The sequence below is a fragment of the Zingiber officinale genome, chromosome 4B (assembly GCF_018446385.1).
Source record: "Zingiber officinale cultivar Zhangliang chromosome 4B, Zo_v1.1, whole genome shotgun sequence".
Lineage (NCBI taxonomy): Eukaryota > Viridiplantae > Streptophyta > Magnoliopsida > Zingiberales > Zingiberaceae > Zingiber > Zingiber officinale.
Window position 1 is genome coordinate 29,070,150 of NC_055993.1, and position 72,089 is coordinate 29,142,238.

At 38.3% G+C, this 72,089-nt stretch overlaps 1 protein-coding gene and 1 long non-coding RNA gene across 3 annotated transcripts; both read right to left on the reverse strand.

Moving 5' to 3' along the window:
• Positions 1–11,343: 11,343 nt before the first annotated feature.
• Positions 11,344–21,718, reverse strand: LOC121974900. 2 transcript variants are annotated; one of them, XR_006110147.1, is made up of 4 exons: positions 21,221–21,718; positions 21,021–21,104; positions 20,562–20,628; positions 11,344–11,404 (listed from the first exon to the last, which is right to left on the reverse strand). It is a non-coding gene; the product is annotated as an uncharacterized LOC121974900 (long non-coding RNA). The 2 variants fall into 2 exon arrangements; XR_006110148.1 differs by lacking the exon at positions 11,344–11,404 and adding an exon at positions 17,124–17,170.
• A 340-nt stretch (positions 21,719–22,058) lies between these two features.
• Positions 22,059–40,438, reverse strand: LOC121974901 (GATA transcription factor 26-like). The gene is made up of 8 exons (XM_042526178.1): positions 39,871–40,438; positions 37,213–37,575; positions 30,543–30,954; positions 30,310–30,382; positions 30,113–30,216; positions 29,853–30,036; positions 29,689–29,773; positions 22,059–22,701 (listed from the first exon to the last, which is right to left on the reverse strand). The coding sequence occupies exons 1-8, from the start codon at positions 39,908–39,910 to the stop codon at positions 22,310–22,312; spliced, it is 1,653 nt and encodes a 550-aa protein (XP_042382112.1). The 5' UTR covers positions 39,911–40,438; the 3' UTR covers positions 22,059–22,309.
• Between the last annotated feature and the right edge of the window lie 31,651 nt (positions 40,439–72,089).

Sequence of the window (72,089 nt, forward strand, 5' to 3'; positions counted from 1 at the left end):
CTACCCTGACATAAGGGTCGTCAGACCAGATACCTCATGTCTCCTGTATGCATATCAATCATATGCAACCCAAATAAATACAGCATCCAAAATGCAGTAATCACAAGCAATAATACAATACATGCATATGATGCAAATGACATGGTCACCCTAACACCAGTTAGCCATCTCACACGCGATGGTGAGACCAAGTGGGTAGTGCTATGACAGTTGTGCACTCTGCCATCACTACTCCTGAGTGACCGAGTGGACAGGATGCTGTCAGAGTACACCTATCCTCCTACCCTAAATATAGTGGGGGAATCTAAGCTCTCATCTCCCTGTATCATGGTCAAGGGAAGGGATCCCTGCCCGCTACACGCTGCAGTCATCGCTGCCTATAAGCGGACCAGCAGAGCCCTAACAGAGCAAACTACACACACCCTGCCTGATGTACCACTTGTTGGAACCCCAAGGTGTTTTGATGTGATCAAACAAGTTAAGTTAGGTCCTGTTTGTTTTAACCCTTGTGTCTAAGTGTGCAGGAGCTTAGGAGCACAGGAAGTCGAGCAGAAGACGCGACTAACGAGAAGGACGACACGAGAGAGAGTCGACGGGCTCGGTGCATTCGAGAGATGAGGTGACCGCGAAAGAGTATATCGATGGACGAGAAGAACGCACGCGACGTTTAAGGGATGAGAAACCGGGGAGGAAGACTGCTCGAGGAGAAGGCTGGAACTTGGGTTCGAGTGAGCCCTATTCCGGATGGCCGAGATCACCCAAGCTAGTGGAGCCAGAGTGAAAGACCAAGACCGAGATGAGCTGAACCGGAGCAGAGGTCCTGGACCGAGAAAAGTCAACCCTATTGACTTTCCTGGTCCGGGCGCCCGGAATGGTTCCGGGCACCCGGACCAGTACTGTAACGCCCGAAAACTCTCAAAATGATTTTTTGAAATATTCTATGATTTTTCTGGAATTTTAGAATATTTTTAGGGAATTTTTAGAGTAGCGGAAGTAGCAAAAATAAATGAAGTCGTAAAATAGTCTACGCGGGTTTTGAACCCGAGACCTATTGGGTCCTACGACTTATAGCGGACTCTAGTAACCAAGTGAACCTAGCAGGGCCGTGCTGAAAGGGAAGGGAAACAATTATATTTATATTTGAGTTGGGTGAATTTAACCACTTAATATAAATAGGAAATTAAAAGAGGAGTTATTAGATTTTATTCGTGACTTTCCTCCTCCTCACCCTAACCTCACGCCACCCCCTCCCTCCTCTTTCTCTCTCGGCGCACCAAGCAAAGCCTAGGGTTCCGGCACTAGGCTCTAGGAGCACCTTCCGGCGACGACCCCGACACGAGGACGCTTCCCTTCGCGAGAGGAACACGTGGACGCGGGAAAATCGTTGAGAAGATCGTCTCCACCGGGAATTTAGCGATTTGAATCGTAAGAAACCTAGCACAGGAGGTAAGAAACCCTTCACCTGCAATATAAGTAGCTTTCGTATGAATTTTAAGCTTCAGTTTAGTAGTATGTAGACTTTCGGCACAAAGGATGCGAACTAGCGCATACCAAGTGTTCGAATAAATTGTTAGCACAGTTAAAATGCAACTTAGGCATTTTATTAGCTTAGATAAATGCAATGGAAGCATTTTCACAGCTTATTTAGTCTTGCTACAGCTCTTATAGGACTAGATGTCCAATGGGTGGGCTCCCACAATCGCCTCTAGGTTCAGACAACCTAGCTCTAGGTTCAGACAACCTAGCTCTAGGTTCAGATAACCTAGAATGAGCAAGACAAGTAATAATTAGTTATGTTCAGTATTTTACTTTCTCAGTGGCACTGTACTGGATTAGATAACCCTTGGGTTGGGCTCCCATAGTCGTCCCTAGGTTCAGCTAACCTAGTAAACCCTACTAGATTCGGAATTTGCAACCCCGGGTTTAGTTAGGGATGCGCGCACAGCAAGTACAGTTACCGGTCCCAAACAGCAACATGATTATGTATTTTCACTTATTATATATAGTTTTCAAACTCTCACAAGATTGTTATGTGAATGCAGTATAGCCTCAACATTAGTCTAGCATTAGCTTAGCTCAGCTTTCTGTATCAGATTAGTTTTCCTATTGATACAATGTGATAGTTATGATTAGCTTTATTGCCATGATTAGTTCGATTTCTATGTGTTGTGTGTCATGCCATGCTTAGCATATTCAGTATACATATATTTCAAATAGCATGTTTTCAAAGTATAAATTGCATCGTATGCATGTTTTGTGAGGTAGATGGTTTCTTACTAAGCATAAAGCTTACAGATACTCTTTCCTTATACTGCATATAAAGGTAAAGGAAAGATGGACTAGCGGAGGCTGGAGGGCAATGCGATGAAGATGTGTGTGGATGGAACTTGGAATAAAGACCTTGGAGGAACTAGAAATAAATCTGAAACTTTAACATTTTATTAAGTTGTTACTTTCCTTATTTCAGTTATTTTAATGCTATGAATCATGAAAGACCTAGTTAGATTGTTAGTGTTCCTGCTTAGAATGTCAGTTAGTGTTATTGGGATGTTTATGGTCACGTTAGAACTTGTGTGTGTGAATTTGACATGAAACAGTGTTGAAATCAGACTGGTGGTACGAAATCAGAAACCCCAATCGATCGGCTGATCGATTGGAGGCTTCTCAATCGATCAGCCGATCGATTGAGAAGTTCGTACTGCGAACAGTAAGCTCCTGGATAGATCAGCCGATCGATCTGGATGCCTTCGGTCGCGAACAGAAAGCCCTGGGATCGATCACTGGATCGATTGGCCAGTCTGGATCAATCAGCCGATCGATCCAGAATATTTCTCGAGCACAGTAGCGCGATGAATCGATCACTGGATCGATCCAACCTAAGTTCCGCATTCAGTAGCATGCTGGGTCGATCACTGGATCGATTAGACCATTCCAATCGATCCACCGATCGATTGGGAAGCCTGATAGCAGCGGGAAACCCCTTATTCTAGTTCCTTGACCATGGGGAAGGTAATATATGACATGAATAGTTTGATTACACATATAAAATAAAGAAATGATAGTAGTTTAGCCAAGTTTTAATTAGTACAGCTTCCGCACCTAGACTTAGTGATGGTCATGGATATAGCTTAGCACAGCATATTATGACGGTCCGGCCTTACAGCCTAGCCAGTAGAAGGCGGGTCGTTACAAGTACGGGGCGCTCGGAATGCTTCCGGGTGCCCGAACCCGACTTTTTGACCAGATCAAGTTTTGACTCGATCTGAATGTTAGGGTATAAAGTTTATCCCCCAGGGCACCTAGACCCTTCAGGGTACCCTGAACAGTGCTATAAATATATCACTGATCTGCATAGTTTATTTAATTCACTTGTAATCCATTTCTCTGTGTTTTACTTTTCTGTCTGTGCTGTTAACGTTGTAAGAGACTACTCCGCCCGAAGGAGACATCAGATAGTGCGCTATATTTTCCTTGGATTAGCAATCTCTTGATTGCAAATCAAGTAACTTCCTTGTGTATGTTTGCTTTTTATTAGTCTCTTTATTTTAATTACAAGTTCTATTATTTAGTTGAAAATCCGAGAAAGGGTTGGTTTATTTTTTCAGGGAATTCACCCCTCCCCTCTTGTTGGCCTCCAAAGGGACCAACAAGTGGTATCAGAGCAAGGACGCTTCAGGAGGACTAACAGTCGATCGAAGCAACGAGATGGCTGGATCAAGCATCATTCCACCAAAATTAGAGGGGGACTTCGCACACTAGAAGCGTCGTATAGAGGTATTTCTGAAAACCGATTTCGAAATTCGTCTAATTATAAAATATGGTTTTGTAGCTCCTACTAATCAAAATGGAGAAGAAAAAGAACAGAGTCTTTGGATGAAGGAGCAGAATGATTCCGTAGCAAACAACCGAGCGGAGTATCACCTGCTGAGCGTGCTGCCACCTCAAGAAGTCAACCGCATTGGAAGCTACTCGTCGGCCAAAGAACTCTGGGAAAAATTCCTGGAGCTTCACGAAGGCACGCCCGAAGCCAAACTAGCAAGAAGAGACATCCTTTGGAATAAACTGACGAACATCCGTCTGGAAAAAGGTGAGAAGGTAGCCGATCTACACACGAAGGTAAAGGAATTAATTACCGATCTCGAGAACCTCGGTGAAAAGGTAACCAACTGGGACACCATACGCTACACACTCAACGCATTTCTCAGAACTCCAGAATGGACGTTAATTATTGACGTCTACTACATTTCAAAGGACCTGGAGGTAAGTACCTTAGAAGAGTTATTTTCTACTCTTGAATTACATGAAACCAGATGTGCAGGGACAACAAATGAATCAAACCAGATTATAGCGCTAAACACAACCAAAAAGGATGAACCTAAGTCAGACTCAGAAGAAGATCAAGAAGCGTATATGGTAAGAAACTTTAGAAAATTCTTTCGATCTAATAAATTTAAAGAAATGCATAATAAGAAGAATTCGAGAAATAGAAGAAGGGTTCGTTGCTACCGGTGTCAAAAGGAAGGACACTTAAAAGAGGATTGCCCAGAACTCAAGAAGGACAAAGTCAAGATACCCAAGAAGCACAAGAATCTAAAAGCTACTTGGGACGATAGTTCATCATCTGAGTCCGAGATACAAGAATATGCTCGGCTAGCACTGATGGCAAGCTATGAAGGACAAAGTACATCAAAACCTAGCATCGATGAAGGGGGAGCGACTTCAGATGAATGCAGTGAAGCAGGGGGAGAGTCAGGGTTCAAGTCTGATATGGTAAGTGAGGTATGCCTCTTACCTCCTGATCAGCTTTATTTTAGTATTAAGGCTATGGCAAAATCCATGTACAAATTAGAAAATAAAAATACCAAATTAAAAAATGAAATTGTAGAAATAAAAAGAATTTTGGCAAAATCTTGTCTAATAGAAGACTTTGATAAAATAAAATTTGAAAATGATAAATTAAAAGAAGAAATAGAAAATTTGAAAAAGCCTATCTGTTCAAATATTTCTGCTTTTAAAAATTATAGAGGATTAAACTAGTACTATAGGTTTCACCAAAATCAAATCAAAAAAATATCAAAAGGCTATGTGCCTAGAAAATACTTGATTAACCCTGTAGGAAGGAACCTCTATTGGGTTCCAAAAACTTTTTTAATTTAAAAATTAAAATTAGACTTAGCATTTTCAGCAAGAAAATTAAACATTTAATTTCTTTATGTGGCTTTGTCTAAGAAAGTAGTTGTTGTTCCAATAACTAAGAAGGCCTAGTGCCTCGCCACTGCCTGGAAGCCAAGTATCGAAATAAAAGTTTAATTGACTAACTGAAAAAGCATTAAATTAATTTTGCTTTAAAAGGTTACTCAATTTGAATTTTAAAATATTTTTAAGTTGCACGACAAATTTTATTAAACAACAAATTAAAATTTTTAAGGTTTTTTTTATTCTTAGAAACTCTTTGAAATGCTTAACAATTTCATTTTACAATAGTTTCTATTAAAATGTTTTTCCCTTAGAAATTTTTTTCTTAGAAATATTTTTTTCAACACTTATGAAAATTTCTTCTATTGAAAATTTTTTTTACTTAGAATTTTTTTTGAAAGTTACTTATTCCGTTGCAAACAATCTATTTTTACCTTTCAAAATTAAATTTTCTTTTAGCTTAGATTTTTTTTTTTTAAAATTAACCTTAGACTTGTTAAGGAACCCTAATTTTTTATGTGATCAAAGGGGGAGAAGAATGTTAAGTATAGGGGGGAGGTATAATTTCATAAAAAAAAAAAATCATATTTACACTTATTTGCAAACTTAATTGTTTTTACTTTATGTTTGTTTTACCCTAGCTTAACTTGGGTTGCTCACATCAAAAAGGGGGAGATTGTTGGAACCCGAAGGTGTTTTGATGTGATCAAACAAGTTAAGTTAGGTCATGTTTGTTTTAACCCTTGTGTCTAAGTGTGCATGAGCTTAGGAGCACAGGAAGTCAAGCGGAAGACGCGACTTACGAGAAGGACGACACGGGAGAGAGCCGACGGGCTCGGTGCATCCGAGGGACGAGGTGACTGCGGAAGAGTACACCGGTGGACGAGAAGAATGTACGCGACGTTCGAGGGACGAGAAACCGGAGAGGAAGGCTGCTCGAGGAGAAGACCAGAACTTGGGTTCGGGTGAGCCCTATTTCGGATGGCCGAGATCACCCAAGCTAGTAGAGCCGGAGCGAAAGACCCAGATTGAGACGAGCTGAACCGGAGCAGAGGTCCCGGACTGAGAAAAGTCAACCCTATTGACTTTCCTGGTTCGGGCGCCCGGACCCGACTTTTTGACTAGATCGAGTTTTGACTAGATCTGAACATTAGGGGATAAAGTTTATCCCCCCAGGGCGCTCGGACTCTTTAGGGCGCCTCGAACAGTGCTATAAATATAGCACTGATCTGCACAGTTTATTTAATTCACTTGTAATCCATTTCTCTGTGGTTACTTTTCTGTCTGTGTTGTTAACGCTGTAAGAGGCTACTCCGCCCGAAGGAGACATATCAGATAGTGCATCATATTTTCCTTGGATTAGCAATCTCCTGATTGTAAATCAAGTAACTTCCTTGTGTCTGTTTGCTTTTTATTAGTCTCTTTATTTTAATTACAAGTGCTATTATTTAGTTGAAAATCCGAGAAAAGGTTGGTTTATTTTTTTAGGGTAATTCACCCCTCCCCCCTTGCCGACCTTCAAAGGGACCAACACCACTAACCCATGAGTGGTTGTGCGTGCAGATCATGTAACTGACGATGTGCTCAACAATAATGGAGCTGACAATTGCTCAGCATGCAATCATGCAAGATGATGCATGACACTACAGCATGTAAATCCTGACACCTCCATAAACATACCAAAAGATAAAGAAATCTAACAAGAATCTAAGTATCATGAAACTAGGTACACATGTCAGATATGTCTAGTAATTAGTCCTGTACACAGTAAGACAATGTACGTCACTACTTATATGATTATAAGTACACATGGCAAGAACAAATGAATATAAGTCTAAATGCATAACAGATAATAACAAACAAATGCATGCTAAATGTATCAAGTAGTGGCCTACCAATGGTAGCTAAAAGTACAACCATTACTAGGGATGGCAATTCCACCCGAACCCGATGGAGGATCCGACATCCGACCCGAATGGAGGAGGGTATGGAGGGACTATCAATACCCGATACCCGACCCGAATACCCGATTAAATAATATATATACATATATTAAAGAAAATTTTCTTTTTCTAAAATCAACTTACTATTTTTTGTTGATATTAGTAGGCCTATATAGATGTTTAATCTATTTTTTTAATTATATATATATTTTTTAATAGGATGTTAATTTTAATATGTTTTTGTTGAATGATAATAGCTCGATAGAAAGAAGAAAAATTACACGTATAGAATATATCCGGTCCTTTAATGGGTATGGGTATACCCATTGGATATCCTATACCCGATGGGTATGGGTACGGAGGATATAGAATCCGACCCGAACCCGACCCATTGCCATCCCTAACCATTACTACTAGCTATAAATTACTACGCATATCGTAATGACAATATCAAAAGAGATAAGTCCAAGGTATCCACCTCAAAAAGGAGATCGAATCAAACCAATCCGACTTCGGCATCAATCAATATATATATCTATATATATAATTTAGGTAAATTCAATCCCTAACTATTTAGGGAAAACCCTAGTTAACGGTCATTAATTAATCCATGATTAAATATTTAACTCCTTTAATCACATCGATTGATCAAATTAGAGTTAGCTCGATCACATAAATCAACCTAACTCACCCAAATATGAACCTATCATTTAACCATGTAATCAAATCATACTTAATTCAATAGTCTTACCCCAAAAGTGTCGACTGATGGCTTTCGGCAAATACCAAATCCCGGCAGCCAGGACCAATGAAAAGCGACACTGAAGTCTCAAGCCACAGCATCAACCCCTGATTGACCCAACTCTGTTTTGGTTATACAATTCATCAATACAATGCCCAAACATCTAAAACCAGATCTAGGACGAAAACCCACCTCAAATCTGGCCGCCAGAAATCCTAGGTCAGCGTTGGCGAAGAGCTCCACTGAAGAAGGACTAAGGCTAGGGCACGAATGGCTGCGGTGAAGATCATCAGTGCCTAGCAGTACTCCTCACTATCGAGGTCATGGCGGCTGGCAACCGACAACGAATCGTGGTGGTCGACAACAACACAAGTAGGGAAGTAATTCTGAGAAAGGCTCGGGAAACCTACCTCTCTCGCCGCTCGTGTGCTCGATTGGTGCTCGTGATCAGGAAAGGAAGATAACAACCATCATCGACAGGGAAGACGCGACGAAGGTAGGCGACGATCAGCGATCTAGGGCACGGACCGCGGTGTGAGGTGAGAGGAAGGGAATCAACGCAAGGGGGAGGGCTCGAAACAAGTTGGGGAAGATCAAGAGGGGAAGAAGGGATGAGTCGGCGGCGGTGGCTCGGCGTCGCGTGAGAGGAGAAGGGAGGAGAGGTGAATCGGGCGGCGTCGGGCAAAGAAGGAGATCGTGAGAGAAGTGAAGGGGTTCGGCGATAATAAGGAGATAAAGTTAGGGTTAAATATTTTTAACTTTGGTTTTAATTAACCAATTATATGTTAACCTAGTTAATCAACTCCTAACTAAATGGATATTCTAAATAAGCTTCCACCAAGCCCAAATAGTTTCATCCCCTTAAACTCATCATACGAGAGATCTAGCTACATAACAATGAGAGGTCACTGCCTGCACGACTCCAACTACCATTACTCAAAATGGCCGAGCGAGCACAATAGGACAAACTCCACTCTAAGCTACCACTCTTCTTGAGTGGATGAATGGGCAGCTAAAAATAATCGACAACTTTCTCAACCACAAGGGAGACTTTGGTTGTCAACATGCATTGCAATGATGGACATGATGTAAATAATCATGATACCGACATGATCATCATCAATGCAACATCTCAATCCATAAAAGTACTTTCAGTACATGATCTATCAATCACCTAAGTCTATATGTTCGAATATATCCAATAGGAATCTACTAATCAACAAATACACTAAGTAACAACACCAGACATGTGTGTACCCTAAAACATAGGTATAATCATCATGATACCTCTAATAGTACACACCAAACCTATGTATACACCCAATATAGGTTTAATCGACTTGATACTTCCAATAGACACATTAGACATGCGTGCACACATAACATAGATTCAATCAACCATATTCTTCTAATAAACACATCAGACATGTGTGCACAAATAACATAGATATAACCCGAAACATGATCCATCAATATATGTATGCATAGACTCAACAAGTATCTACAAATAACACATGAGGTGTTGGCGCAGAGGAGTCGGCAAGAGGTGAGTGAATTTCCTAAAATAGAAAAATAAAACCCCTTCCCGATCCTTGGACTTAGACTAGAAACACAATTAAAAATAGAATTAACAACTTAAAGAAATAAGTAAAAGGCCACTATTTACTTGGTTACAACCTAATTAGTTGTTAATCCAAGGCGATTGAAAAGCTCACTAAGAATCTCCTTCTCTGAAGGCAGAGAAGCCTTTTACACACACTGAAAGCTTATAAATAACTAGGAAAGTGATTATAGAAGTTGTTTTTCTATTTCCTAGCTCTAGAGGTTTTTTTATAACTCCTGGAAATCCTATCCGTAGCTTGAGGGCGTCTCCAAAGGGCTTGGAGGGTGTCTCCAGCGAGGCGCCAAGGGATAGAGTTTTATTCCTTGGACATGGTCAGTTTTCTTGGTCCAAGGCTCCTTCCATGCTTACGAAGGGTGCCTTCTATTGGACCGTTGTGGCCGGCTAGAAGGCGGGTTGAATAACCTGCAAAAATAAAAGCACAACCCTTTCTTGAACTTTCAACAGAATACTTGCATAAAATGGAAAAGCAATAAATTAAAATAGAAAAGAAAGAGGCACCAGATGTTTACTTGGTTACAACCGGAGAGGTTGTTAATTCAAGGAGTGGAATGCACTAGAATATCTCCTTCAGGCGAAGAAGCCTCTTACAGCAATGAAAGCGCAAAAAGAAAGAAGCTAACCTAGAGTTTGAGCGTACAAGTGTTGGAGTTACAATTTCTGAGTTGTTGAAAAGCTTATGGACCAAGGCTGTATTTATAGCCTTGGTCGGGGCGCCCCGAAGGGGTTCCGAGCGCTTTGGGGGGATAAAACTTTATCCCCCAACGTTCAGATCGCAATTGATGTGATCTGGTCAAAAAGTCAACTCCAAGTGCCCGGGAGGGGTCCGGGCGCCCCGACTGGGAAAGTCAACCCCGTTGACTTTTTTCAGCCCGGGTCTTCTGCTCCGACTCCATTCGCCTCAGACTAAGTCTTTCGCTCGCTTGGGTGATCTCTGCCATCCGAAATAGGGATCACCCGAACCCAACTTCCGGTCTTCTTGAGCAGGCTTCCGCTCCGGCTTCTCATCCCTCGGAATCGTCGCGTGCTTCCTTCTCATCCGCCAGCGTACTCATCCGCAGTCTTCGTCACTCGGTCGCACCTCGTACCGACCTTCTCGCTAGCTGCGTCTCTTGCTCCTCGAGCAATCTTCCGCTCTGGCTTCTCATCCCTCGGAACCACTGCACACTTCCTTCTCGTCCGCTGGTGTACTCTTCCGCAGCGCCTCGTCCCTCGGACTCACTACGTGCCGTCCTTCTCGCTAGCTGCGTCTTCCGCTCGACTACTAGTGCTCCTAAGATCCTGCACACTTAGACACAAGGTTAAAAACACACAAGACCTAACTTAACTTGTTGATCACACCAAAACAACCTTGGGGTTCCAACAATCTCCCCCTTTTTGATGTGAGCAACCCAAGTTAAGTTAGGGAAAATAGACATAAAAAATAAACTAACTAATTTTGCAATAAAGTGCAAAAAGATGGAAAATTTAAATTTTGGTCTACCTCTGTAATGACCACCCTTCTTACTACTACTACTCTCTAAGGATGACCGTTACTTAACTACTAACTCTACTTAACCGGTATGATTAAAAATCACATGGAAAGCCTACCAAAAAATTTCGACAGAATCTCCCCTATACCGGTGACCTTAAACCGACATACATAACATAATATACACAGCCACAGGCGGCTGGAACACATATCAAACACACATGTTGATAGTAATTCCTAAAACTCTCAGAGAAATAAAAACATACAATTAACTAACAGCGGAAGACTAAATGACTCATCTAATACATTCTTAATAAATGACAATCTTAATAAATTCTTAAACTAAGTCCCAAGGCTTCCATAGTCCTGACATCACACACTATCCGCGCCACCTTGTCACCTTCCTTGCTAAATCTTTTCTTTTCCTTTATCTGCAGTAAGAGGAAGTGTAGTCTATAAGCAAAATTTGCTTAGTAAGCGCTATCTAACTCACAAAATCACGAATGTGCATGTATACGAAAAGAACTAAAAACTATATGCTCTAAAAAGAAATAAAGCATAAACATAACTGCTCATGTCAAACTAATAGCAAGGAAAAGCTAAGAAATCTACTCATGTAATTCTACTCGCTAATCATGCTACTCATCTATTAGGTAAACATGAAACTACTCATCCACTAGATAAATATGGTAGAATAAAGAACTAAACTTACTGAATTCTAAACACCTTCTGAATCTTATTCCACTTGTTTAAAGACTTATTCTTTAATACTTTATATTTATGTAAAACTCGTTTTACTTGTTCAAAAACTTATACTTATAATACTTCAAAATAATAATCAACTTCTTCTTGGGCCCAGGCATAGTACCATCTTATGCGCGTTCCCTGATAGGTTGGGGTAGCGAGCCACCAATCCTAAACCAGGGCCAAGACCTCGGAATTGGACACCTGGATTTGTTTAACGACAACCTCGGAAGACGGGTACTAGCCTCTTCTTAAAAGTAAAATACTTATAATCTTAATTACTTCTTCTTTAAATGCCTTGGCATTTTAATAGGCACCTTGTGTGCCAAAAATCCCTAAAGTCTCGACTTTGGGATCTACTTAAGGTCTCGGCCTTTTCTTTTCTTTTCTTTTCTTTATCTTTCTTATACTTTTCTTTATCCCAAAATATTGTTAGGGTATTTTTCATATGCATCTATGAATGAAACTAACTATGTAACACATAATCATGTATAGAATACAAAAGAAATCTACACTTAAGCTCAATAAAAATGCTTAATAAAATTCTGCATTATAACTTAATAAAATCTGCATGTCATACTAAATTGAAGTGCCTAAAAATAACATAGTACAACACTTAAAACCTCATGATAATTAACTCTTAAAACAGAAATCAAACATACTCTTATGCATCTGGTATTTACTAGTTTTGCAAGTTGAGTTAAGCATGGATAAGTTTCGAAACTTCTAAGGAAAAACAAACTAGAACTAGAGACATAAACCTCATACCAAAACTGAAATACATTTAACAGAACTTAAACTAAATGCTAAAAGAAAATCTGAAACTGTACAGCAAGTTCCAACTCAAGCTAAAACCTGCTGGGATCTTCTCTTCAAACCTATGTAAAGCTTGTTTTGTTTCATGGTATACTAGTACAAGAACTTAATGGATCTCTTCTCCTCTTCTTTATCAAACTCACGGCAGCAAGGGAAAATTAACCAAGCATGCTTATCACGGTCACACAGAAAAATCCAAATCAAAAGCTACAAATGCCAATTTCAAAGCTTGAAAGGAATCTTTCCACATACTTAACCTCTACCGTTCTTCCCCTCTCTTCCCTTGGGACTTACGGCAGCAACACAAAACAAACTATCCTTACAACATGCTACGAAATCATGGAAAACAAGAAATCCGAGAGCTACTCTTACCGCAGGTGAGTAAGCGTCTTACCTTAGGCTTTTCTTGGACTTACAGCCGGAGAAGAAAGCTTCCAATGCTTCTAGGGCTTGCGGAGGATCTCGCAAACTCGCCCTCTTCCTCGTGCTTAGTGTTCCTTCTTGACGAGAGGAGCTTGAATCCAAGAAGAGCTCGTGGAGAAGTCCCCTTTGGCCGGCCGCCGAAGAGAAAACCTTAATCTCTTCTCGGCTTCGTTTTCGCCCGATCCCGCCGTCGCACACGCAGAAGAGGAAGAAGGAAACGAGATTTTAGGTCACGGGAATTAACACGTAAGTTCTCCTTTTTTATAATCTCCATATTCTGTTAACTTGTTAAATAAATTTTCTTACCTTTTCTAAACAAAACTGACGACTGGTTCACTTGGTGGGCTGCGTTCTGCTTAAAGCCCAACTCGTGGGTTCAAATCCCAGTTGCAACCATTTTATTTCCTATTATTTTACTGTTCCTAACTACTACTTAATACCAATTTATTTCCATATTTAATTAACAATGACCGTTGACAGAGTTGGTTGGCTACGTTCGGTTAAGATCTGGTTCAAGTCCGAGGTCTTGGGTTCAAAACCCCGCTTCAACATTTTTCTTTCTTTTTTTTTTTTTTTAACTTCTTCCTCTTGGTAAAAATACTAAACGAACTCCAAAAATTACGTAAAAATACTCTAAAAATTTCTAAAAATCTCTAGAATTTTTCTATAGCATTTCTAAATATTTTTGAATTACTTTTGGAACTCAAAATGAGGAAATTTGGGTCGTTACAACCTCCCCCTAGACTTATACTTTTCCTTCTCCCCTTTGATCACATAAAAAAAATGGGGTTCCGAAAAAAATCTAAGGGATTAAAAAAAAATTCTAACTTTCCTAACAAATATTCTAAGTTGAATAAATTCTAAGTTAGAGAATTTGTAATAATTTTTAGTAAAAATGATTTAAGTTAAAAAAAACTTTAAGTAAATTTTTTTTAAAATTCTGACTTAAGAAATTTTGTAAAAATATTTTAAAAAAATTTTCTAAGTAAAGATTTAAGCATAATTTCTAATTTCAGAAAGACTTTTAGCTTTTAAGTATAAGTTTTACGCACAAAGAAAATTTCAAAAAAAATTATAAAATTTTTAAAAAATGTTTAAAATTTTTTTAAAGCATTATTAAATTTTCACCTTAATGTTTTTATCAGAAAGTTAATTAAACATTTTTATTTCAATATTTTGGCTTCCACGTCGTGGCGAGACATTAGGCATTCTTGATTATTGGAGCAACAATCACTTCCTTAGACAAAGCCTCATAAAGAAATTTTAATGTCTAATTTTCTCGCTGAAAGCTCTAAATCTAATTAGTTCAAGTTCAAGTTAGACAGGACTTTGGAACCCAATATAGGTTCCAGCCTACTGGATTGACTAGGAATTTCTTAGGGATATTTTTCTTTGAAATATTTCTAATCTGTCCTTTATGATATCAAAAATACCAATTTAAATTGTTGTATTTTCTAAAATATGTTTTATTTGTTAGACTATCTATTTGTATTTTCAAATTAATATTTTCTGATTTCAATTTTTCATTTTCTAATTTTGATTTGTCTAAATCTTCTAGAGGGCAAGATTTAGCTAGTATTACTTTTAAATTTTTGTTTTTTTTTCTAATTTGCAGCAATCTTTTGTTAATAATTTAACGAATTTAAAGAGTTTATCGAGAGGAAGAGATCGTACCTCACTTACCTTGTCGACCTCGTTGTCTGTGTCTCCCCCTAAACTGCTGCTATCTTCCGACGTGGTTCCCCCTCCATTGATGCTCAATTTGGAAGAGCTTGACTCGCAGTCGTCGTCTTGATGACTCGCCATTAAAGCGAGCCCGGAGAACGCCTCAACTTTCGATTCAGATGATGTATCGTCCCACGTCGCCTTTAGCACCTTGCGTTTTTTTATAGGCTTTTTACCTTTATCCTTGTCCTTGTTCTTTAGCTTGGGGCAGTTGTCCTTGACGTGCCCTTCTTCGTCGCAGCGGTAGCAGCGGATCATCCTTTTCTTTTTACCCTGCGGATGGTTAGAGGTTCTAGATTTACAAAGTTTTTTTAACTGTCTTACCATCATTACCATTTCCTCGTCGTTGAGAGAAGACTCCGACTCAGGTTCGTCTCTCGATGCTTTGAGGGCGACGTTGTTCTTGGGCTCCTTCGTACCTGCACATCTTGATTCGTGCACTTCAAATGTAGAAAAGAATTCTTCTAATGTAATTTTTTCTAAGTCTTTTGAAATATAAAAGGCATCTACTAGTGACGCCCATTTTGAATTTCTAATAAAGGAATTTAGTGTGTACCTTAGCGAATCTCGGTTACTTACCATCTCTCTGAGATTCGAAAGTCCGGTGATGATTTCCTTTATCCTTGAGTGCAGATGCGCAACTGTCTCGTCTTCCCCAAGTCGCAGGCTAATGAGCTAGTTGCGGAGTAAATCCTGTTTTGCGAGCTTTGCTTTAGACGTTCCTTCGTGTAGCTCAAGAAACTTTTCCCAAAGTTCCTTCGCGGAGTCGTAGTTGCCGATTCGGTTGACTTCTTGTGGCGGAAGAACGCTTAACAGATGGTACTCTGCTTTGCCGTTTGCCACATAGTCGGCATGCTCCTTCTTCGTCCAATGGTATTTCTCCTTACCTTCTGGTGCTGTAAAATCGAACTCCATAATTAACATTAAATCAAAATCAATTTTAAAGAACACCTGCATTAGCTTTTTCCAGCTAGCGAATTCCCCTTCGAACTTCGGCGGGTAGATGCTTGGTCCGGCCATTATTTCGTTGCTTCGTTCGGCGGTTAGTCCTCCTGAAGCGCCTTGGCTCTGATACCACTTGTTGGACCGTTGCGGCCTGCTAGAAGGGGGGTTGAATAGCCTGCAAAAAATAAAAGCACAACCCTTTCTCGAACTTTCAATAGAACACTTGCGTAAAATAGAAAAACAATAAATTAAAACAGAAAAGAAAGAAGCACCAGATGTTTACTTGGTTACAATCGGGGAGGTTGTTAATCCAAGGAGTGGAACGCACTAGAATATCTCCTTCAGCCGGAGAAGCCTCTTACAGCAATGAAAGCGCAAAAAGAAATAAGCTAATCTAGAGATTGAGCGTACAAGTGTTGGAGTTGCAATTTCTGAGTTGTTGAAAAGCTTCTGGACCAAGGCTGTATTTATAACCTTGGTCGGGGCGCCCCGAAGGGGTTCCGGGCGCCTTGGGGGGATAAAACTTTATCCTCCAACGTTCAGATCGTGATTGACGCGATCTGGTCAAAAAGTCAACTCTAGGCGCCTGGAGGGGTTCCGGGCACCCCGGACAGTTTCGGGCCCCCCGGCTAGGAAAGTCAACCCCGTTGACTTTTTTCAGACCGGGTGTTCTGCTCCGGCTCCGTTCGCCTCAGATTGAGTCTTCCGCTCGCTTGGGTGATCTCTGCCATCCGGAATAGGGCTCACCCGAACCCAACTTCCGGTCTTCTCGAGCAGGCTTCCGCTCCGACTTCTCGTCCCTCGGAATCGTCGCGTGCTTCCTTCTCTTCCGCCAGCGTACTCATCCACAATCTTTGTCCCTCGGTTGCACCTCGTGCCGACCTTGTCGCTAGCTGAGTCTCTTGCTCCTCGAGCAGTCTTCCACTTCGGCTTCTCATCCCTCGGAACCATTGCACGCTTCCTTCTCGTCTGCCGGTGTACTCTTCCGCAGCGCCTCATCCCTCGAATGCACCGTGTGCTGTCCTCCTCGCCAGCTGCGTCTTCCACTGGACCTAAGCTCCTGCACACTTAGACACAAGGTTAAAAGCACACATGACCTAACTTAACTTGTTGATCACACCAAAATAACCTTGGGGTTCCAACACCTTCCATGCTTACGGAGGGTGTCTTCCATGCTCATGGGAGGCACCTTCCACCTCAAGGTGGCAGAGGCCCGCGGGCGCCTTGGAGGCCCCTTCAACTCCTGTTGAGGGTGCCTCCAGCAGTCTTAATCAACTTCTTTCACTCTTCTAATATTCTGATCGCCTGGGTGATTGTGGCCAACTGTAATAGGGCTCACCTGAACCTAATTTTTGGCCTCTCCTCGAGTAGGCTTCCTCTTCAGCTTCTCGTCTCTCGAACGTTACGTACGTTCTTCTCATCCATCGGTGTACTCTTCAGTAGCACATCGTCCCTCGGATGCACCAGTCGGCTCCCTTCCCTTGTCATCCTTCTCGCTAGCTGCGTCTTCCGCTCGACTTCCTATGCTCCTGAGCTCCTGCACACTTAGACACAATGATCAAACCAAAACAGGACCTAACTTAACTTGGTTGATCACACCAAAATAACTACGGGATCCAACAATCTCTCCTTTTTTGATGTGCATCAACCCAAGTTCAAGTTAGGGTAATAACGAACAAGATACAATAAAAGAATTTGCAAAAGAAACATTTTAAGCATAAAGTTGCAAATAAAAGAAATGGCAACATCTGATAAAATAGAGTTAGTAGAATTCAAAAAAAAAAAATTCTAACTCCCCTTGAACTTGTACATATTCCTCCCCCTTTGATCACATCAAAAAAATAAGGGTACAATAAGAAAATAACTTGAAACTAAAACAATGTCTAAGTTATGAAGTTTTCAAATAATTGACAAAGATTGAAAACATTTCATTAATTTCACAAGCTTATTAGTTTGTCAATTAAATATTCAATTCAGTAATTGACTTCCAGATTGTGGCGAGACATTAGGCCTTCTTGGTTTTTGGATCATCAACCACTTCTAGACAAAACCTCTTAAAGAATTTAAACATTTAACTTTTCTGAAAGCCTTAGATTCAAAGAAAAAATGTTAATCTAAGTATGATTTTGGAACCTAATATAGGTTCCTTCCTACTAGGTTAGCTAAGAATCTAAGGGGTACATATTCTTTAGGAATTCTTCTAAGTTGTCCCTGATATTTTCTAATGTACCAATTTAACCTTCCATAAATTCTAAGTTTTGATTTTTGAAAGTTATTTGGTTTTAAGCATGCACCTTTTTTCAAACTTTTGATTTGCATTTTCAATTTATCATTTTCTAACTTTAAATTGTTAAATAATTCTAAGGGGCATGTCTTAGCTAAGTTCAATTTTAACTCAACATTTTTCTTTTCTAGCTTCATTAAATCTTTAGAAAGAATTTTGATAAAGTTAAAAGACTGTTTGGGAGATAGAGAACGTACCTTACTTACCTTAATTTCTGATGCTCCCCCTTCATCACTGCTTTCTTCTGATGACCCTCCCCCTTCATCGATGCTCATCTCTGAGCTGGTTTCATCTTCTACTTGATAGTTGACCATTAGGGCTAGTCCTAAGAAGGCCGCAACCTCGGACTCAGAGGATGATGATTCATCCCATGTAGCCTTCAGATTCTTGCGTTTGGAGAATGTTCGTCTTTTGTACTTTTCCTTCTTCTTTAGTTTATGGCATTCATCCTGGATGTGCCCTTCTGCATTGCAGTTGTAACAGCGAACTTTCCTTTTACTTCAATGATCCTTATTTGTCTGCGATTTAAATTTATTAGATTGAATAAATTTAGTGAACCTTCTTACCTTTAAGGCAGCTTTGTCTTCATCAATTGATTTTTCAGAGTCGAAATCATTCGTTCTTGCCTTTAGGACAATGTTCTGGCTCGGTCTCTTTTGCCTTGCACACCAAGATTCGTGTAATTCAAAAATGGAAAACAGATTGTCTAGTGTACTTACCTCGAGATCCTTTAAGATATAGTAGGAGTCTACTATAGATGTCTGTTTCGGTGTTCTTGGAACGCATTTAATGCATACCTTTATGTGTCTTAATTCGTTACCGTTTCTCCGAGGTTTGATAATCCGGTGATTAGCTCCTTGAGTCTTCCATATAGTTGTGCTACTGACTCTCCTTCTTCCATCCGGAGGTTCATCAGTTAATTCCGGAGCACGTCTCATCTCACAAGCTTTGTTTCGGAAGTTCCTTCGTGTAGTTCTAGGAAATTCTCCCAAAGTTCCTTTGCTGAGTTGTAATCTCCGATTCGATTTACTTCCTGGGGTGGAAGTACACTGAGTAGGTGGAACTTGGCTTGTCCATTTACTACGAAGTCTGCTTGCTCCTTCTTGGTCCACTGATATTCTTCTTTTTCTTCTCCTTGAGGAGGGGGGGGGGGGGGGGGGGGTGGGGCTACAAAATCGTATTTAATTATTAACAATATTTCAAAATTAGTTTTGAATAATACCTCCATTCGTTTCTTCCATGATGTAAATTCTATCTCGAATTTTAATTTGGTGGTAGATTGTCGGTCCGACCATCGTCTTTGATTTTTTATGCTTCAGGCGGCACTTAGTCCTTCTGAGGCAGTTGGGCTCTGATACCATTTGTTGGCGCAGCGGGGTCGGCAAGAGGGGGTTGAATTGCCTGAAATAGAAAAATAAAACCCTTTCTCGATCCTTGGACTTAGACTAGAAACGCAATTAAAAACAGAATTAACAACTTAAAGAAATAAGTAAAAGGTCACTATTTACTTGGTTATAACCTAGTTAGTTGTTAATCCAATGCAGTTGAAAAGCTCACTAAGAATCTTCTTCTCTGAAGGAGGAGAAGCCTTTTATACATACTGAAAGCTCATAAATAACTAAGAAAGTGATTACAGAAGTTGTTCTATTTCTTAGCTCCATGAGCCTTTTTATAGCTCTTGGAAATCCTATCCGTACCTTGAGGGCGCCTCTAAAGGGCTTGGAGGGTGCCTCTAGCAAGGTGCCAAGGGATAAAGTTTTGTCCCTTGGCAACGGTCAGTTTTCCTAGTTGAAGGCGCCTTCCATGCTCATGGAGGGTGCCTTCCATGCTTGCGGAGGGCGCCTTCCATGCTCATGGGAGGCGCCTTCTGCCTGAAGGTAGCAGAGGTGTGCATGCACCTTGGAGGCGCCTTCAACTCCGTTGAGGGTGCCTCCAGCAGTCTTCATCAGCTTCTTTCGCTCTTCTGCTTCGATCGCCTAGGTGATTGCGGCCAACCGAAATAGGGCTCAACCGAATCCAATTTCCAGCCTTCTCCTCGAGCAGACTTCCGCTCCGGCTTCTCATCCCTCGAACGTCACGTACGTTCTTCTCGTTCATCGGTGTACTCTTCCGCAGCACCTCGTCCCTCGGATACACCGAGCCCTTCGGCTCCCTTCCCGTGCCATCCTTCTCGATAACTGCGTCTACCGCTCGACTTCTTGTGCTCCTAATCTCCTACACACTTAGACACAAGGATCAGACCAAAACAGGACCTAACTTAACTTGGTTGATCACACCAAAACAATCACAGGGTCCAACATGAGGTATAATGCGACACTTATCATACAACTCACCCATGTGGTTACGTAACACCATATAGGCAATCAATCAGATTAACTCCTATAATGTACACCATATACGTATACACGCTACATGCATATAGTCAATCAATCTGGTATCTCTTAGTGTATACCATACATGTGTAAACTCTACAGAGTATAGATATCCAAAGTTAAAACTATATAAATATTAACTAGATCATCTCTAAGGTCAAGCAAGTAAGTATCAAGTAGGATAAAAATGAATAGATTTAAGGTAAAACAACTTAATCCATGAATAAAAAATAATCATGCACTAAGTTCAATGAACTATAGAGGCTAAGGAAAAAGTACATGTCTTTTATCTTTAGATCATGTCAAACAATTTCCGCATCAAGATACTCGCCTCGAATCTAAACTCCTGCAAACACATAATAATAAGCAATTTAGCTAATTTCCATCATACATCCAATAGCTAATACCAAATTATTATTTACCTTGGGTTAATTCTCCTTTATTGATCGAATCAGATCTAACCCAACCTTAGCTTAATTCATCCAAGTGATTAGATTAAATTAGGTCATCAATTAAACCTTAATCATACCATAAACTTACTATATTAGGTTTTATATATGCATCATCTCTAAAACTGACCTCATTCATAATTGATCATAACTACATTCCCTAATCATTCCACGATCCAATTGAGTTAATTACTCTTAATAATTTCACAATCAAAGTGGACTAACTAGTCCTAACTCTTCTATAATCAAAATAGGTTAAGCTAAACATAGATCCATGTCAACCACTCACCGGAGTTGATGCCTCAGCCAATGATTCTCCCCTAGAGAAACTCACTGTCGAAATTGATGTATGGAGAAGGTGAAACTGCTGCCCCTTCAATTCCAATACCCAAATTTACAATCAATACATCCATATCTAAGAATTAAACTCTAACTCTTATTCCACAACCTTTAGCTAACAACTTAGGGGACCTTTAGCTAACAACTTACCCCTAAGCCGGATCCACACTTCCTCTCAGACAGAATCTGAATGTCTCTGTGGTGCCGTGGTGACGAGCCGAGGTAGAGGAAAGGACATCGACAACACTAGGGCACCGGCTTGAAGGCAACGAAGAAGGGTGGTGGTGAGCCAAGGCAAAGGAAAAGGGCGGCGACCATGTGGCACCGGCACGATCGAGCGGTGGTGTCAAGTAGGGATCTGATGCAATCGGGTGACAATGGGGAGTGGAGGAAGAGGTTGGCCGAAGTAGTGCAAATCGAAGATCAGAGACATGCGCAGGCTCGAATCTCCCCTCTTGGCCGAAGATCTGCTTTCACGGGGTGACGATCTAGGGAGTGTGGTTGGTCAGCTCAGGCGATCGATAGAGGAGAAGGCTTAACCAACAATAATCGCACGATGCCAACACGATCGAGATGGCGAAGATGCAATAAACACGAACAGAGTCAGGGAGAAGAGAAACGAGATCAATGTAATGCTTTAGGTCATTGTAGCAAGCTTTTATACTTAGGGTAATCAACCTAACCCTAAGTTAATTCTTAATTAACTCTCACTTGATAGTTATAATCACAAGAGGCTTTTTCTGTGCCTAACATATTCATCCCCTTAAACGTGTTATACAAACTCTGTTTAAATAATAAAATAAAATAAAATTCCCAAAAAAAATTAATAAAATTATTTCTCAAATAATATTTATTATTTAATTATCTTATCTTACATGACCAATCCAACAAATACATACTTCTTCATTACCATTTTATTATGTTCATAACACCATCTTGCCTTAAGCATCAAAAGAGCTTTGTGTATAACTCCTACAGCAACCCTATAGAATTCCAACACACCTGTCTATACAAAATACAAACTTCTCTCCTGAGGTATATTACACTTATGTTGCCAGGCTATACAAGAAATAGAAGTGTCTTGCCATTCAGACTTGTTTTTCAGCATTCTCAAAATCAGTTAAACCACATATTCTTTAGGAAAACCAAGACAGGATGTTAACAACCATCATTCATGAAAAGTTCTTCGATTATGTTCAAAGAGAAACGAGTGATTTTGCTACACAAGGTTTATTGATTTCAGACTTTGTTGCTGAAACTTGAAGTCGGTTTGTCAGGGATGTCAACTACACTTGCAGCTAGCGATCCATTTGGGTTTGGTTTCTTCTTCCATGGATGGTACAATTCTGCTTCTGGAAATGATGTGCTTGTAGGTAAATCCGGAATCAAGTCACCTTCGGAGCTGTCAGAAATGAACTGCATAAAAGACTGCATGGTGTTGCTCTTATCAGACAGACCTGAATCAAGTGTTTTAGGACTGAAGCAAGCCACGTCATTGTCTGCAAAGTTTTCTGACTCATCAGTTATTTGGTTGATTATACTGGAACCAAACATAGTTGAGCATTTTGAAGGAGGATTCATGCCCCCTGGTCTGCAGACTCTTTTGGGGCTTCTCATGGTCCTTTTCAGATCTGGAATTAGAGACACGACCATTAACAGTAGTAGGATAAACAAGCTCATTATTTAGTTCAGAACTAACAATCTCAATGGAGGAACATAACAAAAAAAAAACAAAAAAAAAAAAATCCTATGTTACAATTGTATGACATTGCTACATTGAATTAATCCTTTTATTAAGGTGATATCGTTCACCCCAAACGGCTTAGTATCGCCGGCCTCATGATAAGATATAGATAAATCAAGGGGGGCATTTTTTCCTAACACAGTATTCCTAACACAGTATTCCTTTGTTGGGGAAGGCAGACACCCAACAAAAGATTTTCTATACGTTGGAAATTGACCCCAAAACCTATTAGAGCAGAAACATTAAAATTAAAAAGAAAAATTAATCCCTTCATTAAGAATGATGCAAAGATCATATCAGCAACAATCATAAATCATGCAACTATTCTTTTAATCATGTTAAGTATCAGTTCAACTCTTGATTGATTGGAAGGACGTAGGAGAGGAAGACAAATGTCCAAAAGAAGGGTGCACAAAATGAAAAGGAATCACATCTTTCTATATTCCACTTCCATCCAAGGATCTGCAAGCCAGAGACTATAGAGACACAAACATCACTTTCCTCCACTTTTGCTTAAGTTTCCAATAATAAAATTGAGGAATTGATGAATGAAATTTAATTTTGTTCTCTTAAAGTTGTCAAATTTTTTTCCCTTTCTTTTCACTTCTACTTTTGTCTACATACCCAATAAGGCTCTTCTTTTACTTAGTGTACAACTTGCTCAGGTCATGAATCTATTCTTGTGTTCCTTTTCTTCCTCTTTCCTACCCTCCTATTTTTCCACTTGAGAAGAATAAATCTAACTGATGCAACTTGTCTTAACTATAAAATACCTCAATGATCTTTGAACATGTCTTATGCTCTTAATCTTTTATATCTTTTTATGATATATAGGGGCTTCCACTATCTACTTTAACCCATCTATATCAATTTTCTCATATCTAGTATATTAACTTTTGCACGGTTACCAAAACTATGATCTATATTGCTAATCGTACACAACCATGAGAATCTTTCAAGTTCTAACAGCATATAAAAGGGTAGCTCGATGCACAAAACTCCCGTCAATGCGGGGTTTCGGGGAAGTATTTATTGTACGCAGCCTTACCTTGCTTTGCAAGAGGCTATTGCTGAGACTCGAACGACCTCTAGATCACACGACAATAAGTTTATCATTGCGTCAAAGCTCCCCTTCATAAGCAACTTTCCAACAGTATATGCTACCCCAAATAGATTAAATTATTAATTTTTAAAAATAAGAGAAATTCCGCCAATGACGAATAAACTCCACTATGGTCAAACTAAGCTCGGATAAAGGAGGGCTTGTGTTGGGTTGCTAGCCAGCCTAAGCAAATATTATGTATGAATTCATTAAACTATTGTATAAATACTAGATTGTTTCTGATTACATCTCCATGAGAACTTAAGTGTAACGTTAAATATATAAGAATTCTCATGCCCTATGTTAGCTACGATGATTAAGAGAAGAATTAATATTTTGTATTTATAAAAAACAAAATATGTAGGGGAGAAAACAAAGATGATAGATATCTCACGATTTTAAATTATGGTACACAAGAAATACAATAGGTATTATTATAGTTAGTTTGTTAAGAGACGAAGTAATAATAGTTAAGAAGGAATATACCATTATAGCTCTCAAAATAAGGTAGTAAAAAAAATCATTAATGTAATTAATATATATCCACCTTAAGTAAGAGTAGGGAAGGCCTAGAAGAGATGGTACAAACAAATTTCAACAAACGAGATAATTTTAATAGTAAGAGATCAAAATAGGCATGTAGAGTAAGAATGAGGAATTTGATAGGGTGGATGGAGGCTATGGTTTTGGAATAAGAAATGAAGAAAAGTTTTGTTGGATTTCACGATAGCATATGAAGTGATAATAAGTAATACAATAACAACCAACAACATCCAAGTATTATGCTACTAGGTGGGGTCGTCTTATAATAACTAATACATTTAAAAAAAAAACTGATTATATTCAAAAGAAGGAACAATAAGACATAAATTGACTTTCTTAGGGTCGGGAAGAAAAATAGAAAAATTTATGAAAATTGCAAGATTATTCTCGAAGAAAAGTTAACAACTAAAGTTGCAAAAATCTACTCCTTGTTGGTTGTAGCTGACAAAGCCTCTCGCTAACACCCCGGTCGACCTGGACAGAGTAACACTTGTTAGAGGGTGTCGGAAGTGTCTGGCAAAGCCCCTTCGATGCTTATGTTAGTGACTAGCGATGGTAAGTGGGTGTAAGAAGATATGAAAATACAAAGATTATAGAAGGGGAATGAGGGAAGAAGAAAAAGATCCTCTTACCAACTAAGGAATTTACCTGTTATTTTTCCACCTTGGGCGGTGGAGATAACGATACCTAGGAGTATAGACCACTGTCTGAGGGGTGTGTCCATGGATAGGATTAACTAGGGAAGACCATGCCCTGCTATGGTTTGCCCCTGCTTTTGCCTTCTCCGGCTACGACCTTCCCTATTTATAGCTTGCTTGGGCTAACCCTACTTCTGCTATAGCCTTCTCCTACCGCAACTGACTGGTTGTCATGTGGCTAGGGATATTATCCTCGAGTATCACGAATCTCTCCTTTTAATCAACTAAGGAGTGAAGTTGAATGAAGTCTGATTCGAGAAAGTTTGAGTGTTGCTTTATGTTTGGGACTTGGGAATGCTCAGTGAACAACTTCGAATGCCTGTGCAATAAGAGGGGCCCCGTATGGCCTACCTTGCTTTCCTAAGCCTTCCTTATTTAAATCTTAAGCAAGTAGTGCTCCTAGTGACACCATTTGATGACTTCACAGCATTTGTCATCCTCTTGTCCCTTTCCCACAATTTCATCATCCCCCATGACGATTACATCTTAAAGGGTGTTCATCTAATCCTTCCCGACCCTATTGACTGTCATCACCCTACTCCCGACGTCGACTTTCTTTGTGGGTCAATTTGAGAGCGATCTTCGCTTGTCAACCTCTTCCTTCTACTGTGATCTTTTCTCCTATTTTTGAGTCTCTTTAAACGAATTTGCCCCTAACTTCTGTATTTTAGCAGGGGTAGTCGTAGTGTTTCGGTCTCTCAAGCTTTCCCTTACCCCTACTGCCTATCACTCCCTATAGTGGCTAAAGATGGTCAAACTTGAGGTGTTTAATGGCTAGACCAGACTGCCAATTCTTGGACGGCATGTCTACTTTTACAAAGGGTGGAAGAACCTATTTTTCCATCTTTGCCCCTCGGCCCCCTTTTAATTTTCTACTACTTGGGTAGAGGAGCTTCCTTCCTTACCAGACCTAGATGTTATCGAAGACATTTGTCCTTTCCCCTTATTGTGGAGACACTTTGCCAGATGTGATGTAGCTTGCCTTCTACACAACCAATTATGGAACCACTTCAGGTTGCGTCTCGTAGCCAAGACCATCCCAAAGTGGAAGAGGGGGACATCAAGCGAGGCGCCCGCTACCTTGCTCCGTTTGGTTCTCTGCGCTCTACCTCCTCGCCCCGAGGCCCCTTGCCTCCTCCCTGGCGGCTTATACACCCTGTCCACAAACTCAGTAGAAGGCCGCCCGAGTGGCTCTAGAGGTGACCGCCAATCATCATCCAGTTGTTGCGTATCCCCTAACCGACCCCACACACTCACCACCCACTAGCTTTATTGGTGCAATTGACCACTGGTCAAGGCTAACTTAATGCTTAATAGATAGAAGTCCAACTTTGTCACAGTTGACTAAACAGGGGTAATTAAAGTCTAATAGATGTTGGCGACGAAAGTCCTAAAATGTTAAGGGTAACTAGATGTTAGGCATGTAAAGGGAAATCTTGTAGGTCATCGAGGATCGAATATCAAGTATGTGATCATGAAGGACTGAATGTTAAGCATGTGAGTTAAAGTCCTAACATGTCATGGAGGATTGGATATCGGGCATATAAAGGTAAGTCCTTATAGGTCATAAAGGAGTGGATGCCAAACATGTGATGGAAGTTCAGGCAAGTCATGAAAGACTAGATGCTTAGCAAAGGATGAAATCCTGACAGGTCAACGATGACTAAATGTTTGGCCCTAAAGAAGAGAATTTTAGGCAATAGAAGTTCTAGCAATGGCAGGTCAAGGGTGACCCGAGGCGGGGAAATAGGTAAAGTTCTAGTTGGTTAAGGTCAACTCAATACTAAGAAAGGATGAAATCCTAGTAAGTCGAGGTCGACCTATACTAAGCATCCGATGAAGTCCTAGAGACAGAGATCTCTTAGCATGAGAGAATTCGATGTGAATGGTATGTTCAACATGAAGAGTGCCTTTAGTGGATTTCATGAATCGACTGAATGAACAGAGTTTCCATCATGAATAGTGCTTTCCACCTAAACACGAATAAAAGGTCAATTAGTCAACTAAGGTAGACTAATGATATTTTCATACAGAAAACACTATGTTAATCTAAAACGAATAGAAGATTATTGAGTCGACTTGGGTAGTCAACTAACTGATGGCTTCGTAGATTGAATAGAGAGTTTATAAGTCGACTTGGGAAGTCAATTGAAATAATTCAGGATCAAACAGAAAAGTGTTCAGCCAACTGTTGGAGTCGATTGATATTTTCCTAGAATGAACAGATGGTTCAAAAGTTGGCTTCTTAATACACAGTCGAGTCGACTGATGGTTATTTCAGGAAGTGATTAATAAGGATCCTAAAGATGTGAGCTTGTCATTTCCTACTAGATCAGTCATATCAATCATAGTAGTCCACTGATGGTAATGAAGATAAAATTTTATGGGTTGCACGTCTCAAAACATAGAGGTCTTTGGGAGATTCGTTCAGGGTGGTTCTAGAGTGAGTGTTATTGCATTCCAAGGTTGTTAGAGAGCATTCCAAAAGAATCTCTGTAACGATCAGACGATCAAGTTCTTGCAATCTTTATTTGTTGCACCATTATTATTGTATATATTTGCATTTCTAATATTTGGTTGTATTGTTGTAAGAAGAGAACTTTATACTTTGTAAGAGATTTTTTTAGCTCTGAAAGGTGTTCGATAAGGAGAAAAGTAATGATGCTTATAGTAGGACTCCAGGCTATAGAGCAGGAACCTAGGGGTTAGTGTTGTGTGCTTGTCTTACTGTGTTGTTCCTATTTTCTATTTTTCGTAATGCTAATGATTGTAGATAAGTACGATCAAAGAAAAGAAAATGAAAGACGAATTTGCTATTGAATCCCCGCTCTTGTGGCACAATCGGTTCAACAAGTTCTCCCGAGGTTACTTCTCGAAGCAGTTGGACCGAATAATATTCTAATAGAGATAGAAAAAGTACCTAAGAAAGTAGGATATTAAATGACTTATAATTATTTAATCTAATATTAAAAACAAAGAAAATGTCTAATTAATAGAGGATAACTAATTCCCTTATAAAAAAGCATGAGGCATGCAAAATTATACGAATTATAGAAGTATTAAGCTAATGAGTCATACCATAAAATTTTGAAAAAGAGTGATTGAAAAAAAAATATTCTGAAAGGAGACCAAAGAGATTGAAAAGCAATTTGGATTCATGCAAGAAAAATATACATCTTCTTTTACAATTAATTGAAAAGTACAAGAAAAGAAGACTTAATAAGTCGTATTTATTACTTAAAAAAAACTTAAGACAAAGTTCTGAGAAAAATTAAATAGAAAAATCTTGAAAAAAAAGATGTTAACGTTGCGTTTATTGAAAAAATTTAAGAATATATACGAGGATGAAATGAAAAAAGTGAAGGCCCCGAACGGATTAATTGAAGCATTTTCTATAAAGATAGAGTTTCACTAAGCATCAACTCTAAGCCCACGCCTTTTTACACTAGTCAAGGATGAGCTACTAGACATGTCCAAAATACGTTACCATAGTGCAAGTTGTTTACAGATATTGTTTTGGTCGATGAGACCTGTAAGGTAGTAAATACTAAATTAAATTTTGGTGAACATCACGGGAAGCAAAGAAAGGCTTTAAACTTAATAGAGTAAAGACAATATATATGGAAGTTTAAGTTTAGTAGTATTAGACATAACAACACAATTGTTAAGTTAAGAAATAATGAGTTCCTTGTAAATGATAGTTTTAAGTATTTAGGATCATTTTAGCAAAAAAATAAAGTTGATCGAAATGGTTTTTGTAAAAGGATGGAGGGATTGATAGAGATGTTTACATAGGATACAAACAGAATGGTTAAAATGGAAGAGAGTCCATATGTTCTTTGTAATTGTTAGGTACTTCTAAAACTTAAAATAAAATTACAAAACAATTGTTAGATATACTATGTTATGAGCTGAATGTTGGGTTATGAAGCAAATACATTGGCAAAAGATGAGAATCGCAGAGATGAGAATGTTAAAGTAGATGTGCAAGCATATGAGGATGGATAGGAAAAGAAACTAGGACATTAAAGAGAAAGTTGAGGTTGTGTCAATTGAAAGAAAACTCTAAGTGTACTTAGGCATCCAATAAATGTCCCAATTAGGTGATAAGAGAGCATGACAAATATGCACATTAATATAGGAAGAGGAAGATCAAAAAAAGATTTGAATAGTAACGATAAAACAAGATAAAATTTATTTAAATTTAAATATAGATGATAATATAGTAGGGAATCAAGCTCGGTAACATAAGAAGATCCATGTAGCCGATCCCACTTAATGAGATAAAAGTTTGATTGTTGTTGTTATATGATTAACAGATATTCTTTATTTGATGTAAGTAAATGTATAATGATTGTATCCCCTATTTGGTGTGCGTAACTAATTTCATGCTAGCTATAAAATTGTGCATAGTCATATGTCTCTCTTTATTTCTCCTATTTTAAAATATTGGTGGGTAGGCAATTGGCCTTCCCTTCACTAAAAGAAAAATATTACACAGTTTACTTTTAGTAGACGCATAAAACTGAACCTGAATGATTCTGGTTCTGCTTGTCATGCTTCCTTTTAGTGGCTGATGTGTCATGTCCTCCATTTATCTTTTTTAACACTGCATCCTACAGCAATGAATCATTATTTGTCAGTGGGGAGATGAATTGTCAACATTTTGTTTCTCAAAAAAAATATTCCTTTTACCTTTATTTTTTGATAGCTCTCCAACCACCGATTGGTGGAGTTTTGTAATAGCAGCCTCCTCAATATCTTACACTCTTCGGCAGTGGCTCCAGCGAAGGAGAGATCCAAAATGCCTTCTTGAAGCAATTGCTGGAAGCAAGATAGTGTCGCTAAGAATTGGGGACTAGTAAACATGCTATTGAGACTGCCATATCAACAAGGTAGTATCAGAACTTGATAGAAACTTAACCTCAATGAATAAAGCTAAAAATGGAACCAACCTTTCAGGAGTTTTGCCAATGTCTGTAGATGGTAGGTACTTCATCAACTGTTTTTGTTCCTCGTGTGTTAAGTATTTCATGAAACCCTCAGAGTTGATAAAAAACTACAAGGTAAAATGGCCAATAAGATTTATTACACTACAAACAAATATCATTCTGTAAAGCACTGATTTACCATTATAAAATTATATCCTTACATTTAAATCTGTATAGATTAGGGGAGAATCTCTATCTTTCAAGGAAACAAACTTATTATACATCACTTTAGCTCTGCACAAAATAGGCAAAACATGAATGTTAAACCGCAAATGATATTATGGTCCAAGATCCAAGAGTTCATTGAAGAGTAGCTTTTCAAAGAGGTCAAGCCTGAGGAGCATGGACTGGAGATAAAAACACATGCTTTTCTTTTACAAATGCAAGAAGGTACCTTTTAGCATTCGCATGGACCATTTGTAACGTGGACTTCACTGTGTCAGCACCAGGAGTGACAATTCCTTTGGTTTTAGTATCTATGGGAAGAAAAGCTGAATCTGAATAAGCCTCATTGGTAAAGAATGATTTATCCACTGGAAATGAGCTAGCTTCTGATTCATCATCTATTGTTTTTGAATTTGTATTTTTAATGAGTACACTTCCATACCCAATCTCAAAAGAACCGAGAGGGGTAATGCTGCTGTAAAGTAGATCATCTTCTGAGGTTCTGGACAGATTAGATGCTTGTTGTTCATTCCATATGGAATATAATTCTTTTGTCAGTTTTTCAACAGAAAGTTTGGGGCGAGTAACAAATGTCTTCTTAGAAGGCACTAAAGAATCACAAATATTTGACTGCACCGAACCTGAAAGAGCAGTTGAACTTAAATAACTATGTGCACAGATTGAGCTGATATTTTAGAGCCTAATATTACATTAACAAGGAGCTCCATAAGCAAAACCATTACGATCAATTTCAAGCATATGGAAACTATGTAGAACCCTTTTCCCAAGGAGAGGGACGAAGTCCCAAACCCAAGATCCGTCCATCTCCGGAGCAAGGAGGCATCCCCAAGACATCGGAATCATTGGCAAATATCTCTTCTTCCCCTTCTTCTCAAATCTAGGGTTGTATGTATGCTTTACTTTATGTTTTGGGGTTGTTCTTCCTTAGCAATGGAGTAGATCTCTAGATCTAGGATGTAGGAAGTATTTGTGATGTGATGGTGATATAAAACTATGTAGATTTGCCATATTTCTATTCAATGACTTGTTGATGTCTTGTTCATGTTTGATGTAAAGTGTGTGTGAATCTTGTTTATATCTTTTGCATGTTTTATCAAATGGTTGTGTAGAATTGTTAATCCCATAGAGGGGATACCCTAGATCGTATGACCGCGGGACGTCGTGACAGGGCTGCCTCATTAAACAGACGTTTAGGGTATCGCATTGAAAGGAGAAGCAAATTTCCACAAGGAAGTAGGGGATCGGGCATAATCACTATTTCTATCTCTATGTTATTGTGTGTTAATGTATTTCTATGTTGTATAACCGCAGGGCGTCGTGACAGGGCTGCCCCATTAAACGGACTTCATAGGATTCATTTCCATTTAGTAGCATAAGACCACACAGGGGAGAGTCGGTAATGAATCTAACTTCCTACAAGAGCATGAATATAGAGGATAGGAACTAAGCAATCTACGTAACATCACCTAACATTACAAGGAAACCAAAATCCTATAATCTATCATCACTACGCTCATTCTCTCTCTCTCTACTCTCTCTCTTTTCTCTTCTATTTCTTTTCCTAGCATTTGTTAATCACCTTTCGATTGTCTAGATAATTCACCGTGCGAAGTTAACTAGTGCTTAATCAACAGTCTCTATGGATACGATATATTTTTATTACTGATGACGTAACCGTTAAACGGACATTTAAGGGATTACTTTGAGGGGTGAAGCAAGAACCTACAAAGAAGTCGGATGGATTGATGTGCTGAATTCTATATCTCAATGTGAATTGATTAGTGATGCGTTTCTATGTTGTATGACCGCGGAGCGTCGTGACAAGGTTGCCCCATTAAACGGGCTTCATAGGGATCATAACTATTTGATTGCTTAAGGTTTAGATAAGAGTCTTTGACCGGTGTTTTCTACGGGAAATAACCGGTGACTTCTTACAAATACATTTCAATTGAGGATAGGATTGGTAGATCGTTTCACATTAATGAGTATCACAAAGAAACCAAATCTCCTAGAACCTTAACAAAACTAAGTCTCTGAATTTGACCTTTACTTCTATTCTTTAATTGTTTTTTAGATCATATAATCTTTTGATTCGATTGTTTAGCTAACCCGCTTTGAGACATCTTTAGTGGTTATAACCAGTCCCTGTGGATTCGATATTCTTTGTATTACTGACGATGTAACCGTACACTTGCGGTGTGTAACAAGTTTTTGGTGACAACTCACAAATGACAAGAATAGGATCTATTTAATTAAATAAAAATTATCACTGTTCATTTATCTTGCAGAATTCATATTTTAAAATAACACAAAAAATATGATAAACAAAACTCATTAATCTTTCCAACAAACATCATGAAAGGATGTAGACGGCAGGCAGGGGAAGGGATTCATTATATTATACATCTTTCTAAAATTATAATTAATCATTGGAACAAAAATTTTACACCACCATGTTATTATTAAGTGCAATTGGCCTTCTTGGTGATGGGGAACAATCATAGGTTTTAATGTGCATGCAAAGAGTTTAGGATTGCCTTGGTTTTAAAGTGAGTATTTGAGTTTTGTGAGACTTGGAAGAATACTCATGGAGATGACTTGGTGCGGCCAAGGTTAATGGGCATTTGATTGCTTTAGGCCCGTGGATATCGGTAAAGGATGGTGTAGAGCATCTAATGCAGCGAAAGGTGATAATCCTCACCCGAAGGCCCTCCAAGATTGCCCCATGCGATCTAGAAGGAAAGTAAATCACAGGGGACTTTGCCCAACACAATGACCCTTTGCATGAGGGGTCAAGTCCCACAATGCATTTTGCACATGCTAGAAACTGACCCCATGACCTATTGCAACAACACCATGTGCATGTACCAACTGTGTTAGTCCGTGGGGGCATGGCGTAGAGCATCTAAAGGACTATTGGAGAAGGAGCATTAGAAAGGAGCCAGTGAAGTGGACTTCAAATGCAAAGGCACGAAGGATGGCATCTAGAGAAGCTGAGTGCACGAATGCATCCAAAGAATGTGGGGCCTATTGGAAGATGACTTCAAGATAAGTATAACTATGGAGGAGTTGAGCGTTGAAGAATGTACTTGATAAAGGGAAGGATGCCAACATATGCGAAGTTCACCTTAGAAATGATTAGAGTCGGTGTACCAATCAATTAGTACTATACCCTTAATAACTGAGTTGTGGACTCGGTGATCGAATAGAAGTGATGCCCTGTGAAACTCCAAACCCCAAATGAGAATATTTTGGAGTACAACTAGTTCAATGGTTCGTGGTAATACTAGTCACCTAATATTGGTTATCAATCAGTTGACAATCAGCTGATGCCATCGACTAGGGGCAATCAACTTGCAAACCAAATGATTTTGTTTGTGGGTGAGTTGACTAGTGAGTCCACTAATCATGCATTTACAGTGTCTGTGTGGAAGGAGTCATTTCTGAGAAGGAGAATGTATAGTAACTATTTAGGGTGTTGCACCTAGAATTGATAGGTTGTGGAGTAGGATCTAAGGTTGCCGAACCACGTCACATCATTGTATTATTGGTTTGCTCATGTTTTTCTTTTATTTCTGTTGTGTTTTGTATGAATTAATCGAGCTAGGATTTCAGCAAGTATTTGTTAACTAACATTTCATCTGGTCTTAACAATTAATATTAGAGCCAAGGAGCTTTTCATCAGACTAATCGTCAAGAAAGCACAAAGAAAAGATGCCTAGTTCCAACATTCATCCACCTAAGTTCGAAGGCAAATTTTCTATGTGGATGAGAAGAATAGAGATATTTTTTTAAAACAGATTTTGGTATGTTGCTAATCATGATGTATGGTTTTGAAAATACCTATGGACAAAAAGAGGGAAGAATTAGAAGATAGTAAATAGATCAAGAAGCAAAGGGAGTAGTACATGGTAAATTCAAAAGTCGAACATCATCCATTGAGCATGATCCCTACTCATTAAATCAACCCAGTTGAAAGATATGAGTGTGAAAAGGAGTTATGGGATAGGTTGGTAGAAATTCATGAAGGCACAAAGGCAAAATCGACAAGAAGAGACCTCCTAAAATCACAAATCAACAACCTAAAGTTGGAGAAAGGGGAGAAGGTAGCAAGTCTTCATGTACGGATCAAGGAATTAATAAACAATTTGATGAGCATTGGAGAAACAATTTCCAATCTTAACAAGCTTAGAAGTGTTATCAATGACTTTCCAAGAACTTTACAATGGATGCCCATGATAGATTCTTTTTATATATCAAGGATTCTATGTAGTTTGGATAACTTTGATTTAACTATGGCATTACATGAAACAAGATTTGTAGGTTTAGAAGAAGACCTAGAGACTCATAGATCAAAGGGAGTTGCTCCCGTAGTAAAAAAGGACAAATGGAAGAAGATACTACACCAAAATCATCATCCAAATCATCTACTCATCCATAAGTAATAACGAGGAGGCATATATGGTAAGAAAGGTAAGTAGATCTTTTAAAGATTTAAAATTTGATAAAATTTGAAAAATTAAGTGCGCGTAGGGTCTAAGGGAAACCTCTCCTCGGAGTAAAGAGTTCTCTCCTAGTCAACAACCAAGCCACCGTTACCAGCGCACCATCTCTTCAATTTTCAGACAGGATCACCGACCTTGATGATTCGGAACATAAGTTTAATGTGTGGGTAAAGAGTTTAAGTTAGGATTGTATTGGTTTTGATATGTGGATTTGAGTCTTGCATGACTTAGATGAATACATATGAAGATGACTTGGCGCAACCAAGGTTGATGGACATCTGATGGCTCAAGATCCCTGGAAATTAGTGAAGGATAGCGTAGAGCATTCGAAGGATAAGGAGCATTGAAGAGGAGCGAAGGAAGCAAACTTCAAAGGCAAATATGTGAAGGATAGCACGGAGAGGAGTAGAGGGTTCAAGTGCATTCAAAGGACGTGGGGCCAAAAAGGTTAGAAGATGACTTCGAGGCATATATTACTCCATAAGAGTTAAGTGTTGAAAGAATGTACTAGGACAAGGGTAAGATCTCAACATAGGCTAACACATGCTAGTCTAATGGTTGTGTCGTGGACTCAACAATAAAAAAAAAAAGTGATTTTGTTCATAGTTATTGGTCTAACTGACTAATGGACTAGATCTATGGATTGATGAAACTCCAAATTTTAAATCCTAAATGAGGAAATTTTGGAGCTTTAATCGGTTCATAGAAATGTAGTTGACTGCTCAACTTATATTGGTTATCAGTCGACTAATGCAGTCGACTCAGGGTGATCACCTAATGACGAAAATGACTTTCCTGATTCCTCATGGCAGAGTCGATCGATAAGTGGATTACTCATGGATCAATTGACTGATTACAAATTCTAATCGACAACTACTATTGTGCCAGCGCAAAGTCGTTGATAAAGAGAACTATTAAGTGGATAACTCATGGATCAATTAACTGATTACAAATTCCAATCGACTACTACTATTGTGCCAGCGTGAAGTCGTTGATAAAGTGACAACTATTGATATGCTACCAGCAACATTAGAACGATCATTTGATAAAAAAATTTCAGTCGGTTGTTGGATGGTAATATACTAAAAAAAACTATAAAGGGAGAAACAGATGGAGAATTGGAGGCTAGCTTTTCCCATAATATTCTAAGTGAATTTTGAGCTCTCTAAATCCTTCTTTTAACTTTCTATTATGCTCACTTGAAAAACTCCCAAGTGATTTGTAAGAGGTTTTTCTATCTTCAAAAGAATTTCATGAAGGAGAAAGTGTAGTGGCTATTTGGTGATCCACCTGAATGGTTGATAGGTCGTGTAGTAGGCATCAAGACCACCGAACCACATTACATCAATGTATTATTAGGTTTGCTTGTGTTTTCCTTTTATTTACATTGTGTTTTGTATGAACAACCAGAGCTAACATTTCAGCAAGTGCTTATAAGCAATCAGTAACATTCATTATTCACCCCTCTTTAGGTCAGTCATTTGGTCCTAACAATTATCACTCAAAGGATCTTTGAATCTTTCCTTGACTAATTTAACAACACCTTTTTAACAGAAGGAAAATCGATAACCCTAGAAATAGTGACAAATAATCACACCTCATACCCATCATTGGTTGACAAACTAACAGACAGGCTAAACCATTCCAAGTAAATAAGTTGATGACTTGATGTTAAACGAGAACTATTGTGACTAAATTAGGACCCTTTCTCGAAGTTATATAGGAAAAATCATAACAAGTCAAATCAGTGAACACCTCATAGCAATGATTGATTATGGATGTAAAAGAATAAAGGAATCATTTCACAATAAGTGAAACACATGATGCTTGAAAAGAACTAACATGAAAAAGTATATACTTTCCTAGAGTTGTAAAGAAGAAAAAAGATCATGAAAGATGAATATAGAGTGCGGAATACTGCACATAAGAAAAGCACATTGGTGATTTTGCGATCTACTCATCCAAAGAGGTCCTGAAATCAAAGTATCAAAAAACAATAAAAGGACACAAATACCACAGTTATCATGAAAGACAATGCATAATTCATATACACCATAGATAGCATAACATCTAGCTGCTGGTCCATTCACATGCTTTGCTAATTGTGTCCTTGCTATATGGACCATATGTGAGGGATGTCAAGCAATACAAATCTGGGAACGAATCACATCTAAACAGTAGTAAGGATAAAAGAAAATTCAAGAAGGTGAAATGTAAAATCTAAAATTGTTAGTTGTAGTTTATCACTCATGCTGCTAGAAATGGAACAAAAATGTAGAATAAAGTAGCATTTAATCAGTCAATCAAGTAATAATGTATTGCCTGAAGAGGAACTCAGGACAGTCATGATATTTACAACACTTTAGAGAATACCTGTTAAATTGCTGGCATCATCAGTGGCAAAATATAAACAGCTGTCTGAACCTGATATAGCTGACCCAGAACTGGATCGATTGCTTGTATCACCCTCGAACTTGCAGAAGTTCTGATCACAATACTGCATGTCACATTCATTTGGCAATTTACGTTTGTGTTGTGTTATTTTCGGAAACTTCTGTTCTTTGAGTTTGAAGGTTATACTTCTTTTTATTGCACCATTTAACTCATCAGAGTCAATAACTTCACGAGCATGGAGTGGTATATAGTTTGTCAATGAACCCTTGGTTCTCCACCTGGAACCACATGCATTGCATAAAACTGGTTTCTCAGGTGGTCCATTCCTCCAGAGAGGGGTGCCTATCAACATTAAGCTTCAGTTAGCATAAGATGCTTAGTGACAGATTTTATTACTTAGAAATGCTGCTAATAATAGTGGCTTTAAGATGCAATTTTTTTGTTGGAACAAGATTCATTTTTTCCTTATACAACAAGCAAAAGTAAAATGAAAGACAAAAACATAAGATAATAGATTGAAACAAAGATCAGACTGTTGTGTTTAGGAATGAACACAATTATGGTTGGATTACAACATGCTGGCACATGGCCAACAGGTCTGACACAAGATCTGGTCAAGAAAGCAAACCATAGAGTTTAATCAAGGTGTAATCCAAGTCGCATTACTGTTGACCTTCACAGCTCACCTGAACTGTAAGGAGTTCAAAGGAAGTGTAAGGGCCTGTGAAGAACTTTGACCAAACTGTCTTTGGGCTCTTGGCATTATAACGTCAGCTCAGTCTTGGGTTTGAAATAGTGTTAGAGCAAGCTCCACATCACCCTTCATTCTTTCAATGTCTCAGTTATCATTTAAAGGCCTCGAGGTGGTTAACCTTGTGACCATGGGTCAGCACATGAGCACTATGGGCCAATTATGATCAATTTGCAGTGTGACATGTGTGGCCTTCTTATTGGATTGAATGGGTGTTTCCTAGTTTGAGCTTGGCTCCCCTTCTGCTGCCACCTGCTCTATTGAATTAATTATGTAGCAACTTTACTTACATCAAACACAAACTAGGTGCTTCGTTCTTAGGCAAACATATGTGTGTTCAATGATAGAAGCAGATAGGTAGAATTAATTGCACTCTACCCATCAAACAACCAAAAATTTGAGCAAGGAATACATGTGATATTTTTGCCCAAGAGTTTAATATAAAACAAAAAAAAACCATGATTTGGTAAATCCTTTTGAAACTAACAAGTCCCCTGCCTAATCTGGAATTGTTGAGTCTATATCTATTTTTCCAATAGTAATAAAAATAATGATAAATTGGCAAGTCCCTGGTTTTCTCAATGATCCTTTAATAATGTTTAGAGAAATAGATGAATTGAAAATATACTATAATTTCATGAATATGATTTATAATCTACATTTCTGTGTGTAATATCTCATATATGAACTATATGTGCAGCCATAGCATGGTATGAAATAACTATCAAGAAAAGAAGATCCTCGGTAATGAAAAAAAACACATGAATGATAACAATTGACACTTGTTATCTTTTTACTAAATTTCTGAAATAGTTGAGATGTTTGATCATGATAATAAAACAAATTATAGTTATATTATCAAGGGGAATTATCAAAATGGAGAAGAAAAAGCAAAACATTGCTTAACTAAACAACCTTCTAGAGCTAGAAACTGGCATTTCTAGACAAGCATAACATGAGACACACTCTTTAATAAAATGTGTGCAAGAAATAGAGCAAATACCCAGAAAAAACTCCACCTCTCCTGTTTAATCCTTGCCATTCTATATTCAGTTCAGGTTGAAAATGACTAGAAGCATGTAATTAAATTTCACTTAGGATACATTGAATCAGAATGTTTTTTGTAAAGTTGCTCATTGCAAGGTCCTTGGGTTTTTCAATCATAGGTAGCATGTAGCAGTTTCAGCATGAGGCCTGTGCTATGAAGGAACTAATTTCATTTAGCCATATACTTTTTTCTATGACAATGTATGAGTCCACATAGTTGTATGTCTGAGATTTCAACAAGTTTCCATGCTATATAGATAAGTGAAACACGATATGAAGTCACTCCAAGAGGATGGCTAATTTTCTTGATGACTGCCGTAGGAAGCAGGAAAAAAAAACATAAAATCTCCAGGAAATTTGCAGCATCTATTGCAGACCAGTCTTACATACTGAATAACATACATAGCCACTTCATAATTCTGTTTTTTGGATTACAGTTTTTGCTAGATATAGATTGCTCCTGAGAAGCTGTGGGAACCTCTCAAAACTAAATTTCATAGTAGACGGACAAAGAGAGAAAATATGCAAAGCGCTCAAGGTAAAAAGTAAACACCTCATAATCCATTTTACTCCAGAAGTATCAACATGAAGCCTCATAGATCACAGAACATCTATAATAGTTTTCCATTGCAATCCGGGAAAGTAACGAATCCAAGAGAAATTTAATGGAGAGAACAACAAGCCAACGATTGGAGACGCACAATTAGACCTCAGTCCAGAAACACAGTTTCACAATTTAAAGAGATTCACCAAAAAACAACACAAACAAAAGAAAAATCAGAGATGCGGGACGAAGATACCAAAGAGAAAGGGAGGAAAAAAAATAGAGAGGAGCTCACTTGTGACTCCACAATGGCAGCAAGGTCCTCGCTTTCCCATTCCTATGCTTCCGTTTCCTCTTCCCTTCGTTACTCCCAAAGGAAATCCACACAGAAGAGGCAGGAAAAAGGAAGGAAACCCAAAAAAATGATTCTTTATGTGAGAATATATTCTAAATTTAGGAATTTTTATTTAGTATCTTGTTGAAGCGCTTGAACAACATCAGTGAACGTTCTTAAAGCTCTCGCAAGAAAGTAATAGCAAAGCCAAATCCCTTTTTTCAACACAAGACTCGAAAATTCTTCTCTCCAGCTCAAGAAGGCGCAAGGAGAAAGGGAAAGGAGATGGGAGGAAGAAATGAGGGTATGGGAAGAGGAATGGAAATTCCAGGGGGGAGGCGGAAAAGTAGACTGGAGAATGGGAAATCCGAAGAGAGAAGCCAATGGGCGATCAAATTAAAGGTGGGAGAAAAGGAGAGCAGGTGACGCGAACAGACGGTCGGAGGCTTTTTCCTTTTCCTTTCCTCTTCTATTTTGCTTTTGCCGTCGACTCTCAACGAAACGACGAAATGGTAAAGTTAAACCTTACGTTGCATGCTGAAAACTTAACAAACAAATATATAAATAACATAAAATAAAATAAAATATAAAAAAAATTCAAAAATACGTTTATTTTTTCTTAAAAGGGCGTTCATTTTCACTATTTTATTATGTATATTTATCCTCTTTGATTTTAGTAATTTTTTTATTATTATTTTTTATTTAAATTTTCAATTAGTCCATTATAAAATTATAATTGTTATAATACATACGTTAAAAAATATTTACATTCTAATCATTATAAAACTATAACAACTAATTTTGTAATTATTATAATTGTAAATCAAGTGATAATAATTATGATTTCGTAACTGCTAATTACAGATTCAATTAAAATATAATAATTATGATTTCATAATTAATACAGCATCCGATCATAATTTAGACGAAAAATAATAATAATAACGGTATTAGAAGATAAAAAGATAAATATTCATGGTTACCATGGAGAAGACATCCTTTTCATTAAAAAAATAAAAATAAAATATCTTTTTGATAATTAAAAAAATATCATTTTGATTTTTACCCATGAAATAAAATAATTGTGAGAACATTTCAATAAACAGTTGTTTTAGTAGTTAATTAAAATAAATAAATAACAAACTATAAAAGTGTGTTTTTAGATGTAGAACATTTCATTCAGAACAAGGTTTTGGGCAGAGAGATTAAAAACCTAGCTTATCTCTCTCTAATAGGTACCAAAGCAGCAAAAAAAAAAAAACACACACACACAAATAATAAAAGTTTTATCTATTTATATTTTATCGTAAGTCTGATAATATTAATCTAGTATATCATTTTTTATTTTAAAAAGAATAAAAATAATTGAGGAAGGGAAGAATCGATTTTGCCTTTTTTATTTAAAACCTAGATATAGTTACTTTTTTCACAAAAATAAAACCTATCCACAGCATATTTTGTTTAGTAAAATATTATTTGAAATTATCCAACACCTTCAATTCAAACATAAGATCCTATTTATCCTCTGACCTTTATCTTTATATATCTCTTGAAGTATTTTTTTTCTTAAAAAAAATAAAATTAGATGAATGAAAAAGTTTATATAACAAAGATGGGATGTAATTTGTAATTTGTATATATCTATCATTCAAAATCATAAAATGTGTCACACCACCTTCCATCAAGTAGTTTGATATTTCTAAAAGTTTCGTCTCAAATTTAAAGAAAATCTCGTTGTTTGTGACAAGGGGCGCAATAGGATGAAGACCTCTTTATCTAGAAAAGATAAATCTTTTTTCTCGATAAAAAGGTTCAAATTTTATCTTATCATATTATATCTAGAGTGTTTAAAAAATTTATGCAACTGGATTATCCATAATGACTCGTATATATTAGTATAATTTATACTAACAATCTAATTCAAATTTTGATGAATGATAAGTGAGTTAAATTAGGTATTTTGGTAATTTAATTATTTTACCAAGTGTGTATGAGATAATGGGTATGGAGGACCTGACACTAGGCTAAAATCCAACTAGCTCCGTGAGATCCGATAGTTGATATGAAGACCAGATAGATAAAATGGCTGACCTAATATCTAGTAGGAAGTCCAGCAGATTCGCAGGGCCTGACAGCTGGCAGAAGTCTAGTTGAGTCTACGGATATGACAACTGTTATGAAGACCTGGTGGGTCAAGAGACTAATTAATATACTGCAAACTAGTAAGTAAAGGTAAGTCACCGAAGGAGAGTGACTCAGTGAAGATGCATCCCGATTAAGGAACAGTAGGCGTCGATCCAGTTTAGGTCTATTTTGGATCCTTAAACTAAGACATTGACTAGTTTCTGATCCCGGAAGGATAGGAACTAATTATTACACTTATTATCACTGTGCTAACTTTATTTTACAAGTTAGATGTTTTAGTTTTAGACTAACACATTGTGCTGGGCAAAAGGAACAAATAAGGCCTCAGGTGAACAGTGCCCAAGGCACCTTTCATGGGATGGAAGATGTCTTCACACTGTTCATAGAAGGCACATTTAAGGCTAAGAAAGGAGCATTCTGCAAGATAAAATTCAGACATCGTCGCAGATAAGAATTGGGCTATTTGGGATCAGATTTCTCAGGGTGGAGACACCTTCAAGGTTATGGAAGGCCCCTTCCACACCCTTTATAAGAGCACTTCGACCAAGGCTTCAACATAACTTAGTTTACAAGCTTCTACGCGTGCAATTGGTGTTCTGATTGCTCCAACATCCTGTTGTTGCTTCAAAGAAGTCGTTCTTCCACCAAGCTACTTTCAGAGTCATCTAATCATCTCCGGCAGATCGACAGCAACACACGAGCATGTCCAAATTGTTGATAACTTTAATTGTGTTGTAAACTTTTTACTATTGCTTTTAAAAGGAAATGTAGGCTGTTACACTATCCCTTTTTTATATTCTATTACTCTTGTTGGATCGAGATGCATGTGAGAGGAGGGATGAATCACGTGATTTAGAAAACTTGTCTTTTCTTTTTGAAACTAAAAACAAAGTACGTAGTGGAGAAAGGAAGTTAGAAAGTGAAATAAAAAACAAGGGAACAACAACGTAAACACAGTTGGTTTACTTGGTTCGGAGCCTACGACGACTCCTACTCTAAGACCCAGGTCCCGTGGACTTATCGATGGGTAATCCACTAAAATACCTTTTCAGTACCTCCGAAAAAGGGAATCGAGTACATAGAAAGATGGAATAACTGCAACACCCTGCACTTGTCCTTTTGCAAGTAGTAAAGTGCACAAATTAAAAATTTGTTACCCAACACCTTCGAAGATTGTCAACTTAGGCTCAATGTCGATCGGCTCCTTGGCAGTAGTCGGGCATAGCAGCATCGTAGTAGAGTCACAAGAAGTCGAAACAGTCGAATCCTCAAATGGTCACGTAGAAGTTTATATGGATGTTGTTATTGAAGCTTAGGTCGAAAAGCCTTTATAAAGGCTGTGGAAGGCACCTCCAAAGGGCTTGAAGGTGCCTCCAACCTGATAAATTTGATCCCGAACAAGCTGGCCCTTATCCACGACAAGGTCTGATTCTTATCCTGCGGAAGACGTCTTCCATGAACTGAAGGTGCCTTCTATGAACAGTGCCAAGGCGTCTTCCACTGCTTGAAGGTGTCTTCCATCCCCTAAAAAGCACCTCAGGTACTGTTCACCCGAGGCTTTTGGTTCTCTTCTTGCCCTACAAAATGTGTTAGTCTAATAAACGAAATAATAACTACAAGATAAGTGTTAACACAATAATATTGAGTAATAATTAGACCTTGTCTTCCTGAGACTAGATCTAGCCAAGGTTTCAATTTAGGGATTCGAAATGGACCTAAATTGGATCGACGCCTACTGTCCCTCAACTGAGATGCGTCCTCACCGAGTCACTCTCCTCCAGTGACTTACTTACCTGTCAAACATCTGGTCCTTCAGACCTATTTGAACTTTCTCTGGCCTTGCTTAGTATATAACCAAGCTAATCTACTAAGACCTGCTTGCAACACTGAGTTAGCATTATAGATATAAAATAGTAAAGACAAAATAGTGCTAGCATTATTAATAATTCGTTGGTTTGGTCAACCGCGCGCAGTCGACTAGAAACCAGTCGATCACATATTACCTAGGGTCCTTCCCTTAGGGATGTTCAGTTTTACTCACTAGGACTTCCATTGCCTGGCTTCACTCATCAGGACTTCTCCTTGTCTAACCTCCGGTTAGGACTTACCCTTGCTAGTCATCTAGTCCTTACTAGACTTTTCTCTTCCAAACATTAAGTCCCGTTTGGATCAATCCTTGGTCAAACTGACCAGACTTGTTGGTGCCGGAAGTATCTGACGATCAAACCCGTGTTTTGATAATGACAAAGGATTCAAAATTAAGTTGGTTTGTGATCTAACAATTTGAATGAGCTTGTAGGAAAGTCCTAAGTGTGCTTAGGCAAAAGTCCTAACTGCAGTTAGGCAGGTGGAAAACCCTAGGGGGTGGTAACCCTATGCGAAAACTCTCGGCAGGTTGAGGGCTTCAGGCAAAAGTCCTAGGGGGTGGTAACCCTAGGTGAAAGTCCTGGTGTCGCGAACCAGGTGGAAGACTGGACGAGCCGAGGAGCGGGCGCCCAGCAGAAAGTCCGGAAGCATCGAGCGCCGAGCAAAAGTTCAGTCGATCTGGAGGATCGTGCTGGCAACAGGTAAATCTCCTGAGAGGAGTAGGTGAGGACGTGTTCCCCGCAAAGGGAACAGTAGGCGTCGGGTCGACCTAGGATTTCTGGTTGGAAATCCGAAGTCAGACCCGGACAGTCCAGAGACTGTCAAACACCTTTTTTATCATATTTATATGTGTTAACCTTGTATTGCAGGGTGTATGTGTATTTTGTGGACTAACATGTTGTGCAGGGACAAAAGAGCACACTTGACCTCGGATGAACAGTGTCTGAGGCGCCTCCATGGAGCTCAGAGGCGCCTCGGGTGCAAGCCAGAAGAAGTCGGCGCAGTAGAGCTGGAGGCGCCTTGGATGAGTCTGAAGGCGCCTTGAACCAGAGCTTGGAAGTGCTTAGAGTGGCTTGAAGGCGTCTTCAAGTGGATGAGGTGCGACCGGATCAGTGCTGATCCACGCAGCTGACTCGGCGGGTTGGAGGCACCTCGGATGGGCTTTAAGGCACCTTCAGCAGTGTATAAAAGGAGGTCTCGAGCAACAGTCTAGAATATCACCTTCCAAGCAATCCTTACGAAACCAGCCGCTAACGAGAAATTCCAACGAAGCTACAACTTGATGCTGACGACCCGGAGCTCAGAAACGACCATTTCTAATGTCGTTGGTATATTTAATTATTGTGAATTGTACTTGAAATTTGTAATCCTTTTCGAAATTATAGTTGTTGCCCAACGTAAATGCTCAATGAGCGTGAGCCTTGGAGTAGGAGTCGCCATAGGCTCCGAACCAAGTAAATACCTTGTGTTTGCGTTGTGTTCTTTTTTATTTCTGTTGCTTTACTCGATTAGTGTTTTACGAATCGAACGAAATAGCCATGAGCGTTATTCACCCCCCCTCTAGCGCTTCTCGATCCAACAATTGGTATCAGAGCGGGGTTGCTCTGAATTGGTACAACTACCGTTCAAGCTTTTTTTTGGTCGATTTTTCGTTCATTTAGGGTAAAAATAAAACCTTACGTATTTCATTTTTTCCCTCCAAAATTAATTTCGAAAAATTCACTGTCATCTTTTCACCACTGGTCCGTATTAGCAAAATATCGCATTTTAAAAAATTTGTTGTAATATTTTTTTATATTATTTTAATAATATTTTATTATTATTTTATTATTTTTTCTTGAAATTCCTGAATTACTATTTTTATTTTTCTCCCACACTACTAATCCAAGACCTAGTCTTGGAATAGATTTTTTGTTTTATTTGTGTGCAAGATTTTCAATGGCTTTCCAAGAAGGTTTTAGCACGGTCCGCCTGCCACTCTTTTCCGGCAAGGATTTTGGCTATTGGAAGAACCGGATGGAATATCATCTCAAGACGCAAGTTGAGATGTGGATCATTATCTAGACTGGACTTGAGCTTCCACGTGATGGCACTGGAGAACTCATCTCATGCATCAACTCGGACGCTAGTATAATGAAACAAGTTGAAGCCGATGCCAAAGCAACTTGCATGCTACAGTGTGGCCTAACCAATGAGGAGCTGAACTGCGTCGGTCCCTTCTCAAGTGCAAAAGAATTGTAGAAAAAATTGATCAAGCTACACGAAGGTATTTTCGATACAAACGTAAGTAAGTGCAATTTAATAGATGATTCATTAAAATTAAATGAGTAGACTAATACTACTTCGACCGAGGAAGGTGTTACGTTATTTGTAGGAATAAGCAAGACGAAGAAAGCACTGAAGGCAACATGGTCTGAATCATCAAACGAGTCCGAGTTCGACGAAGAAGAACCGACGAGCTTTCTCTCTCTACCAGTACTAGCAACTGTGGCGGAAACCGAGTCTAAATATGAGTCGGATACCGAGAGCGAATCTGGAACCGAGTTCGAGCGAAGCCACGGATCCGTATCTGTTCCGAAGGTTCTAAACACACTGTAAGTTCTTTAATTTCTAGTATTAACTTAGATGATTCAGAAAATTTAGTTCCTTACTTACTAAAGAAGTTGGCTAAATCCAACGTCCGAGTCAAGTCACTCCAAAAGGAGGTAACAACCCTTAAGGAAGTGACTAACTTGAGTTCTTTGACTGAGCCAGTTCAAATTGGAAGTTCGACTCAAGTCTAACAACTTGAGGAAGAAAATTCTAATTTGAAAACTCAAATTAAAAAACTTAAGGACACGTTGGAACAGTTCACCTTGGGTTCCAAGAATCTGGATCTGATTCTTGGAAAATAGCGAGTCATTTACAACAAATCCGGACTTGGATTTAAGGCCAAACACAAATACAAATCCTATCTGTCTCTAGTAAATCGGTCACATAGAAAAGTAGTCCAAGCATGGGTCCCCAAGTCAAACCTGATTAATCAAGTCAGACTTGGACACTATTGGGTCCCCAAGGATCAAGTCTACTACCTTGATAGACCATATCGAGGCTATGATCCAGGGGAAGCCAATAGAAAATCTATCTTAATTAATAAATAAATTGATTGATGGTTGTTTATTTACTTTCCTTGTAATAAGAATGTTTAGACTAGGATAGTTTAAGAACCTAGGCGTAATTTACACTTGTTAATTAAACCTAGGGGTTTCAAAAAGAAAATTAAATATATATTTTCTTTGAGCGGCTCTGTCTAGGAAGTGGTGGATGATCTCATACCCAAGAAAGCCGAGTGCCTCGCCACGACCTGGGAGCCAATCTTTGAAATACATATTTAATTGACTAATTGGAAAACCTAATTTTAACCCAAATGAAAATTAATCCTTAGAAATAACCTAAATTAAAGATAATCATCTCATAAAATTACTTAAGTTTACCTGATTGATAACTTAGAATCGGGTGAGATGGATCTAAGTTGAACTTAGTCAAAATCAACTAAACCTAATTAATTTAAATCCAATAAGTCAATAATGTCAAATTATTTAAAAATCATTTTAAAAATTATTTGAAAAATTATTTAAAAATCATTTTAAAAATTATTTCAAAATTTTTTAAAATGATTTGAAAAATGATTTAAAAATCATTTTAAAAATTATTTGAAAAATTATTTTAAAAATCATTTGAAAAATTATTTAAAAATCATTTAAAAAATCATTTGAAAAATTATTTAAAAATCATTTTAAAAAATTATTTGAAAAATTATTTTAAAATCATTTAAAAAATTATTTCAAAAATTATTTAAAAATCATTTAAAAAATTATTTCAAAAATTATTTTTAAAATCATTTGAAAAATTATTTAAAAATCATTTGAAAAATTATTTAAAAATCATTTTAAAAAATTATTTAAAAATCATTTTAAAAATTATTTGAAAAATTATTTTAAAAATCATTTGAAAAATCATTTAAAAATTATTTTAAAAATAATTTGAAAAATTATTTAAAAATTATTTTAAAATTATTTTAAAAATAATTTGAAAATTATTTTAAAATCATTTTAAAAATAATTTTAAATGTCATTTTAAAAATTATTTAAAATCATTTTAAAAATTATTTGAAAAATTATTTAAAAATCATTTTTAAAACTATTTAAAAATCATTTTAAAAATTCATTTGGAAAAATATTTAAAATTCATTTGAAAAACTATTTAAAAATTCATTTGAAAAATTATCTAAAATTCATCTGAAAAATTATTTAAAAATTCATTTGAAAAATTATTTAAAAATCATTTGAAAATTTATTGAAAAATCATTTTAAAAAATTATTCGAAATCATGATCGCACTTAATATATTAATTTACTTTCAAAATCATGATCACACTTAATATCTTAACTAATTTTAAAATCATGATCGCACTTAATATCTTCACACTTAATCAATCTCAAAATCTTACTTAATTCTATTTTAAAATCATATTTGGTTTCACTAATCTTAATTAGTTTTCAAATTATAATTTCAACTCAATTACTTTTTAAATCTTCAAAATGTTAAATGTTTACTTATTTAGAATTCTAACTTATATTTTCAATATTGTTAAATGAAGTTAACTCCATCTCAAACTCACTCATAAGCTAAACATGTTTGATAACCTAGAATGGGTGAGATGAAAAAATTAGGAAAATAATTACTTTTAAATACATGCTTGGACTATAGACATTAATTTAGGGAGAGTGAAAATTTTTTTCCCCAAGAATATATTTTAAAATATATATATATATATATATATATATATATTGTTTTTGACTTATCTTTAAAATAAAAATTATTTTTGATTTGACTTCAAAATTAAAAAACTATTTTTGACTCGTCTTCAAAAATACAAATTATCTGTGACTTGACTTTAAAATTTAAACTTTTCTAAAAAGTTAAATGTTTTCAAAGCTAAGTACTTAAGCTAAGCTCTGATGTATATCCTTTTAAGTTAAGTACTTAAACTAAAACTTTTCAAATTTAGCTTAAGTTTAGTTAAGTATTTTTTCAAAGCATTTTTGAAAATTTAGCTAAGTGTTTCTCAAAGTAATTATTTTCAAATGCTAAGTTTTGCTAAGTTTTTATTGAAAACACTAAGTATTTTATCAAAAAGCTTTTTCAATTTAAGCTAAGTATTTTTCAAAAGGCTTTTCAAATTAAACTAAGTGCTTTGATATCACAAAATTAGCTAAGTTATTTTTCAAAGTTGAAATAATTTATGACAAATACTTTTTCACTTAGCTAAAAGTCTTACAAGAACATTTCTTCTAAAAAGCTAAGTATTTTTTAAGGTATGACTAAACATTTTTTTTTTCAAAATCTTTTCAAACACACCTAGTACTATGGTTTTTCTTTTAACTCTCCTTGTATTTTGATATATGGTAAAGGGGGAGAGTAGCATAGCATAAAATTCAAAAGTAAGATTCAAAAGTAAGCTCTAATTAAGGAGGAGCCTTACATTTTAAAGTTTTAGCTTAAGCTTTGTTTACATCTAAAATTATTTACTTATGCTTGCTTACACTAAAACTTTAAAAATTGTTACTTATGCATCTGTTTACTTATGCCTGTTTTTTCTTAACTTTGAATTTGAGTTGCCATAATCAAAAAGGGGGAGATTGTTGGTGCCGAAAGCATCCGACGATCAAACCTGTGTTTTGATAATGGCAAAGGATGCAAAGTTAAGTTGGTTTGTGATCTAATAGTTTGAATGAGCTTGCAGGAAAGTCCTAAGTGTGCTTAGGAAAAAGTCCTAACTACAGTTAGGCATGTGGAAAATCCTAGAGGGTGGTAACCCTATGTCATAGGGGGTGGTAACTCTATGCGGAAAGTCTTGGCGGGTCGAGGGCTTCAGGCAAAAGTCCTAGGGGGTGGTAACCCTAGGTGAAAAGTCCTGGTGTCGCGAACTAGGTGGAAAACTGGACGGGCCGGGGAGCGGGCGTCCAGCAGAAAGTCTGGAAGCATCGAGCGCCGAGCAAAAGTCCAGTCGATCTGGAGGATCGTGCTGGCAACAAGTAAATCTCCTGAGAGGAGTAGGTGAGGGCGCATTCCCTGTAGAGGGAACAGTAGGCGTCGGGTCAACCTAGGATTTCCAGTTGAAAATCCGAAGTCAGACCCGGACAGTCCAGAGACTGTCAAACACCTTTCTTATCATATCTATGTGTGCTAACCTTGTCTTGCAGGGTATATGTGTATTTTGTGGACTAACACATTGTGCAGGGACAAAAGAGTACACTTGGCCTCGAATGAACAATGTCCGAGACGCCTCCATGGAGCTTGGAGACACCTCGGGTGCAAGCCAGAAGAAGTCAGCGCAGCAGAGCTGGAGGCGCCTTGGATGAGTCTGAAGGCGTCTTGAACCAGAGCTTGGAGGCTCCTTGGAGTGGCTTGAAGGCGCCTTCAAGTGGATGAGGTGTGACCGGATCAGTGCTGATCCACGCGGCTGACTCGACGGGTTGGAGGCGCCTCGGATGGGCTTTAAGGCGCCTTCAGTAGTGTATAAAAGGAGGTCTCGAGCAGCAGTCTAGAATATCACCTTCCATGCAATCCTTACGCAACCAGCTGCTAACAAGAAATTCTGACGAAGCTACAACTTGACGCCGACGACCCAGAGCTCAGAAACGGCCATTTCTATTATCGTTGGTATATTTAATTATTGTGAATTGTACTTGAAATTTGTAATCCTTTTCAAAATTATAGTTGTTGCCCAACGTAAACGCTCAACGAGTGTGGGCCTTGGAGTAGGAGTCGCCACAGGCTCCGAACCAAGTAAATACCTTGTGTTTGCGTTGTGTTCTTTTTTATTTCCGCTGCTTTACTCGATTAGTGTTTTACGAATCGAAAGAAATAGCCACAAGCGCTATTCACCCCCCCCCCCCTCTAGCGCTTCTCGATCTAACAAGACTAAGGTACATTATCAAACATGGAAACCCTAAAGGTTGAATGCACTAAAAATTACCTCTTCCAGCGATTCCGGAAGAGACATTTAGTGGATTATCCATCGATAGGTCTGCGGGACCTGGGTCTTGGAGTAGGAGTCGCCGAAGGCTCTGAAGCAAGTAAAATCGACTGAGTTTTTCATGTGTGTTGCTTTCTTTAATCTTTTCGCTGTAATTTTATTTTTTTTTACTCTGATTTAAATTTAAATAATTAAATTATGATATACCTCCTCTCACAATGTAACAAGTGGTATCAAAGCAAGTTCTACTTTGAATTGGTGCAACCACCAATTAAGCCGAGGTAATCACTTTTTTTCTTTCTTTTAGTCTTTCGTATTTTATCTGAATTGGTAAAATTTACCTCTTCAGATAATTATTTCTCGTTCAGTTTTAACTCAAAGTTAGTGCAACACCACTTGAGTTCTTTGATATTGTTCTTTTTTTCAAACTCTGCTAATCCAAGACCAAGTCTTGGTATCTCCTTTTAGTTCTCTATTTCAATGATAAATAGCCTAAAATGAAGGATACAGCACCGTTCATCTACAGTTATTTAACGGGGATGATTTCCCATAATGGAAGAAGCGGATGGAAGTATACCTGAAAACCGACTTCGACTAGTGGTTCAACATCACTAAAGGATATAAAGCACCAGTCGACCACAATATTGGAATTCCAATAGACCCAGAAAATTGGAATCCGGAGATGAAGAAGAAGGCCCAGATCAACTTTAAGACCCTCAACATAATCCAGTGCGGACTAACGAATGAAGAACTAAACCACGTTGGCCCACACGAAAATGCAAAGGAGCTATGGGACAAGCTCATAGAACTACACGAGGGAACTAATGATGCAAAGATTACTAAAAGGACTTGTTCTTAAATAGATTATTTAACATTAAAATACAGGAAGGAGAGTCAGCCAATCAGTTGCACCCGAAGATTAAGGGCATCCTCAACGGGCTCCACACAATCGGCCATCAAATAGAGAACTGAGATCTAATAAGGTATGCCCTAAACGCATTTCCTTGAAATGCACTATGGGCATCCATCGTGGATGCCTACAAAATCTCGGGGAATTTATCTAAATTAAAATTGGATGAAGTCTTTTATGAATTATAGTTACATGAACAGACTAACGCCAAACCCAAGAGAGATATTGCTCTTGTTGTAAGTGTTGGAGCAATCCCAATGGTCCGTGAGACCATATGTTTCGGTGTTTGGGCAAAGGATTTAAGTTAGATTCACCCTTGTTATTTGATATGTGTATGTGAGTGTGCAGGTATGCAGGATACATATGTGATTCAGGTTGATGGCTTCGGGTCCGGTGAAGGATGACATTGGGGACGAGCCGCGGGCTTGTATGCATCCGAGAGACCGTGAACAAGGTTGCGAGGACAAGGGCCGAGGGAAGCGACTTCGAGGCATACACGAAGGATGGAATTGGGGATGAGCCGCGGGCTTGTATGCATCCGAGGGCCAAGAGCCAAAGGAAGTAGGCTTGAAGGCAAGAGGTCAAGGCTGCAAAGAAGCGTCAAGTGAGTCGTAAAGGTGAGGGTCCGAGTGCTGAGAGAATGTACTCGGGTACTAGTCGACTGCTGGTTTCACCAGTCGACTGGTGCAGTCGACTGGTTCAATAGACTGGCAGCGAACAGAATATTTTTGTTTGCTCGATCAGTGTGGAGCAGTCGACTGGTATCGATCCATTGGGATGTAACGGTCGAATTTCCACAGAGGGCAGTCGACTGCATGTTTTGGCAGTCGACTGGTGGGCGGGGTTTCCAACCTGCGACCTATATAACCAAGGCTTGGAAGCTTGGTTATCCCTGACGAAATTAGTGGTGGTAAACCCTAATTAGTAGTCTACTAGTCTCAAGAGTCTTGGTTGGTGTTGTGGTGAGGTTTCTCCACCCACAAGGAGCGACTTGAGATAGCCAGAGTTTGCCGAGGGCTAATCCACCGACGGATCTGGATTGTCCACCTTAAGGACATGCCATGGAGTAGGAGCCCTAATCTCCGAGCCACGTTAAACGAACGTGTTAGCGGTTTGCTTGTTTCTTTCCTTTAGTGTTTAGCTTGTTTGTTTTTGTATTATTTCGCTGCGCAAGCTAACAATAGTGTAGGAAGCTATCGATTTGGGGGTGCAGTATATCCAACCCCCCTTTCAAGCCGGCCACCGATCCCCTTACAGTAAGATCATCAAAAGAAAAATCCAGACCTAAACTAGAACAAGAAGATATGTCAAACCTAGAGTCAAACGATGAATAATACTTAGTGAACCTGGTAAGAAAGATGTTCACTAGAAGAAATAAAGACTTTACCAAAAGGGATTTGCAGAAGATCAAGTCTACTTCCAACAACACAAGACAAACGCTGCGTGCTTTGGATGCAACAAGAAGGGACGATACAAGAACGACTACCCAAATCTCAAGAATAAGAAGCCCTCAAGGCGACTTGGGATGAATCATCCCGGAGGAATCAAACAGTGACAAATTGAAGCACAACAACTACCTCTCATTGATGGCATACGGACCAGAATCAGAAAGTGAATTGGAAGACGGGTCCAAACCCGAATTGAGCCACGAGTCTGTACTCTTTTCCAAAGGTTCTGATGAGGTACAATCTATTTTAAGAAAAAAGTGTTTTAAAATAATTACATGTTTACATAAGAAATTAACTATGTCTGAAAATCAGATAAACAAAGTATAGAAAATACAATACTTAACGAACAACTAAAATCAATCTCAATGACCGAGCCGATTCAAGCTGAATTCCCAGCCCAAGTTGCAAAACTTGAAGAGGACAATTTCAGATTGAAAGGCAAAGTAGTTGAGCTAAAACAACTACTACAAAAATTCATAACTAGATCTAAGTACCTTAATATGATACTTAGATTATAAAGAGTTGTGTACAATAAGTCAGGACTCAGATATAAGTCTAGCTCAACTAATAAACCTTTATATCTCTAGTCAATCAAAATAAAAATCAAACCAAGGTCTAGGTTCCAAAAGTGTGCCTAACCACGTAAGTAGGAATCAACCAATACTACGTACCTAAAAATAAAATACACTATCTAAAATTGAATAAACCAAATAAGTCAACCTTAATCTAAAAAATTAAACCCTCTAAGCCAAATTTAGTAAAGTAAAAAAAAAACAATAACTAAACCTAAATTAAAGAGAAACAAAATGAATCTAAACTCAATCTATAACCAAGTCTATTATAACTATAAAGCAAATCGACACAAACTCAAAAACTAAATCCAAAGTCCAATAATTCAAGGGAGGCTCCAAATTAGTTGACACATCTAAAAATAATAATTTACCCGGTTGGATAATTAAGACTAGATTAAATAGCGACAGAAGTTTAACTTGATAAACAGTACTGGTGAAGTTTTAGATGATAGTAGGTTAGGGAAGCTTTGCCTATGCATGTCTAGGAAGATATGGTTTCGACCTAGTGCATCTGCCTTAGTGGAACTAACTGAAGATATCCCTTACTAATCCTAATTGGTTAGACCAGAGTTTTGTATTAAATCCAGTGAAAAATTTCGAAGACGTGGTTACTCTAATGATATCTAGGTGACTCACCACAGCTTAGATGTTTATTCAAAGAATGTCTGTTTGTTGAACCCAAAACTAAACTTAAATCTAACACAAAGTTAAACCAAATTTTGAAATTTACCTTAACTCATCTCACAAAATTATAAGATTCCCTGATTGAAAATGTAGATCAAGTGAGATGACTAAGGATTTAAATTAAATTAAATTAAATTAAATTAAATTAAATTAAGTTAAAATTAAGATCAAAATTAAAATTAAAACTAAAATCAAAATTGAAATAAATCAAAATCAAAATTAAATTAATATTAAAACCATTTTTTTTAAAAAAAAAATTACGCCACCGAATGTGCCTCCGACATAATCGAAGGCGCCCTCGGGTGGGCAAAAAAAATCCCGCTCTAACTGACTGAAGGGGCCTTCAGTCGGTTAAGGCGCCCTCCATCACACATGGAAGGCACCTTCAATCCTATTCTTTTTAGCGAACAGAGCATTGCTCTATTCAGGAATTTGGTCACGGCAAGGCGCCTTCCCACAGGAGATCTCCACTATTTCTCCATCTTTCTCATCCAAACCTCGACAATACCTCCTCGGTACACCCTAACTTAATTATATATTTAGTTTTGGCTATCTATATGTTGTTACATGAATGTTTTGCATGTATAAATTATTTTAGGAAACAACAATATGTCAACCCTAGCCCTAGCAGTACCACATCTACTGATGCTAGATTTCCCATTAAGTGACTTAGGCTAGACTTTCTATAACATACATACATTCCACTTGAATCTAAATTTTTTAGTAGATCCTTTTTCACTAGATACTGTGCACATATTATTGAGGTTATTGACTATTACCAGTTAGATAGGCTATTTTATTGTAGTCATTCAGTAAACCTAGACCTGTGTGCATAATTTTACAACAACCTAGTTAAGATTAACAATTTGACTTACTCCACTAGAGTTAGTGGGAAGGACTTTAGCTTCTCTCCCACTCTATTGTATGATAGCTTAGGACTTAGGAGATCTGCCTGTCTATTTTATGTTACCCTTGTAGGGATTTGCCATTTGGCGAACCCTACTCCCATATTACATTGAATACTATCCACATGTATTTTGGGAGGAGGGAGGAGAGACTACCTACTGACTTTAGGTCACTCTCCCTTAGGGTCCAGGACTATGTCCTGTATCGAGTCCTAACCACATGTATTTTGCCGATCACATCTCGCGATGATGTGACCCTCCCGTTCCTTCTTCCTATATGCACTTTGTCAATGCTTTGACATCAACATTGCATTACACATATTCCAAAATGTCATTCATGCATCCAGTCTCGTCATTAGATATCAGGTTCATATGCCCTATTGTCATATTTTTGATAGATCGTTGGAAGCGATAGAGGGGGGGCCGGGTGAATATCGCTCGTTTTAAAACTTTTCTTTTCCTTTTCAAATCAGAAATGTGCAGTGGAACGTAAAGAAAGAGACACGCTCATTTACTTCGTTCGGAGCCTAGCTCGACTCCTACTCGAAGGCCCGCGGTCCTTGACCGCACCAATGGGCAAACCACTATAACACTTCTTTCCGAAACCTTCGGAGAGAAGTGGATCGTACAGTTACAAGGATGTAAGATAGTAACACTCTACTATCTTATAGAATTAAGTACAATACAAAAAGAAATATACCGACAATGGAAATTTAAAGTTGAAGCTCGGTCGGATGGAGTAGCTTTGCAGGACTGATGAGAATTCGTAGCACGACAAGCTTGCAGACAGGCACTTGAATAGATCAGAAAAATTGTTGTGTTGGCCTCTGTCTTCGAGTCTGAATTTATAGATGTACTGGAGGTTCGGTCAACAGATCCCTCTGTTCGGTCGACCGAACCCGCTCCCATCCTTCCTGGCTGAAGTTCGAAGCTGGCTCAATCTTTTGCATTTACTGGTCTTTAATGGTTCGGTCGACCGATCCCTCTGTTCGGTCGACCGAACAGGCTCCTTCCCTGTTCGTCAAGATTTGTCGTGATCTGCATTTACTGTGCCTTTAATATTGATGGTTCGGTCGACCGATCCTCTGGTTCGGTCGACTGATCCTCGGGTTCGGTCGATCGATCAGTGTATTTTCCTTCTGCATCTGATCGTTGATGATTAAACTGATCTGTACTGAGTCATCTTGGTTTGGTCGACCAATCCTCTGGTTCGGTCGACTGATCCGGCCAAACCTGCAACGCAGTATTAAGCAAAGTATCCCTGCAACACAAATATTAGCATAGTAATATATAATGCATGAGTTTGACAGTTAGGACTGTCTTGATCTCAACTTGGAAACCTTCCCGGTTTCTTTAGTTGGATCAGCGACCTTAGGTTGTTCCCTTTAGGAACCCGACCTCACTGTCGCTCTTCCAGTTGCACACCTCAACCTACCTGCCAAACATGATCCTCCAGACATGTTTGGTCTTTTGTCTGCTCAGTGTCTGATCGCCTAATCCACTAAGACTTTTCTTGTAATACCTTATTAGCCAACAGTAATAATAGTAATACAGAAAACATTGATAAACCTAAACCTAGATTTACTGAGATCCGCTAGTCCGGTCGACCGCACGCGGTCGACCGGAAACCATCCGATCAACCTTGCTTGGAGTTCACTCCTCCAAGAATTCTCGTTACCTAAGGTTACCACCCCCTAGGATTTTCTCCACTTGGCTTCACTCACCAAGACTCAGTATTCGGCTACCCAGGGATCAAGTCCTCCAGACCTATCCACCTGGCTTCCACGACATACCGAGATTTCCCTTACCTAGCCTACAACTAGGACTCAGTATTCGGCTACCCAGGGATCAGGTCCTCCAGACCTATCCACCTGACTTCCACGATATACCGAGATTTCTCTCCTTGCCTAACCTCCAACTAGGACTTCCCTTGCCTAGCCTACAACTAGGACTTCCCTAGATCAAGCTCCATACTAAAACATTCTTACTTAAACATATTTGTCAGACATTAAAACCTAGGAGGTCGATTGCACCAACAATCTCCCCCTTTTTGATGTTTGACAAATATGTTTAAGTTAGGTCAATTCAAAAAGATTTTAGATTTATAACTTAAACCTCTTTTCTCCCCCTTTTGTCATACAACAAAAAGAACCCTTCATAAATGACTTTTAATTGTTAAGGATCCCTAAGTTTAACACCAACAATGATGGAATACTTGTAAATATTTACAAGATATGCCTAAGGTATTCCCTCACCCATTTGATGTATAATAGAGTTTTCAAAAATGAGTCATAGAGATTTTGAAAAAGCCTTATTCCATTAAAAATTGAGTAAATTTGCAATATCTTTTTTAAAATAATTTTGAAGAATGCATTAAGTAAAATCTCTCAAGAATATGTTTCAAAAAGTATTCCAAGACTTAAAGTATTTTTGAAAAAACATGATATAGAAGTTTTAATGCTTGCAAAAATTTCTTAGAATTTCTTTCAAAAATACTTTTCTTATGCACTAAGTATTTTTTTTTTTTGTTTATTTGCAAAGAATATTTCAAAGTATGAAACATAAAGTTGTTGAGGAATTTTCAAAGTATTTTTCAAGCTATGATTTTTCAAAAAGTATGAGTTTGAAAAATATGATTTTGAAAAGATAATGTTTGAAGAATAATTTTGTAAAAGTAATAATTTTCGTTAAAAAAAATTGATTAAGAGATTTTAAGATTAAAAAAAAATTTATCAAGCAATTTTCAAAGAGTGTTTTGAAACATTTTTCAAAATATGTTTTCAGAAAATATGTCCTTCAATCAAGTCTCTCCCCCTTAACTAGACACTATTTTTAGATATCCTTGTTACCCACAAGGAAGACTTTTCTATGTGTGTCTAAGGGTCACGATTGACTTAAGGTTTAGGCAGTGAATAACAATATATATAATACACCCAATCAATCATCAATCAAAATTTGAAAATAATTCTTAAGAAAATAGATATATAAGTTTTCAAAACATGTTTAAATTTTAATTCTCTTAGCATCTCACTCATTCTAAATTTTTAAGTATGGTAATCCTATAATTGTGTGAGATGGCTTTATTGATTTTGAATTTGGTGAAACTTAAATTTTAGTTAAACTTTGATTATTGTAAGTTAAATAGATGGTAACATTTATTTTGTGAATTAATTGAGTTAATGTTTAGTTTAGAAATTGTAAAGTTATTAAGTGGATTTTGCTAAGAATTGTTTTTAATAGCTATGGTGATAGGTTGATTGCTATATTATTGATTGATTTAAACATAATTTAAAATTAGTTTCAATTTAATTTAGTATTATTATTAAATAGAGTAAGAATTAATTTAGTGTATTAAGTTTTAAAATAAGTTTAAAATAATTTTTAATTAAGTTAAAAAAATTTTAATTAAGTTTTAAAATAATTTTAATTAAGTTTTAAAATAATTAAAATAATTTTAATTAAGTTTTTAAAATAATTTTAATTAAGTTTTTAAAAATAATTTTAATTAAGTTTTTAAATAATTTTAATTAAGTTTTTAAAATAATTTTAATTAAGTTTTTAAATAATTTTAATTAAGTTTTTTAAAATAATTTTAATTAAGTTTTAAAATAATTTTAATTAAGTTTTTAAAATAATTTTAATTAAGTTTTAAAATAATTTTAATTAAGTTTTTTAAAATAATTTTAATTAAGTTTTAAAATAATTTTAATTAAAAAATAATTTTTAATTAAATTAGGTTTGAATTAAGTTAGGTTTGAATTAGGTTTGAATTAAGTTTGAATTAAGTTAGGCTTGAATTAGGTTTGAATTAAGTTAGGTTTGAATTAAGTTTGAATTAAGTTAGGCTTGAATTAAGTTTTACTTAAGTTAGGCTTGAATTATGTTTGAATTAAGTTTGAATTAAGTTTGAGTTAAGTTTGAGTTAATTTTGAGTTAATTAGAATTGAAGAGGTTATTGAACCCATGTTAGATTCAAACTTAGCTTTGGGTTAATCAAGCAGGCGTCCTAAGGATAAGTTTTAGTTCAGTGGCGAGTCATATGGCCTACTTGAATATCATTAGACCACTTGTTGAAGACTTTCCAAACTGTTCCTGCCCAAAAAACTTAATATTAAATTTTGATCTAACTAGCCCATGTTTGACTGGGGTAGCTTTGGTCATATCCACTAAGTCTAGTGCACCAGGTAGAATTCTATCATCCCAATCCATTCCGGTGCTATGTTGTAGGGTTTGGTAAACTTTTTAATCTAACCATTCTAAACTAGTAGCATAAAGAAAAGATGCATGACATAATAGATAAATATGCATGAACATGGTAAGTCATACAATTCAAACAAGTCATACATAATTTATTATTGTTTAGTTGTTTATTTATTATGTTATTGTTGTTTTATTGATTTATTGCTGTTGTTTTATTGATTTATTGCTGTTGTTTTATTGATTTATTATTGTTTTATTGATTTGTTGTTGTTGTTGTTGTTGTTATTATTATTATTATTATTATTATTATTATTATTATTATTAATTTGTTTCATAATTAAGGGGTACATGATTATAATTAGGTTTATAATCTAGATTTTGTGAGTTGATAAGATTTTTAATAATGTTTTCTAGTTTAACAAGTTTATTTTGCAAAACATTATTTTGTTTTTCTAATTTTCTAAACTTTGATTTATAGTTTAGTTTCTTATTTTTATTTAAATTTTTTGTTAAATTATGTTTATTTAATTCTAGATAATTATTCTTTTGATTTAAATTCAAATTATCTTGAATAAATAAACTTTGATTAACTGAATTGGGGTCTTGATTAAGATTTGAGTTGATTTGATCAATTTTAATTATATTTGAATTAATTAAGTTTTTATTAGTTAGATTATTTTTGTTAAGTAATTTTAATGTTGAATTTTCATGCATTTTTAATTTTATATTACCATTCAAGCAAGAAGGATCTAAAGCATGCAAATTTTCATATAATTTAAAATTATTTACCATACTAGCTCCCCCTGAATCCTTGAGTCTTTTCTCCGAGCATTGAGATTTGTAGTGTCCCATCTTTTTGTACTTGAAAGATGTGGTCCTTCCTTTTCCGGACTCTAGGCTTCGGCTCCTCCTTTGCCTCTGGTTGTGCAGATTGACTCATCGAACATTTATTTTTGTAGTGCCCCTTTTCACTGCAATTAAAACATGTTATGTGTTCTTTAAATTTTGTATTTAAAATATTACCTTTTGAATCCTCATTAGGATTCTCCCCCTTGACCATTGATGTTTTAGATTCAGGCTCAAGTGTTCGGTTAGACTCGGGTTCAGATCCATTAGCCTCCTCCTCAGCCACTAGAGCGATGAAGCTGATTTGGTCTAGATCTTCTAGATCTGGTTCTGAGGATAGCTCTTCGGATTCGGATTCGGACTCACTTTTGCCTTGATCTTCTAGCCTCGACGAGGTCTCATGAAGCTTGATCAATTTGGTCCACATCTCGAACACATTCTTGTAACCTTCTAGTTGACACAAAACTTCATTAGGCAAAATATCTATTAACATATTCATTACCTTTTTGTTCGATTCTGAGTTTCTAGAAGGTTGTCTTAGTGCAATCCAGTTGTCAAAATTGTTACTTCCAACAAAGCATTCCATCATTTGCCTCCAGGAACTGAAGTATACTTGATCATACGGAGGAGGGTCATAGATACTTCATCCTTCTTGATATGATATCGACATTCTTGCAAGAGAAAGATTTTAAAAAATATTTTCAAGACTTTTGTCTTGGGATTAGTAGTGCTTGAAAGATAAATATACGAAGAAAAAAGAATATACTAAAAGAAAAGAAAAAAGTTTTAAAATGCTTTGAAAATCGGTTAAGAAATTTCAGAGCTAACCTGCTCTAATACCAATTGATAGATCGTTGGAAGCGATAGAGAGGGGGTGAATATCGCTCGTTTTAAAACTTTTCTTTTCCTTTTCAAATCAGAAATGTGCTGTAACGACCCGCCTTCTACTGACTAGGCTGTGAGGCTGATCGCTACATTATGCTGTGCTAAATTACTATTGCGGAAATCTGGATTGATTAAAATTTTACTAAACTGATTACTGTAAAATCTGAACTTAATATTCTAGGTGTACCTAGGAGTTGTACACATGCTAGGGAAGATAATCTATGCCTCTCAGATGTCCTGCTAGCTATAATCAGGCATTTCAATCGATCCATGAATCGATTGGGCTGTCGGATCGATCCAGTGATCGATCCAGCTTGATACTGGCACGGAGAAAAACTCTGGATCGGTCGGCTGACCGATCCATAAGCTATATTGCTTCTGTATGCAGCTGGATCGGTCTACCGACCGATCCAGGAGTACACTGATCGGTCGGTAGACCGATCCAGTGGCTCACTGATCGGTCGGCTGACCGATCAGTGAGCTTCTGTACTCTCTGTTCGCATCTGGATCGGTCGGCTGACCGATCCATAACAGACGCTAACTCTCTGTTTGCGACTGGATTGGTCAGCTGACCGATCCAGTGGCACAACCCAATTCTGATCGATCTGTAGATCGATCTGGGCTTCTGATTTCGAATCAGAACCCCTGATTTCAACACTATTCCGTACCCAACTCATACACATCAAGTCTATAACAGCTAGAAACATTTTTAACATGTATTAGCTAACATTTTAAACATGATATCACGCATGGTTCACTAATTCATGGCATGCAAATGTACTATGTTTAGAATAATAAGGTTCTAACAGTTAACTAATTTTGCTAAAAGTTCTAATGCATAAATAAAGCTTGTTAGATCCCTAAGATCTTTTATTCCAAGTTCCTTCCACACACATCTTCATCGCATTGTCCTCCAGCCTCCGCTAGTCCATTTTCCCTTTACCTTTATCTGCAGTATAAGGAAAAAGTATCTGTAAGCTTAAAGCTTAGTAAGAAACCAGCTACCTCACAAAACATGCACACGATGCAATTTATGTTTTGAAAACATGCTATTTGAAATACGTACTGAACATAGATAAGCACGACATAGCAAAGTTACTAAGCACAAATACTGAAACATAGCATGCATATCAAAATCTAAGCATGGAGCTAACTCATGGTATCAGTCAGGAAGAACTAAACTGAAACTGAAACTGAACTAAACTAAGCTGATACTGAATTAAATCCTGATCACATAGGTGACTGAGAGTTTTGAAAACTGTATACATAAGTAGATTAAAATAATAATCATGCTGCTGAGGGCCCTGGCAACTATACGTGCTGTGCGCGCACCCCTAGCTAGACCCGGGATTGCAAGTTCCAAATCTAGTAGGGTTTACTAGGTTATTTGAACCTAGGGACGACTGTGGGAGTCCAACCCAATGGATATCTGATCCTGTATAGTGCCACTGCTGAAAATAAAATACTGAATAGCTGTACTATTTTATTTAGCCGTTTCTAGGTTATCTGAACCTAGAGCTAGGTTGTCTGAACCTAGAGGCGACTGTGGGAGCCCACCCATTGGACATCTAGTCCCATGAAAGCTGTAATAAAGCTAATTAACTGGATCAATACGTCTATACGACATTTGACTGAGCTGAATAAATGCCCACTGAATCAAAAGCTGTCCTAATATTTTTATCGAGCATTTGGTGTGCTCTAACTCTCCTCTCTAGTAGGGAGACCACCTCTAGGCACCCGACAACGTCTAACACCTCAACTGAAGAGGGCAAACGCGTCCGGCCCATCTAGAGGTGCTCGACTAATCCCTAAAGCTGCGAGGAGGGTTAAATACACCCTAAATGTCGACAAAAATCCGAGTATAACTAATCTAAAAGCATGCATTCAAACGGAAGCTACTTATACTGCAGGTGAGGGGTTTCTTACCTCCTATTCGTAATTTCTTACAATTCTAATCGCGAGATTTTCCGGAGGAGACGATCCTTTCGAGGATCTTCTCGCGTCTAAGCGTTCCTCTCGCGAAGGGAAACATCCTCGTGTCGGAGATGTCGCCGGAAGGTGTCCTTGAAGCCCTAGGAAAGGAACCCTAGGTTTCTTCTTGTGGTTGGCGCCGAGAGAAGGAGAGGGAAGGGGGCGGCGTGGCTAGGGTGAGGAGAAGGAAAAGTCACGTTAAAAAAAAATAACTCTTCACCTATTAAATTCCCTATTTATATTAAGTGGGTAATTTCAGCCCAACTCTAATATAAATTTAATTGCCTCCCTTTCCTTCCAGCACGGCCCTGCTGGGTTCAACTGGTTACTAACATTATCCGTAAACCGTAGGTCTCGGGTTCAATTCCCCCTTAGGTTGTTTTCGTTTTCTATTTGTTTTTGCTACTTCCGTTACTCTAAAAATTCTGTAAAAATATCCTAAAATTCCAGAAAAATCATAGAATATTTCTAAAATAGTTTTGAGACTTTTCGGGCGTTACATGTGCAGCGGAGCGTAAAGAAAGAGACACGTTTATTTACTTCGTTCGGAGCCTAGCTCGACTCCTACTCGAAGGCCCGCGGTCCTTGACCGCACCGATGGGCAAACCATTATAACACTTCTTTCCGAAACCTTCGGAGAGAAGTGGATCATACAGTTACAAGGATGTAAGATAGTAACACTCTACTATCTTATAGAATTAAGTACAATACAAAAAGAAATATACCGACAATGGAAATTTAAAGTCGAAGCTCGGTCGGATGGAGTAGCTTTGCAGGACTGATGAGAATTCGTAGCATGACAAGCTTGCAGACACACACTTGAATAGATCAGAAAAATTGTTGTGATGGCCTCTGTCTTCGAGTCTGAATTTATAGATGTACTGGAGGTTCGGTCGACCGATCCCTCTGTTCGGTCGACCGATCCCTCTGTTCGATCGACCGAACCCGCTCCCATCCTTTCTGGCTGAAGTTCGAAGATGGCTCAATCTTTTGCATTTACTGGTCTTTAATGGTTCGGTCGACCGATCCCTCTGTTCGGTCGACCGAACAGGCTCCTTCCCTGTTCGTCGAGATTTGCCGTGATCTGCATTTACTGTGCCTTTAATATTGATGGTTCGGTCGACCGATCCTCAGGTTCGGTCGACCGATCAGTGTATTTTCCTTCTGCATCTGATCGTTGGTGATTAAACTGATCTGTGCTGAGTCATCTTGGTTCGGTCGACCAATCCTCTGGTTCGGTCGACCGATCCGGCCAAACCTGCAACGCAGTATTAAGCAAAGTATCCCTGCAACACAAATATTAGCACAGTAATATATAATGCATGAGTATGACAGTTAGGACTGTCTTGATCTCAACTTGGAAACCTTCCCAGTTTCTTTAGTTGGATCAGCGACCTTAGGTTGTTCCCTTTAGGAACCCGACCTCACTGTCGCGCTTCTAGTTGCGTACCTCAACCTACCTGCCAAACATGATCCTCCAGACATGTTTGGTCTTTTGTCTACTCAGTGTCTGATCACCTGATCCACTAAGACTTTTTCTGCAATACCTTATTAGCCAACAGTAATAATAGTAATATAGAAAACATTGATAAACCTAAACCTAGATTTACCGAGATCCGCTGGTCCGGTCGACCGCGCGCGGTCGACTGGAAACCATCCGATCAACCTTGCTTAGAGTTCACTCCTCCAAGACTTCTCGTTACCTAAGGTTACCACCCCCTAGGATTTTCTCCACTTGGCTTCACTCACCAAGACTCAGTATTCGGCTACCCAGGGATCAAGTTCTCCAGACCTATCCACCTGGCTTCCACGACATACCGAGATTTCCCTTACCTAGCCTACAACTAGGACTCAGTATTCGGCTACCCAGGGATCAGGTCCTCCAGACCTATCCACCTGACTTCCACGATATACCGAGATTTCTCTCCTTGCCTAGCCTCCAACTAGGACTTCCCTTGCCTAGCCTACAACTAGGACTTCCCTAGATCAAGCTCCATACTAAAACATTTTTACTTAAACATATTTGTCTGACATTAAAACCTAGGAGGTCGATTGCACCAACAATTTTAACATACATATTCTCAACCATAGGGGTAGATATGGCATAGGGTACGTCCACTCCCCTTAGTGTGTATGACGAGATTGGTCAGCGTTAGCTTGCACTAGTGCATATAGAGGTAGGAATGTAAACGAATCGAACCGAGCCGAACAGTATTAGGCTTGAGCTCGGCTCGTTTAAGTTATATTCGGGCTCGAGCTCAAATCGAGCTTTTATCACAAGGCTCGAGCTCGGCTCGTTTTAGAATTATCAAGCTCACGAACAGTTCGAGCTCGGCTTGTTATTAGCTCGATTATCAAAGTTAACGAGCCAAACTCGTTAAGCAAGCTCGGGCTCGTTTAGAGCTCGTTTTAGAGCTCGTTTTTTGGCTCATTTTAAAGCTAATTTTAAGGCTCATTTTAGAGCTCATTTTTTTTACTCGTTTTAGAGCTCATTTTTTGGCTCGGTTTAAGGCTCGTTTTTTTGGCTCGCGAGCCTATAAACGAACATGTTCACGAGCTCATGATCCGAATATCCTTAAGCTCGAGCTCGGCTCGATAAAACTGTCGAGCTCAAAATCGAGCTCGAGCTCGGCTCGATAAGATAAACGAACAAACTCAAATGAGCTTTTTATCGAATCGAGCTCCGAATAGCTCTCGAACCGTTTGGTTCATTTACATCCCTATATAAAGGTCATCGCTTAAGGGAGACTGATAACGAAAGTCTGTCACACTCGTAAATCAAATTAACAATGTATATTCCATGAACCCTTAACTACACAATTATGTTGTAATAACGAGTCTAGGATCGATCTCTCGAGGAACAAACAGTAGGATGTAATCTAGGATTGTCATTTTATTTCTATTTTTGGGGTTTTAATATGAAAATGGGGGTTTGAACTTTGAATATAAATCTAACAAATGAAAAGCACAGAAAAATAAGAACTAACCTAATGCATAAAGAAACCTAACTATGTGCCAATAATCAAACCATAACGCATTGTCACCCTACGTTTTGATTAAATCATCACCACACTTAAACTAAATATGAAATAACAAGACACAATTGAATTCTAACCTAAAGCAAAATTTAAACCCTAATTTAAAACTTAACAACTAACTAAGCATCAAACAAGACTAAATTGCATTAAAGAAATTACTACTAAACTTGAATTAAACTTCAAATAGTTAAAGAAATGCTAAACTACTTGCTAAAACATAACAAACATTAAAATAAATCTGTGTCAAACTACAAAACTGGAATAAAAGGAAATAAACCCTAACCAATCCATTCTCACAACCAATCTATCAAGCTTCACTCTCTTGTCGTCACACAAGAGTGCCAAAGTCGAGAACACCCAACTTGGACCTTAATGAAGACTCTAAGTGGCGTATCACCTCGAGGTATGCTCAACAACACCGGCGGACCACCTCCGGCGAGCTAGAACAACCCTAAACCCACTCAAGTGCCGAAAACGCTGGAAATATGCAAATCTGATCTCTGGATCTGATTGGAAGCTGTGGAACACGGATGGACGTCGGATGGAGCTCAGGAACACCGGAAGACCACCTCCAAATGTTGCTGATGGGAATCGGAGCTCAGATTTGGAAGAACACCTCCAAATCTGAGGTGAACAGAGGTATCACAGAAGTGCAGAATTCGCCGGAGGGAACACCCGCCGGAGGCTCCATATGATCGGGATGACGTCGCCGAGAAGCTCTCCACCAAGGTTGAAGCTCGGGAAATTGATCGGAGAAGAGAAAGGGGCCGGAATCCTGAAGAACTCGCCGCGGGATGAAGCTGCGCTGTGGAGGAGTCGACGAAGCCTAGAAGCTACTGTAGCTTCTGTTTTGAATCTGTTCAGATCTGAACGGACGGCTGTGATTGATTTGGCTCTTGATCAACGGTGAAAAGTCATCCAAAATCCGATCCGAAGGTACTGATCTTCATCTAGGGTTTGGATCTACTCTCCCTTATGTCGGATCGACCATATCTTCACTGGATGGTTCAGATCTTCCCAATCTTTGATGAATGGTCCAGATTAATTCGGGCTGGATCAATGGCTATATGAACTCAGATCTGGATCAAAACCTCTAGATCTTCATCTATGACCGAGATCTCCTCCTCATTAGGTTGGATGGGCCAGATCTTCACTGGATGGTTCAGATCTGTCCTATTCTTGATGAACGACCCCTAATGCTCCAAAGCTTGATCTTCTCGTTTAAACTCGGATTCGAGCCCAATTTCGGTTCAAATAGATCCACATCCATGATCCTTTGATGCCTACAAAATAAGAATCAAATATTAGCATCAAATAACATAAAAATAAAATAATTTACAATGAAGTCCAAAATCTATACAATGCACAAAATGTGATGTAACCATGATTTAAACCTATGAAATCAACATCAAACCATGCATATATGAATCAAAATAATACAGTAAAATCATGGTTATCAAAGACTAGCATGGAGAGTGGTACCATAGACAGACATACCAGGCAAGGCCGAGGACGATTTTCCACCCATCATTCCAAGCAAGGGAGAGGAGATGCCAGCATTTACGGCCGAGGAGCTCTTCGGATACCCTCTAACTCCGACCCAACCCTCGACCTCGACCCAGCCCTCGACGTTACTTTTCAAAGTTATATTCTTGCTTTATCCCTATTTTTAATATGATCAAAGGGAGAGAATAATTAAAAGCTAAGTCTAGAGAAGGGTAACATTAATTTTTTTTTCATATTATTAAAAATTATAAAATTAATACTTATTACCTTATTGTTATTTATGTTTTATTTATCCTAACTTACTTGGGTTGCTCATATCAAAAAGAGAGAGATTGTAAGTACACCGTGATAGTTTTAATATGATCAACCAAGTCAAGTTAGATCCTGTTGTGTTTTGATATCCCTTTGTCTAAGTGTGCAGAAACTTAGGAGCACAGAAAGTCGAACAAAAGATGCAGCTAGTAAGAAGTGTTGGTGCGGTTAGCACTAACGGTCTAACTTAAGTTTTGATGAATGATAAAATAGGTTAAGTTAGTTTTGTTATTATCTAACACTCTAATTGAGTGTGCAAGAGAAGTCTAGACAGGTCGACGGGCTGACCTGATATCTGGCAAGAAGCCCAGCTAGGTCGACGGGCTGATCGGATAGCTAGCACGAAGTCCAAATGGGTCAACGAGCTGACTAGACGTTTGGCACGAAGTCTAGCTAGGTCGACGGGCTAACCAGATAGTTGGCACGATGCCCACACGGGTCGAAGGGTTGATCAGACGTCTGAAAGGTAAGTGAAGGTAAGCCACTGGAGGGGAGTGACTGTGAGGACGCGTTCTCGGGAAGGGAACTTAGGTGCCGATCTGACTTAGAACCATTTCGGAACTCTAAGTCGAGTTCTTGACTAGATTCCGGTCTCGGAGAGACGGAATCTAATTAATACTCTACTTGTTAAACTTGAACTGTGCTAACACTTTGTTTTGCAGGATATATGTATTATATATTTGCCTTCGAACTAATATTTTCTTGCAGGGAGGAAACTGCTAGAAAACTGGGGTCTGGGTGCTTGGGATGGATCCGGGCACCCGGAGGTCCGAGCGCCCGGAGGCAAAAACTTATCCTCAACATCATCTCACCACGTGGAGCGCCCTGGTTGGCTCGGCTACGTCATGTTTAGAGCGCCCTAAAGGTTCCAAGCGCCCCGAACCTCCTATATAAGGAGGGTCAAGGCTGAAGCTCCAACATCGACTCAGAATCTACTCTCCTGTGCTTCTGCGACGTTGCGAAAAGATCTCCGACACAGTTTTGTTTTCTTTCCTGTCTTATTTTCATAATTGTCAATTTTTTTATTTACTACATAATTCATGTACTTTGTCACGCCCCAGAGGAGTCTCTGTTAGAAGAAATTTCGGCAGCATCTCCCCTGTACGGCGGACAATATGAAACTTTCTACATCTCACATATACATCAGCCACAGGCGGCTGGAATGATAACAAAAATAAAAACAAACACCACGCAGTTTATAAAGATATTCAGCCTCTAGCTGTCACAACCACGCAGTTAATAATAGTAATCAATAACAATAGGACTCTGACTCGAAATCCACCCTACTCCACTACACTCGTAAAGCTCAAATCCAACGAACTCACCTCTTCTGCCGTCCAGGCAGGCACGTAGTAGAATGGGATCCAATATCATATCAAAAATCCATCAAAAGGTATCACTCCATACAATATCCATAGGAAAAATCCAAAGACAATACTAAAACAAAGTCTGATATAGAAAAAAAAAACCAAAATAAAACAAATAACGAACTAATAGAGAACTAGCTCTACGTGCAGATGGGGGGTCAGCGACTGGAACTGCTCCGGACAGCCTCAACCTGAAAATATCAACAATGGAGGCGGGGTGAGTCCAACACTCAGCAGGTACAACTGATATGCATAATAAAACAAATAACAGACAACACTAATCATGCGTACAGTCTCCTGAATACGAGAAGGAATAAATGCAACTGAAACGAAATCAGGAGATAACTGTACTAACCGGGATCAAGGTACAAAGGTAACAGGTCGTCAGACCGAAGAAATCATAATCCTGTATGCATGTCAATCAAATGCATCCATACAAATGCAGCATATAAGTGCAGCAATCACAACAATAAAATGAATTAAATGCATATGGTGACCGTGCACTCTAACATCACTGCTCCTGACAGTGACTGAGTGGATGGAATGCTGTCGGAGTACTCCTGTCCTCTGGCCCCAAATCATAAATGGGGGAGCTCAATGCTCTCATCTCCCGGTACACAACGACGGGGAGGAAAAATCTCTGCCGGCTACCACGCTGAGTCTCCTGACCAATGGAGCCAAACAGAGTCCACAATCTGCCGGCTACCACGCTGCTACCCTAAATGCCAACGGAGCCAAACAGAGCGGAACTGACTGCCGGCTACCACGCTGAGTCACCTGACCAACGGAGCCAAACAGCAGAACCGCCACACTCCAGCCAGATATACAACTAATCCATGGGTGGTGTGTGCAGTACATGTAACTGGCGATGGGCTCAACCAAAGTGGAGCCGACAATCGCACAGCATGCAATCATGATGCATGACACTAAAAACATGGCATAGTCCATATAACTAGATACAAGTGTGTACCACTGGAAGAAGTATCAAATAGAAGGTACACCAATAAAATAGGGTATCAAATAAACCCTAGATCCAGAACATATCATAGCATGTGGTTGGTTCACTACCTAAAACATATGTGATCAGGTAGATATCATGCAGTGCAGCATAAATAAACAAACAAACATGTAACTAATCATGTAGCGACCAACCGAAACAAACAGATAACACAATTATTGTTATATGTTAAACATATTATCATGCATATCAAAAGACATAAGTCAAAGTACCCGCCTCCGATAAGATGTTGCAAATCTGACTCCGAGATACTCGTCTCGCGTCAAAGTCCTGTGTCATATATAAATAATTATATTTTATTTAACTACGATTTACATAAATAGCTAAACAAAATTCCTAAAACTATTTAGGACAAAACCCTAAACCAAAAACACATAAACATATCAATATACACATGATCGTCATCTAACAAAATCAAATACACTACGATCTACAATTAAGCAAATGCTTAATCCAGATACCCAATAAACCTTACCTACTCTCACAGCCACTGTTATTAATCCTCAACTAGGGATAATGCCGCCAAAAAGGAGTAGCCACTGCGGGAGACCAGGACTCTACAACCAGAGACCACCCAACATAGCTGCTCACGGTAAAACACAAAACAAAGCACAAAAAGGAAAAACAAACTCTAAACCCTCACCTTCAATCCCACTGTCAGATTACTGCCACTCGTTGTCGTCTCCTCCAGTTTCTGGTTTCCGGCGATCCAGGACACCGTGGGCGGCGGCGCACAGTGCAGAGGACAAAGAGAGGAGCGACAAAGGAGAAAGTTAGGGCACGACTCTGAGGAGGTCGGTACTGCTCCGTGCAGCGCCGATCTAGGACAGAGGCGTCGTGAGGGAGGAGGAAGAGGGATCGGTCGGGCTAGGGCAGAGGAAACCGTTGCGCTAGGGCACACAAAGAAGAAATCAGGAATCGGGCGGCTCTGTGAGTTGCGGCGGCGGTGCTGGGAATCTCCGCGGCAAGGCTACGGCAGAGGAGGGCTTCGGCACAGAGAAAGGGAAGAAAGAGATCAGTAGAGGGAGAGGAGAGGCTTTTAATCGCGGCGATGAGGACGGCAGTTAGGGCTCAGGTTGCGACGGGGTGAGAAGAGGGGCGCGCGGGGTGGCTCGGCAAGGAAGAAACGGCGACAAAAGAAATGAAAAGAAATAAAGAAAATAAAAGGAAAAAAGGATATATAAATATAATCTTTTCCTCGCTTAAATGGGTAGCCTAAACAGGTTTTTTTTTCCCGGCCTCGTTTTCATCCCCGTTAACTCGTCCATACGAGCTCCGAAAAATTCCCGAAAAATTTCCAAAAATTCTGGAAAATTCCTTTATTAATATTCGCCTATTTCCGGTATTTTACATTCTCCCCCACTAATAAAAATTTGGTCCCCAAATTTCGTTATTTACCATCAGCAAGTACTAACAACAGATATATAGTATAAATGCTGAACGGTAAATAAATCACATACCTCAAGTGAAAAGATGGGGATATCGAG

Coding starts and splice junctions, on each gene's coding strand:
- LOC121974901 (XM_042526178.1), bottom strand. CDS start 39,910: ATGGGAAAGCGAGGACCTTGCTGCCATTGTGGAGTCACAA. Junction 37,576..39,870: donor CTGCCATTGTGGAGTCACAA/GTGAGCTCCTCT, acceptor TAATGTTGATAG/GCACCCCTCTCTGGAGGAAT. Junction 29,774..29,852: donor AGAGCTATCAAAAAATAAAG/GTAAAAGGAATA, acceptor TCATTGCTGTAG/GATGCAGTGTTAAAAAAGAT.